Source organism: Malus sylvestris, chromosome 15 (genome assembly GCF_916048215.2).
Source record: "Malus sylvestris chromosome 15, drMalSylv7.2, whole genome shotgun sequence".
Taxonomy (NCBI): Eukaryota; Viridiplantae; Streptophyta; class Magnoliopsida; order Rosales; family Rosaceae; genus Malus; species Malus sylvestris.
Window position 1 is genome coordinate 34,809,742 of NC_062274.1, and position 72,089 is coordinate 34,881,830.

Sequence of the window (72,089 nt, forward strand, 5' to 3'; positions counted from 1 at the left end):
TGAAGTAATTGGGTCCAACGCCCCTAAGACAACACGCCTTAATGTGATTAAACGCGTAACTAAAATCAATCTCCATCCCTAGACCGAGATTCAACACAAGGCTCGTGTTGAATCTAAACAAAGGTTCATAGTCATCCTAAGGCCCTAAGGCAACTATATAGTCCATCAAATGAATGCAAACCTAATGTTAGTAGTAACATATACTCTTGCTTTAAAAACCGTTTTAAAAGTATAGTGGGAGTATTATGTACAACTAAAACAATCATATGGACCAATAGTTGTAATAGGACCAAAATTGTTTTAATAGAGATTAAAATGTATATTGAAATGTGATGAGACCTAAAAACCCTCAACCAAACCAATATTAAGTTGATAAGCGAGAGATGTTTAGAATATCTCTTCGTGGCCTTCCACCGTGGTGGGATCCAATCGTTTATGACTTGTACACCGGCTTCACCCTATCATGGGGGAGTACAAAGTGCATGCTTATACTCAGGAGGAATCCATATACATATGATGAGGTGAGTGTAGGCAACGAGGATAGCTATATATCGTATCATCGTGAGGCTATTCTTGAACCCCTTCACGCACTAAGCATGGTGGGAAGAACTTAACTAAGTGCAATGGAACCAATATCATATCATTGTGAGGTTACATTCTCTAGAGGCCAAATAAGATGGGTACTTGCATTAGTTGCAAATGAGTAAGCGTACTCTCTCATTATTATTGTTGCTAGCCATATATCGTATCATCGTGAGGTGGGCTTGGTAATAGTGAGCCTCCCATAACCTACTAAGAGTTTCATCCAAAACTCTCGAATTCCAATGAGGGATATGGAATTTGCCAAAAATAGTGGGTGATGCTATTTGATTTAAAGACCCGAATCAAATGGCTTAAAATCAATCAATTTATATACGTTATGTATTTGTTTACCAATATATTTGCAAACGCTATCCAACACTTGACAAATAAAAGCCGAACGTTTAGTTTACGGACTTGGTACTACAAAACCATAGATTGTCTTTAATGGCTTGTAAATGTACCTAAGTAGTCTCATCCTCACAATCTTCCTATTGATAATGTATCATTAGAAGAATATGTTAGAAAAGGTCTATCATAGAGAGGACAACACTTTTAATGTCATAATTCTTCAATTACAAATTGTTGTATGAAGAAATAGGAGTTGCTTTGAACAACCCTTAGTCAATGCAAACACTTAGTGCTTGTTTCTTTGTTAAATGAACAAAGAACTTGAGAAGAAAGCACAAAGGCATGGACACTTAATGTGCCATGATTCTTCACTTGCAAATTGTTGTATGAAGAAATGAGAGTTGCCTTGTACAACTCTTGAAAGTTTGTAATTATGTTTAGAACATAATGGTTGGTTGACAAAAATAGTCCATTAACATGGACTTATGATGATTTTGAATCATTGAGTGTTGAAGTGTTAAACCACTTAACGAGACGGAAACTAGGCAAGGACTTCACCTTTGTTTCCCCTATCCTAATGGTTCACTAAGTTTATGGTAAACTATGTAGTGAACAATAACCACATACTCTCCAAATTGTTTGATGTGTATAACACAATTGAAAAAGGTTTCAAGAGAGATAGTGGGAGTTTAGGGACCATGACTAATGTAGTCAAAGGTGAAACTCAAATAAAGAAGATAAATAACTCCAAGGGAACAAACTTTCTTTATGAAAGGATGGACATTGGAAGGGGTATTTGCAAGAAATGTCTTGCAAGTGTCAAGAACACACCTTTCGAAGGTGTTGTAAAATGTTCTTGAAAAGTTCAAAACAGTTGGTTCTTCTACTTGAATGTATGATTCCGTCTTAGTAACTATATTTTACAAATGGTTGTAAAAGTGTGACTAATAAGAAGTAGAAGATATATGAGAGAAGAAAAGGTGCTTCACATACGGAACGTGAATAAGATATAGATCTCTGCGAAAGCAGATAGTACTTACTTCCTCATATGAACTACCAAAGAAATTGGATTATAGTAATCTAATTGATTGTCTCTATAGTAGAGATGATATGGTAGTGTTAACTGTTTAGAATATAATGATGCTTAAAACCCAAAAGGTTGCAAGGTAGTGACTAATCCCAGCTAAATTGTGATACCTCTAAAACATAAGTTACGAGTTGGTGAAACAAGGATGCTTTGGATCGTTAGATCCGGATCCAATACCTTCTTGTTAAAATTGTATAGAGGCGAAATGTTCGAATCTTTATTCTTTTTGAAAGAAGAAAGAATCACAAAGTTGTTGAGGTTAATTCACTTAGATGTTAGTGGCACTTGTCCACAACATAATACTACTCATGTTATATGACATTCACCGAAGATCACTCTCGGTTGGAATATAGTTTATTTTGAATAAACACAAGTCCGAATACTTTGCAAAAGGTTTCAAAGAATTCAAGTAATGTTAGTTGATGAGTAAGACGTCTAAAGTATTTACCTCCTTAGATTTGATCCAAGGAAAAGTAACACTTTAGATGAGTTTCCTTGAAAGATATCAAGGAAAGGAGCATCATGAGATAATGAATTTCTCCATTAGGAGAAGAACGAACTCGAATAAGATTTAGTTCGTTAGATGTTATCTATTACCCATATATAGGATATATACTTCTAAAACAATATGATTGTCAATTAGAAGATCTTCCAAAATTTTCATAACTCCATAAGATGTAGTTGGAAAGAAAGACAAATCTTAAGCATGTTAAGATTTGAGGTTGTGTGCTAATAAGCAATATTTGTTTGATAACAATCTTGTGGGATATCCTTAAATTAACTTTTGGATATCGCTTCTATAATCCAACTAACAAATGTTGTTTTGTTGGGAAGTTCATTGTAATCCTACAATGTGATTTGCCTAAGAGCAAATGAACGAGAGATAGAACTCAAAGAATGGGTTCTTTGAGAGACAAGGAAGTAATCAACAAATATAACAACCTAGTTCCTATACCTCAAGCTCCAAGGTAGTCAATAAGGATTTATAAACCGTCTCAGTTGAATGGTTTTGAACTTTATGACTATGTCATAGAGTTGCACCTCTTAATTCGAAAGAAGTAAGAATGAAAATCCTTATACACTGAGTGCATATACAATATATACTCAAGGAAATGGTAAAGTACCATTTGACTCGAAATAATGAAACCTTCATAGCTAATTGGTAGCTTACGGTGACTACAATCAAAGAAAATGGTTGACTTTGAAGAAACCATCTTTGAGATAGTCTTAGTTTCAATTAATTCGAAGATTGCTAGCTACAACTAAATGGTGATTCAATGTTTGGACATTATTAAGATAGTCTTGATAATATATGTCTAAAACTATGAATCACAAGACATGTAAGTTGTAGAGATCCATCCATCATGGATCTTAGCAAGCTAGTGGGAGCTATTTGCATCTTATAAGAAAAAGATCAAATCGTTTGATTGCTTATAAAGATGTAAATGAATCTTTTGTTTACTAGGTTTACAAAAGATTAGTGGGAGTTAATCATGTTCCTAAAATTTAAAATATATATGATATATTAATTTTGGAAATGAAATGAATTCTTCTTCGTTAAAGTTATGACTTTAAGCATTCTATAAAACGATAGAATGTATATGGGAGATATAGTCTATATACATGGGAATGAAATCTATATTGATAGATTTTAGGATATAATTGGATTGTATCAATCCCTAATAATAGACAAGAGATGCTGGGAAGTTTCTCATATGATGATAAACTTCAATCAAATGGACAATTCTAGTAAGACTAAGAAGTTGTTGACTCCCAAAGAAATAATGCGTAAATAGAATCCTTTATGCGTAAGCAGAAAGGTGATTTATGTATTTCATATTGTATGAAAAACATTGATATGAGTTGTACCTAGAACGGTACAAGACGATATCAATACAAGCCCAGGATCAGAACCATGGCAACTGTCAAGTGAGTCCTTAAGTATTTAAGAAATACTAAAGGATAAATTCCTCAAAGATCGAGGAAGAATTAGAGTAACGTAATGGAAGCGTAAATGTATTAGATTATGAATCTAATCCATCATTGGATGTTTCTTCATTACGAATGAAGAAATAAACAGATATCTCTTTATTATGACTAAAGAGATATTTGGATGGAAACATTAAAGTAATGACTTTAGTGTGTTCCATTATGAATGCAAGATATATTGCCATATAGAAGTTTACAACAATGTTGTTTGGATGGGAAAGTTCATTTATGAACTCTCTATACGGTTCCAACCAGAAAGTGTATGACACTAATGGGGCGATAGCTCAAGCCTGGGAATCAAGGTCTCATCAAGATCCGAACTCAAATGAGAGACTGAACCACATGATTGAGAATCATGTATAATGGTGACGTCGTTATTCTCAAGGTTGCTTCTATGGATAACACATATAGATATCCATTGTCTAGCCCTACTTTTCAGCCATTTATGAAATGACTACAGAAGAGGTATCATCACTGATGACCAATGCTGATTGGCTCTAGTGCAAGTGGGAGATTGTTGGAAATGTGCCCTAAAACCAATCATATGATGATACTTTACGGACATTTCAAATGTTAAACTAATCTAGTTTAATATATAAAGGGCAAAGATTATTGTTTGAGCCGTCTCATATAAATGTTATATGCTTAAACGATAAAGTCCAAGGAATATGTGATTGGGAGAATGCAATCTAATGAAGTTAGATTAATGAGACCATTCTTTCGTAGACACATCCTAAATGTTCCTGATCATAGGATTACCAATTGGGCATTGACAGTCCGTTAAGATCAGTACGTACTGTGTCTTCTCTCAGGGAGAGTGACTAGTCTCGAGTCATTGGTGTGTGTGACATCAAGACAAGTACGTAGGTGCTCAATAAGAGAATAAGTTCACTGAACGTGATCAACGAAGAGTTCTTATATTCCATGTCACATGAGAACTCATGGTTGGGATAATGCAAAGTAGTCCTTTGACCTGAGGCATCACAGTTGTCTTGTGGTTACGTCCTTAATCTTTGATTATGTCTAATTCACCCCCTCGGGGTGTCACGGCATCGTTGGGGTTAAGCCACTTAGCTATGGAGACAAGTGAATGCGCAACAAGGGATCTCTAACCTTCAAACAGTTGAGGGAGAATACTCTATGATATGATTTGGAATCTCTGGCCAGGTATGAATGAGATTGGGGAATGCGTTCCAAATCACATTCAAGGAAATCATATAAGCAAACGATTCACATTGGATAGTAGACATGAGTAAATAAACTATCATGCCAAACAATGTGGTCAAGAGTATTAGATTAGAGAAGGACCGTATTGCATTTGTAATCCCGAACTGAATAGGTTCTCCACCTCTTCTGATTAGCTTGGGTAACCATGATATGCTGCTAGGTGTCACTCATGGTTTGTGGAAGCCCTAAACGTGTGTAATCACTAAAGGGAGAATTGAAAATAGTTTCAATTCACAATCGATGTAAAATGGTTTTAATCGCCCACTACCTCGCTAAAAGGAACCTAATGGATCGCACACCGTAAAAGGTAGAGATTGGAGATTAAACGGAAATGAGTAAGAATGATTAAATGGTTTAATCATTTAATTATGGCAAGGATTAATTAATATGTTAATTAATCAAACGAATAAGTTCGTTAAAGACTTCGGGATAGTTTTGGACCTTAAGGCCCAATGGGCTTCGAACGTCAAGCCCATTAACTTAAATTGTATGACAATTTAATGAATAAAGATTCATTAAAGCCCAAAAGCCCAAACATCCCTAAATGGCCGGCCATATTAGATGAATTAGGGTTTTGGTTGTTTAGGTTACTTAAAGAAGTGACTATATAAATGACTTTATAGCCAAAATTCATTGAGGAAAAATTAAGGGTTTATTTTGGGGGAAAATTGGTGAGAATTGTCTCTCCATTTTCTCTCTAAAGAGGCCAACACCTTGGAGGGTACATCTAGCAATCCTACTACTCCAAGGTCACTTATTTCTTCTACAATCAAACCTTGGTGAAGAGACTTAGAGGTTCCCTATTTTGGGAACTTGGAGAAACCTATTTTTCCATCCAAATCCATGGATCTAAGAAGCAAGGAATGAAGGCCCTATCTCTTTGGGTGATTAGCCTTTGCTTATGCAAAGAGGAATCTACAAAGGTAATAATTTCAACTCACTTTGTTTTGAGTTGATAATTGGTTCATCAATCTACTAGGCTTTGAATTTCATGGTAATGTTTTGTTTTTGAGTGCATGCAAGCATGATTCCGCCTTTAATTGTTAATTGCATGCTATATGATGTTGCTCAAATGAACATGTTTTTCAAAATAAATCCTTCAATAATATGGCCAGCCCTCTTATGTTGTTTTTGGGCTTTGGGCTTTTAATATTTCAAGTCATCCAATGCTTGAATAAAAGCCCAATGGGTTTAGGCCCAATGGGCCTAATTAAACCCGAACGTTTCTTTAAGCCCAAAACGATCTTTATCGCTTTTATGATTTCTTTAGACTTTTCTAAATTAATCACAACACATAATTAATCCAATTAATTGTTTCCATCATCCATTAGTTACTCACTACAATAGTGTTGTGGTGAACAATCTTTTAGGTTCTAATTAGCAAGGCAGTGAGGTGATTGGCATTAATCCAATTGCTTATATTTAATTCAATCACTTAGTGAATTAAAACCTCATTTTAATTCACCTTTCTTCTTTGACGACTACATCTAATCATCTAGAAGAACTCACAAGCTATGAGTGACATCTAACCATATGTCATAGCTACCCAAGCTAATGTAGAAGTTTATTCAAAGAACCTAGTCAGTTGGAATTACAATGTAATTCAATCGTTCTCTAATACAATACTCTCAATCACATCATTAGGGTATGGATATTTCATGTCAAACCCCTAATGTGATTATTCCTTCTTATATGATCCAATTGAGTCGTATAGGAACACTTTCCTTTATTACGCTCGACACTTCGGCCGAAGATTCCCGAATCATATCTTAGAGTATTCTTCCTCTCTTATCGAGGATTAGAGATTCCTTGTTGCGCATACACTTGCCTTCATGACTAAGTGGCTTAACCCCAATTATGCCGTGGACACCCTCGAATGGGGAGACTTTGACATAATCAAAGATTAAGTACTTAACCACAAGACAACGACGATGCCTCAGGTCTAAGGATTACTTACATCTTTCCAACCATTAGAGTTACTTGCTTGACCTCCATGCAAGTACTCCCGTTCGATTGTGTTCAGTGAACTCATTCCCTTAATGAGCACCTACATACTTGTCTTAGTGTCACAACACGAATGGGTTGAGACTTTCCATCCTTCCAATTGAAGCGGACACAGCATGTACTGGTCTAAGCATTGTCAGTATCCCTCCGACAATCCAATGACCAGGAACCTTTTTGGACATCTGTTTATGTGAAAAAGGTCTCTGTAGTCTAACATCATTAGATTACTTCTTCAATCGATCCATTGTCCATGGATTCACTATTCAGGACATATTTCGTTTATTGAGATAGTCCTAATTAGTATCTTTGCCATTTGATGTATAAGAATCATCCATACATCGATTCATTTGTCCTGAAAGATTTCTTCCAAAGATTGACTTTCAGGGCATATTTCCAACAACAGAGTCCCCAACGGTAAGAGGACCAGTAGGGGATAAGAAGGATGGGCGCTACATGTTGTCTTGAGAAGGCATAACTGCCTCTTCACCAAAGTTCAAGTCAAAACGACAGTCGGATGGGTCAAACATTCTCAGAAATGATGAAGGATAAATGAGGTGCGATAAATCTCTAAAGTAAGGGGAAAATTCCTACAAGCAATAACTCTCTGGATGTACTTCTTGCACAAAATTGGTGCCCATATAAAAGAAAGGGCAACAGGGTTGTGGGTTCAAGAATCGAAGAGGCACCACTCTCCGAATTCCGAAGAGGCATCACTTTCCACACGCAACATCAGCTCATCGGATACCACAAATAACTTTGCCAAAGATCTCTGACAAAGTTTAGACACATAAATTTTGAAGGTCCAACTACCCTACTATTACCCACAAATGTAAAGGAACAGCACCACGGCTTGATAACTATAAAGTCCCAATGTGTGTCAACCTCCGTGCTTCGGGGCAAGGCAGACTAGCAAAAATGCCCAACCTTTACTCATATTCGAGAAAACACTCCCAACAAGATTGCTTGCTCAAAAATCGAAGAGGCACCATTCTTCGAATCTCAAGAGCCAGACTCCCAACAGGATTACTTTCTCAAAAATCGAAGAGACCCTGCTTTCCGAATCTCAAGAGTCATATTCCCAACAGGATTACTTTCTCAAAAATAGAAAAGGTACCGTTCTCTGAATCTCGAGAGCCAGATTTCCGACATGATTGCTTATTCGAAAATCGAAGAGGCATCGCTCTCCGAACTTCGAGAGCCAGATTTCCTTAGATAAAGCTTGTCTGCAATCTTCACACGCAACATCAGCTTTCCAGATACCACATACCACTTTTTCAAAACGCTCTGACAAAGTTAAAACAAGTGAAGCTTACAGCTCCCACTACATTGCTATGACCAAGAAGGATAAAGAAATAGCATTATTACTTGCTCAAAAATTAAAGAGGCACCGCTTTCCGAATCCCAAGAGCCAGACTCCGAAAAGGATTACTTTCTCAAAAATCGAATAGGCACCGCTCTCCGAATCTCGAGAGCCATACCCCCAACAGGATTGCTTGTTCGAAAACTAAAGAGGCCTCGCTCTACGAACTTCGAGAGCCAGATTTCCTCGGATAAAGCTTGTCTGCAATCTTCATACGCAACATCAGCTTTCCAGGTACCACATACCACTTTTACAAGGTGCCCTAACAAAGTTAAAACACGTGAAGCTTGCAGCTCCTACTACATTGCTACGATCAAGAAGGGTAAAAGAATAGCATTATTACTTGCATAAAATTCGAAGAGGCACTGCTCTCCGAATCTCAAGAGTCAGACTACAACCAGGATTACTTTCTTAAAAATCGAAGAGGCACCGTTCTCTGAATCTCGAAAGCCAGATTCCCAACAGGATTGCTTGTTCAAAAACCGAAGAGGCACCGCTCTTCGAACGTTGAGAGCCAGATTCCCTTAGATAAAGCTTGTCTGCAATCTTCACACGCAACATCAGCTTTCCAGATACCACAGACCACTTTTTCAAAACGCTCTGACAAAGTTAAAACATGTAAAGCTTGTAGCTCCCACTATATTGCTATGACCAAGAAGGGTAAAGGAATAGAAATATTACTTGGTCAAAAATCGAAGAGGCACCGTTCTCTGAATCTCGAGAACCAGATCCCCGACAGGATTGCTTGTTCAAAAACCGAAGAGGCATCGCTCTTTGAACTTCGAGAGCCAGATTTCCTCGAATAAAGCTTGTCTGCAATCTTCATACGCAACATCATCTTTCCAGGTACCACATACCACTTTTACAACGTGCTCTGACAAAGTTAAAACACGTGAAGCTTGCAGCTCCTACTACATTGCTATGATCAAGAAGGGTAAAGGAATAACATTATTACTTGCTCAAAAATCGAAGAGGCACTGCTCTCCGAATCTCAAGAGTCAGACTCCCAACAGGATTACTTTCTCAAAAATCGAAGAGGTACCGTTCTCTGAATCTCGAAAGCCAGATTCCCGACAGGATTGCTTGTTCGAAAACTGAAGAGGCACCGCTCTTCGAACTTAGAGAGCCAGATTTCCTTGGATAAAGCTTGTCTGCAATCTTCACACGCAACATCAGCTCTCCATATACCATAGACCACCATTTCAAAGCACTCTTACAAAGTAAAAACATGTGAAGCTTGCAGCTCCCACTACATTGCTATGACCAGGAAGGTTAAAGCAATAGCATTATTACTTGCTCAAAAATTGAAGAGGACCGCTATCCGAATCTCAAGAGTCAGACTCCCAACAGAATTGCTTTCTCAAAAATCGAAGAGGCACTACTCTCCGAATCTCGAGAGCCAGATCCCCGACAGGATTGCTTGTTCGAAAACCGAAAAGACATCGCCCTACGAACTTCGAGAGCCAGATTTCCTTGGATAAAGCTTGTCTGCAATCTTCACACGCAACATCAGCTTTCCAGATACCACAGACCGCTTTTTTAAAGCGCTCTGACAAAGTTAAAACATGTGAAGCTTGCAGCTCCCACTACATTGCTATGACCAAGAAGGGTAAAGGAATAGAAATATTACTTGGTCAAAAATCAAAAAGGCACCGCTCTCTGAAGCTCGAGAACCAGATCCCCGACAGGATTACTTGTTCAAAAATCGAAGAGGCATCGCTCTCTGAACTTCGAAAGCTAGATTTCCTTGGATAAAGCTTGTCTGCAATCTTCACATGCAACATCAGCTTTCCAGATACCACATACCACTTTTTCAAAGTGCTCTGACAAAGTTAAAACACGTGAAGCTTGCAGCTCCCACTACATTGCTATGACCAATAAGGGTAAAGGAATAACATTATTACTTGCTCAAAAATCGAAGAGGCACTGCTCTCCGAATCTCAAGAGTCAGACTCCCAACAGGATTACTTTCTTAAAAATCGAAGAGGCACCGTTCTCTGAATCTCGAGAGCCAGATTCCTGACAGGATTGCTTGTTCGAAAACCGAAGAGGAACCACTCTTCGAACTTCGAGAGCCAGATTTTCTTGGATAAAGCTTGTCTGCAATCTTCACACGCAACATCATCTTTCCAGATACCACAGACCACCATTTCAAAACGCTCTTACAAAGTTAAAACACGTGAAGCTTGCAGCTCCCACTACATTGCTCTGACCAAGAAGGTTAAAGGAATAGCATTATTACTTACTCAAAAATCGAAGAGGCACCGCTCTCCGAATCTCAAGAGCCAGACTCCCAACAGGATTGCCTTCTCAAAAATCGAAGAGGCGCTACTCTCCGAATCTCGAGAGCCATATCCCCGACAGGATTCCTTGTTCGAAAACCGAAGAGGCATCGCCCTACGAACTTCAAGAGCCAGATTTCCTTGGATAAAGCTTGTCTGCAATCTTCACACGCAACATCAACTTTCCAGATACCACAGACCGCTTTTTTAAAGCGCTCTGACAAAGTTAAAACATGTGAAGCTTGCAGCTCCCACTACATTGCTATGACCAAGAAGGGTAAAGGAATAGAAATATTACTTGGTCAAAAATCGAAGAGGCACTGCTCTCCGAATCTTGAGAACCAGATCCCCGACAGGATTCCTTGTTCAAAAACCGAAGAGGCATCGCTCTCCGAACTTCGAAAGCTAGATTTCCTTGGATAAAGCTTATCTGCAATCTTCACATACAACATCAGCTTTCCAGATACCACATACCACTTTTTCAAAGTGCTCTGACAAAGTTAAAACATGTGAAGCTTGCAGCTCCCATTACATTGCTATGACCAATAAGGGTAAAGGAATAGCATTATTACTTGCTCAAAAATCGAAGAAGCACTGCTCTCTGAATCTCAAGAGTCAGACTCTCAACAGGATTACTTTCTCAAAAATCGAAGAGGCACCGTTCTCTGAATCTCGAGAGCTAGATTCCCGACAAGATTGCTTGTTCGAAAACCGAAGAGGCACCGCTCTTCGAACTTCGAGAGCCAGATATCATTGGATAAACTTGTCTGCAATCTTCACATACAACATCAGCTTTCCAGATACCACAGACCATTTTTTCAAAGCGCTCTGACAAAGTTAAAACATGTGAAGCTTGCAGCTCCCACTACATTGCTATGACCAAGAAGGTTAAAGGAATAGCATTATTACTTGCTCAAAAATCGAAGAGGCACCGCTCTCCGAATCTCAAGAGCCAGACTCCCAACAGGATTGCTTTCTCAAAAATTGAAGAGGTACTACTTTCCGAATCTCGAGAGCCAGATCCCCGACAGGATTGCTTGTTCGAAAACCGAAAAGGCATCGCTCTCTGAACTTCGAGAGCCCGATTTCCTTGGATAAAGCTTGTATGCAATCTTCACACGCAACATCAGCTTACCAGATACCACATACCACTTTTTCAAATTGTTCTAACAAAGTTAAAACACGTGAAGCTTGCAGCTCCCACTACATTGCTACGACTAAGAATGGTAAAGGAATAGCATTACTACTTGTTGTTAGGGAGACTCCTATATATGTCGACCTCCATCCTCCATGGACAGGAAGACCTGTAAAAATGCTCAGCCCTTCCTCATATCTGAGGGGGCACTCCCAACGAAGCCTCTCGAAATACTCAGCTTTCTTCCCCCCCAAATAATACCTAAGCAAACTAGCCACACCAGAGCAAGAGTATCTCATATCATCAGGGTCAAAAGCAAGAGTATCCCATATCATGCTTTTTCCCTATCTTTTCCTTTGCCCTTGTTCTTACCTGTAAGACAAGGAGAAAGAGAGATATCAGTCAACACTTGGAATTAAGGTTCCAGTCAGGAACTGACTGCCTGGAACCCCTTGCCTGATTACTTACCTGACATTGCTCTCAAGTACTCATCTTCAACATCTTATGCTTCCAGAAAAGATACCATATCTGTCTGAGGAACAGATAGGGCAAGTGAGAAGGATACAAGGAAGCATGTGGAGACAAGCGCAACAGAACACAAGCTGATTCATCTATTACTTGGTCAACAACCAAAGTATCTCATATCATCAAGGTCGAACGCACTCTTGATTTGATGGACTTGTTTTGACCCTCAAATTCTTGAGTCGACCTTATACTCTGGAGGAAACCAGAAAACCTTCCAGCCCAGTTCAAAAATAAGCATGTGGAAAGTTACTTCTTTAAAAGCAAAAGTATCTCATATCATCTCTTCTCCATTTGCTTCTCTTTATCCTTGTTGTTGTTTACGACACAAGGAGAAGGAGAACAATCAACTAGAAGTTGAAGTTGAACCTCCGATCCAGGTTGCTTGCTTAGAAGTCTGATTGCTTACCTTGTCTATTACCTCTTTCGGCAAATCTCCTAGCTCGGCGACTTGGGGGACTCCTACTATAGGGTTTTGTATCGCACTTGACCAAGCCCGAAACTACAAGTAAGCTTCAAGTGAAATTGATACATTACCTTGTGCATCTTCATCGGTTAAAGATACCACCCCTGGATGGAGGAAAAGTACTTCCAGAGAAGATGCCATATCTACGTATGAGACAGATAAGGCAAGTGAAAATGATACCACACTTCGGTACTTAGAAGTTTCGTGATTACTCAATGGCTTGGATCTTGCAAGTCTTCAACCGATGAGCTTCCCTCACTCGGGAACTTAGGGGAGCACTGTTTGTACCATACTTGACCAATTCCAAAACTATTGAGCACCGGTCAACGTTATACCATCAAGGACCCAGAAGAGTTTCCTTACAACCAGGAGGCCAATCACAGCGCGACACGTGTTGACATTAGAAGCCAATCATAGCGCGACACATGTCAACATCAGAAGCCAATCACAACACTACATGTGTCAATGTCAGAATGAAACTAGAAACTTTCTTCTATAAATAGAGATCATTCTCTCACAATATTTCCGAATGTCATTTGTACTAAATCATTCACTAGTACTCACTAAAGGAGAGCTTGAACCTATGTACTTATGTAAACCCTTCACAATTAATGAGAACTCTTCTACTCTATGGATGTAGCCAATCTGGGTGAACCACGTACATCTTGTGTTTGCTTCCCTGTCCCTATCCATTTACATATTTATCCACACTAGTGACCGGAGCAGTCTAGTGAAGGTCACAAACTTAACACTTTCTGTTGTACCAAAGTCCTCACTTATTTTGTGAATCAACACAGTCAAAATTCGATCGGATATAAACTTCAGAATTGTACCTATTCATGGACGTAAAGGTTTCAATCATGTTTTTCTTCGGGCAAGAATTTATCTTTGCATGATTGGAAACGGTCCATAGTGAGTCAAAGAGTTGTGGAGTCCTTGACAGTGAGGTACTTCCATTTGATATGGTTCAGGCATAAATCTTCGAATGAAGATCATGGTAGAGGCTTATTCATCTTTTCCACACCATAATTGGCTACAATGATTTTTCAACTAGTTGTAGTTAAGCGGGGTGTCACGTCTTGTATCCACATAAAGTAGTTTCTTATTCAAAACTTCCAAATCAGTGAAATTGAACTTGTTACGGTTCGACAATATGCTGAATGGCGGAAACAAGAATGTGATTGGTGTTTTAGGAAATAAAATTTCCATAAACATCAAAGTTAGAACATTCAGGTTCTAAGACATGGTTTGGTTTCAACGGATTTAAGTATGGAGAACTTCGAGTCTCAAAAATAGTGTGGCGCATTAAGAAACTTCAGGTTTCGATGGCACTTTTTTTAAACTTCGAGTTCAGAAGTATGAACTTCAAGTTCATAATACCTGCAAACAAACGCAATATATACAAAAATATGCAACAAGAAAATATGGAGATATGTATAGATTTTATAATTTAATTATTTTGGACTTCGGGCCAAAATTAAAAGTTGGGCGAAAAAATTTAAAAAACCCATAAGGCCTAAAAAAAGGCACTATAATTGGTGGATTAAGGCATTGGTCCAATGCCCTAATAAGCTGTTAAAAACCCTAAAAAGGAATGGGATCTAAGCCCAAAAATATGGGCTGGAATGGTCATAGCCGAAGAAGGGGCAAGAAGCAGGCCCATAATTGGGCAAGATCTAGTAGCCCAAAAGGGTAGCAATCGTGTGCTTCGTAGGCCAAGGACCGGATCACTGGCTACAAGCTGGGATCTGGTGTGGTGGGGACACGGGGAACACTAAGGCCCATCTTGGCTGGTGTTGCGAGTGGGCCGAGAAATAGGGCTTGCGGAAGGCAAACCCAAAAACAAAATTTGAGTTTAGATTTGGGCTGAGAATAGCCAAAGCCCAAAGGGCTTAGTGTTTGGACCAGAAGAACAACCTAGCTGTGTGCTGGGTGTGCTAGCTGGGGAAGAACACCGAACTCGTCGCTTCTGGCGGCGGTCGGAGGGGTATGGTTTACCATAGAACGTCTTCCCAGGTGACGGGGAGTCAAAATTCGACGTCGATGGAACAAGAAACCCTCGGGTTTGAGTTTAGGGTTTCTAACTCTAGCGAGATTTCAAAGATCTCAGCCATGATTTAGACAGGGAACGACTGCAGGTTGTCAAGAAAGGCAGCCGTGGTGGTTGGGCATGGCTGTAGGCCATGCTTTTGTTAGAAATCGGTGGTGACGTCAATGATTGCGTCGAGTTCTAGGTTTGGAGACTTGTAGGGCTCCATAGTCTTGGCCTTGCTCTCGAATTTGGGTTTAAACGAATCCAAATTTGTTTTTTTTTTTGTTAAATTAATTTCAATGGCATGCATATATAGGTTAATGCTGGTCTATATATAATTTGATGCAATATCAATTCACATAATTTAAAATTATGAGTATAATGCATACACAATTTATGTAGAATCTAAAATTCGAAAAATGTATACATGCATACACAATTTATGTAGAATCTAAAATTCAAAAAATGTAAAGTTGGTCATGCACTATGGTGAATGTTCATGCTATCAGGGCTGCAAAAATATTGAGATAAAAACCGTTGTTTTGGAAGAACCTGATTGCGTGATGATATTGATGAATTGGTTTGATGCAGAAAATTATCTCTTCAACTTCGGATTTCCATCTCCAAAGCTTGTATCACGTTCAAAAATAAATAAATAAATACATAAATTGAATCAATAAAAGTATATAAATTCAAGAAAATGAAAATTTAACCAATTAAAAATAATTGAAACGTAATACTCCCGTGATTGAATACGAATAAATTCTCTTTAGCACAACATGAAGAGTGTGCTAATAACGTGTTGTGGCCTATATTTAATAGAGAGGTGCGGCAAAGGGAAGAGAAAGAGATTGGAGAATAGGCTTGAGAAATTGTGTGTTAATTCCCCAGTCCTTGTGCCTTTATTTATAGTAATAAGGAGGAGATAAACTTGCTCTTCAAGTAATACAAAGTCTATTAGGAAAGATCTTCTAAATCCCAAAGGATTCCTATTATATCTCTACTTAGGATTTACACAATCACATATTGATAAAGAACATATGTCACAACACTATATAACATGTTACCTTTTTATTATTTATTTTTAAGAAACTGCAATAGTGTCACATCCCAGCCCGGGCCCCCACCACATCCCGAGCTCTACTCCACTGTAGCACGATATTGTCCACTTTGGGCCCCAACCATGCCCTCACGGTTTTGTTTCTGGGAACTCACACGAGAACTTTCCAGTGGGTAACCAATCCTGCGAATGCTCTCGCCCGAACTCACTTAACTTAGGAGTTCCGATGGAACCCGAAGCCAGTGAGCTCCCAAAAGGCCTCGTGCTAGGTAGAAGTGGGAATATACATATAAGGCTTATAGGATCCACTCCCCTGGGCGATGTGGGATGTTACAATCCACCCTCATTAAGGGCCCGACGTCATTTTCGGCACACATCCGGCCAAAGATTGGCTCTGATACCAAATTGTCACATCCCGGCTCGGGCCCTCACCACATCCCAGGCTCGACTCCACCATAGTACGATATTGTCCGCTTTGGGCTCCGACCATGCCCTCACGGTTTTGTTTCTGGGACTCACACGAGAACTTCCCAGTGGGTCATCCATCTTGGGAATGCTTTCGTCCAAACTCACTTAACTTTGGAGTTTCGATGGAACCTGAAGCCAGTGAGCTCCCAAAAAGCCTCATGCTAGATAGAGATGGGAATATACATATAAGACTTACAAGATCCACTCCCTTGGGCGATGTGGGATGTTACAAATAGTACGAAGAAAGTTTTATTGATATGGAAAAATACACTACAAAAAAAGTTTCTTGCCCGACTAAACAATTTTATCAGGTCAAATAGGGTTTCGTCGCCTAAAATTTTGCGCAACAAAATTTTCGTTGGGAAAAGTTAGTCGTGCAAAAGCCTTTGTTCAAAGGTTTACTCGACAAAAGATAAGCATTCTCTGGCGAACTGCATATTTTTCGTCAAGTTTTTGAAAATTAAATACTTGAAAAAAATTTAGCCTCACAAAATATTCGTTGGACAACCTTTTTAACAAAAAAAAAAGAAAAAAGCAGTAGACGTTTGCTCAACGAAATAGTTCGTTAGGTAAAGCCTTTAAATTTTATTTAGATATTCGTAATTAAACAATATTTGGAATATTATGTGGGGCAACCTTTTATTTTGGTGGCAAATTTGATTTTTTGGCAAAAATTTGGGGGCAAAGTTTTAGGATTTCCTGATGAAATTAGAAGAGTTACTCGACGAATATGTGTATGTTTACACAACGAATTGGACCTAATTCATCGGACATATGTCAAAAGTTTACTTTTTTTTCCTTATTTTTTTTAAATTTACATTCAAACGGTTAAAAGATCATTGAATTTGATGATCAAGTCAATTCAATATGTAGTTTTACTCTAAATTACCGTCCTTAAAAAAAACATCAATCATAGGTCATATAGCTGTTAAATCGTGATTTGTTGTTTGTAACCTTCAAAGGATTTCGTTTTGTTACCTAATCCACGAACGTTTGTTTTTTTAGAATTTTGGCATATGAGATCTCAAAATATATACAAACAAATTTGATGGTTGGATCATTGAAACTAGATTTGTAGATACGTATCCCGTCAAAACAATACATTCTACAAACATGTAGAGTTTATTCTATATGTTCTATTAAGTAAAACGTAAGATATTGTGGTATTAACTGATGTAAATATTTTAAATCGATGGTCGGGTTCGTTATTATATTCTTCTAGGGTCGAGGAGTGTAGTAAAAATCATCAAAATTGAAGCTGAAATGAACCTTAAACTGTGAATGTTTCATTTGTAACCGGTGAAGGATTTTGTCCCATTACCTAATCCCTCAACTTTTGTTTTAGGTGATTTTTGGCGTTTGAGATTTGAGAGTACATACAAACAAGTTTGATGGCCGGATAGTTGAAACTAGTTTCGTAGAAAATGTATCCCGTCAAAACAATACATTCAACAAACACTTAGAGTTCATTATATACTTACATTCAACCTGCAAAACAGTAAACAATTGAGAGCAAGCATAGGGCCCGCATGGGATATGAGGTTGTGCTAGCCAAAGGCTTTCCGACGGTCAAATTAGTGAATGATTACTCAAGCAGCAGGCAAGAGAATTGAAGTGTTTAGATTGCGTTACTATAGATGAATCCTAGATGGGTGTATTTACCAAGGTTCTAAAAAACACTAAGCGCTAGTCGGGTGGCGCGTTGGGGTTTAGCGCCTAGACGGCTAGGCAGGAGGGGCCTAGGCGAATTTAATTGAGTTTATTATATAATATATAAATAAGTGTCTACTTACACTAAAAAATAAAAATTATACTTGTACTGAGAATTTGGGAAACTTATAACTTAAAACTTAAGTCATCATGGCGTTACCATCATTACAGACTAAAGCAGTAAAAATAAGAAAAACCAAAAACCAAAATTGAAAATTCACTAATTCATAATTAGGTTATTTTTAGTAGGTTACCTAGAAAAGCCTTAATTTAAAAAAATATTAAAAACAATAAAACCACCTAGACCACCTAGCCCCTACCCAATTTTTTTTGCTCGTTTGGGACTAAATTGCATCAGTCCTCCATAGCCTAGCGCCGCCTAGGGCAATTTTTAGAACAGTGGCATTTACACCGTGGGAGACCGACCTTTTTAGGATAGATCATTGTTCTAAACCAGGAAAATCCTAGAGAATATCTAGAAGTAGATATTGCACATTCTTAGGAGGTTGTGATTACTTGCAGCGCACGCTAATCCTTAGATTGGAGGAACTTCAAGGCTTAAAGGATCTGATTGTGTCATATCCAGATTAGATCGCGTGTTTTGCAAAATAAGCATGGCCATCCCCTACTTTGTCTGATACAGCCTTACTTCGTCACCCAAACTATTGTCTCGGAGTATGGTGATGGTGGCGCACAGCTACTCCATTTGATACAACATTACTTGGAGTTGGTGAGTCCATGATCGGACTTCTGAAGTAACTGTATTCAGATTAGCCTTACCCTAATCCTAAAAAAATCATAGTCCCACAAAAAGAATAAATGATACATGTTAATTAATAAACATACGAAGACCCACAAATGAGGTTGCCGGGGGACACTCAACATACCTATAGAAACAAATATATTCTCTTAAATAAGTGTTAGAACTGAACTTTCAAGAGAGAGGTCTGATAGGCTGGAACATAACAAATTAATAGAAAATTCAAAGAAATAAAGAACTAAAAAGAAAGTGGGGATGATAGCCTGGGTTAGCTAGCAAGCTAGTAGAACATCAGGAACTAAGAACAAATTATTCCAGCAACTAAACGCGTTTGTGGATTTGTGCATCAAGTCTAACAGCTAAAATTCTTCCCTTAAGACCGTCTGCTTCAACCATCCTTCTTATAAGCAAGAATAATGTGCCAACTTCGGCCATGAATTATTAATCCCGGACCTAAATTATTTTTTTCAGAAAAATAAGTCTTCATATTCATTTAAAAACTCTCAATTTCATCCATACTTCAAGATTCGAAGCTATTCTATTTAATTTTTCATTAAGTCACTCGACTTGTAGGTGGTACACTTTAGAGAGTAAAATGAAAGTCATTAATGAGTTAAGGACTTAATTTTTCTGAAAAAAAAAAAAATTGATCCATAGGGTTAACTTTGGAGGGTAAAACAACAGCCAGATTCGTAATCTATATATAATGTTAAGGGCTTATGGGTCAAAATATGACAAAATTATCTTCGAAAGTGTATCATATGTAAAGTCAAGTGCTTAAATTGATGAAAAGCTAGACAAAACGACTTCACATCTTATAGTATGGGGGAAATTAAAAGTCTTTAATGAGTTTAAGGAGTTATTTTTCCTAAAAAATAGTTTAGGGACTTAATTTTCATTCAGATATAATTCATGGACCAAATTGATAGTTTACTATAAAAAATAAAAAAAATCTCTAAATGGTCATTTGATAACTATTTTATTTTTTTGTTGTTTTTAGTTGTTTTTCTATGAAAAAAAAATTGAAAACTAAAAATTTATCTGGTAACTATCATTTTTCAAACCAAAAATAGAGTTCCTTTTTTAGTTCTTAAAATTTGGCTTTCAATTTTTGGTTTTTGAAAACTGAAAGTAGTTACAAAACAACTACAAATTTAAAACTTAAAACTGAACTTGAAATGATTATCAAACAAGCTATCCAAACGATATTTGTTAAGGTTGCTATTGAAACGAAAAGCAAACTTTTATTTGAAGTGTATTTTAACAGTATACAATGTGGCTTATTTTTACAATAAAACAATGTCTTGTGTTAGTTTGTCACCACATAAAATAACATTATTGCATCGAAATGTCACGTGATGATAAACCATTCTCACATAATTTGTTCTCTATTTTTGGAGGTTTCTATTTGTATATTTAAGCGCATTATCATGTTGACTTGTCATATTATGGTGTATGAGAATGTTCCATAAAATAGTGGGTTTTCCTATAAACATATCTAGTACTAAAATATGATAGAACTGTTGAAACTAATTATACAAGGGACAATGATTGTCTACCCTCCCACTTCCGGTGCCCTCCCGTGCTCTCCTGTTTGTGTGGTCACGGTTAAGCCACGTCAACATTTTATATTACTATTCTTTTTGTCTTATTATCTCTATAAAAAAATAATATAACATATTGACGTGATTTAACTGTGACTGATAAGGGTTTTACTACTCATGTGAACAGGCTAAAAACTCCTATTATACTTTCTAGAATCACAATGTAGTATAAACGGATCTCGTAAGGTCATTCTCCACATAGATTATTAAATAATTCGAAAAAACCAAATTTCAATTAATTATTGTAAAGTAGAAATTGAGGTGATTGATTTTATAACCTATTTAAAATAAAAACGAAATTAATTAATTAAAATAAACAATTTGCAATATTAGAACGGGGGAAAAAGAAAACAGTTTTGGAAGAATCAAATTAAGAAAACACTAGGGCTCCACCATCACCTAGCAATCCTATGAACTTTTACCAATTACTTATGATCTACACATGCCACTTTGATGGTTAGATTTTCCTAATTCATATTCTACTTGGAACCTCCAACATAGAACGTATATCTAACATGCAACCCGTTCAGACGTTCGAATCAAATTTGAACATGAAAGACTCATTATGCTTTATGAAAATCCTTTGAAAAGTCATGCAATCCTTAAGGTGTGGTATTCATCCTAAGTGAAATTACAATTATTAATCACAAGAAGCCAACATCAATTTCAGAGAGCATTCCGACCAAAATTGCATCAAATTACTTTTCTAAAGATCCTAATGGTGATCAAGCATTAAGACAATTAGATAGTTTTTATCCCGGTGATTAACAATTCAAAGTATGCATGCAATCAATCATAAACAATTAAATAAAAATCACATATTCATGCTAAGGCTCAAGGCTTCGCCCTAGCAATAGGAATTAGTTATGCATATTCATAATTGAAATCATAGAAAATATTATTAAGAAAAAGATTGAAAACACCTTCAAGTAGAAACTCTCCAAAACCCTAGCACTTCTCTCTGTCTCCCAAAATTGCATAAAATAAAGCGTGTCTAAATATGGTAGATGGCCAAGCAATAAATCTGCCAAGCCCCCACACAAACCCTAAAAACAGGTCCTTTATTCCCCCTAGGAAACTAAAATTAATAATCCAATAAAATAGAAAACATAACCCTAAATTAAATGGTAAAATTCACCTAAAATATGAACAGCCACGTTTTGGACCCATAAGCTACTCTAAAACTAGCCCAATATAGCTGGAATTAATGTTTGGAATATTCTGAACACTTCTCCAGAAGGCCACGAACCCATCTGAGGTCATCCTGGGCTCCAAAAACGCAATTTAAGCCCAAAAACGTCATTTTCCAACACTGCGCATCGCTCCTTTATTTTATCGCCAAAAAATAACTGCTTGGTGGAAAAATCCCAAATTTTGACAAGATCAAGATAATTGACTCACGAACGTCCTCCAACTGGAATTACTCCAAAATTCATCCATTTGTTCCCGTTTTGCTCCAGAGGAAGTCGAAAGTCCTATATTGAAAATACAATTCAAAGTATCAAAATTCTTCCACAATATTAACCAAAATATACTAAGATTAGGGTAAAATATATAATATAAAATCTACTCATCAGTGACCACACAAAACAGGAGGACATGAGAGGGCAAACAATCCTTGTCCTTATACAAGAGGGTGAGAGAGAGAGAGAGAGGGATGGGAGAAAGAGAGAAAATAATGACTCCGGTGTTTGTGGGAGTTGTGTTTCACCTCCTTACCTTATGCTTTTATTTATACTAATCATGATAGATTTTATTATCTTCAAACCCCATTAAGATAGCTACTTTAAATTTACACAACCACATTCATAAATAAACATAAATTGCAACAAGAACTACTTTTATTAGAACAAAATTATTGCCCGATGTGAATTGCTTGCAATTCCTAAACGCTTTGGAGGTGCGTGCCTAAGTTACATTATGTCCTTAGGTTACTCAAAAGTACGCTACTCATGATGTGTTCCTTTTTTCTTACTGTATCCTCTTATGTCAATAATACAATATTAGGATTTTTTTTTAAAATATCATATGAACTTATATTCCTTTTCAATTTATCATATAAACTAAAATCTTATACGATTCGTCAAACCAACTTTTCGAAATCATTAATTTGTTATTTCACCTTAACTCCGTTAAGTTTTTCATCCAAAATAACTTATGTTTAGAGTTATTTCAGACATTTCAACATCTCACTCTTCTAGTATATTGCTTTCGATAAAAATAATTCTAGGGTTTCTCAAAAAATATAAAAAGGAGGTTGATCTGGTATAAGAGGATCTGAGGGTTTGTCGTTCAGAAAAAGGTACTGACTTGCATTCTCTTTTGTGTGTTCCAAAGCGAAGATGACAAAATTACTAGGGAGCCCTTCAATTTATGATAAAGTTGGATGATATTCTTTATGAAATGTCCAAAATAACTTTGAACACAAGTCATTTGCACATGACTTATTTTAGAAGGAAAACTTTATAAAGTTAAGGTGAGATGATAAATTAATGATTTTGAAATACTAGTATGACAAATTGTTTAATATTTTAGTTCATATGACAATTACAGTCTCTACCTTAATAGAAATATATGTATAAATTTTTCTCTGCATGTCATGGCATTATTTGCACCGGATTCATCTATGGAGGCAGATTGTCTGCCCTCCTGTTTGGGTGCCTTTCTCATCCCCTCATATTTGCCCCTCCTGTTTGGGTGTCTTTCTCATCCCCTCCTATTTGCCCCTCCTGTTTGGTCTTTCTCATCCCCTCCTATTTGCCCCTCCTGTTTGGGTGCCCTTCCCATCCTCTCCTATTTGTGCGGTTACAGTTAAGCCACGTCAAGATTTTATATTCTTATTGTTTTTTGCTTTATTATCTTTATATAAAAATTAATATAAAATGTTAACGTGACTTAACTGTTACCGCACAAAATAAGAGAAGATAAGAATGACATTCAAACATGAGGGTAGACAACCTGCCTCCTTCATCTATACCTCTTCATACGAGATGTCACATATTTGTACCATGAAGTTCTCGACACGTTATATGAACATCTCTCTCCTTCTGATGCGCTCCTGTTTGACCAATTAAACCCCAAACAAAACCCAATCAAACGCCTAAATGAATCTTGAAGAAAAAAAAAACGCCTAAGCGAATACCCTCTCCACATTTAGAGGCAGCCAGCTCCCGGTGGGGCCACTCACACCCTCTCCACCGTTTGATTCTCGCCACGTGTCTCCAGACACCTGTATTTTTACTTTAGCTGGCGTTTGGTGGTGTTCTCTCCGAACGTGGAAGCTGCTTTCACTTTCATATCAAATTATTAAATTGTTAAATTTGTTATTAACAATTTAATATTCTATCATATGCTTTGAACGAACATTGCTTTCAAGCGTTTGCTTAGGATATGTAGCTTTAATTCAGACATTTTTTTGCACACAAATCCCTGTATCTTGAGATATTTACAATACGGTCCAATATATTTTCAATTGTAGATTTACATTGTCACTACTTCTTCATCGGATACAAAACTTAAACTTAAACTTATGGTATATTTACTTAAAATTGAAAAGTCATGAATGAGGAGAGAGCGGAAAAAACAAACATCCATTTAGTAAAATTTTGAGCTACACCGCACAAAACAATTTTGACATGAAAGAGCATGTTTTTGCTAACTAGTGAGCTACATAATTACAATGTATAGGAATATGATTTCACTAAAACAAACTCGACTGATCTGCATCCAACTATCCTCTTGTGATTGCAAATTTTTGAAAAAGCTTTGAGAATCAGACTGAATCATAATAGAAGAGAACATAGCTTCAACTAACATCTGCAATCTATATATAACAACATAATTTCGACATTATTTGGAGAGGCACCAGTGCCAAGAGGAAGGTTCATTGTCGCCACCGTAGTTTCTCGCTGTGATTATATCAAATCTAAGATACATTGAGACCCTTCTCCTAAAAGTAAATTTATGATGTTGTTTTACTTGTTATTGGAGCAAGTGGTTAAAGAGCTTTTTCTACTTGTGGTATTGTGGAAAAGACCGTTTAACCACTTAAAATGTGCTTTATAAAGAGGAAAATGTCTTCAACTTATGTATGCATATGTCATTTCCTCCACATAAAGAATAATGGTTTCTCTATTTAAGAATGAAGATGTGAAGAACCTGTACATCAAATTTTTAAGGAAGTTTTAACGAAAAGCCCGTGGTACTGTTCACTTTAATGAAAAACCACATTTTTACACTAAAATGTCAAACTTGGTACTATTTACTTTACCCTTTATTTTGTCCTTATCGTTAAAACTCAAAGTTTTCAAGCCCTTTTCATTAGTTTTCTTAATTTTTAATTCAATCAATTCAACCTCTAGAAACAGAAAAATATTTGAAGGTTCTTAGAATTGTTGTTTCCTGCTGTTTGGGGTGACCCACGATCTTTCCTCTGTTTGAATTTGAATAATTTTATTTTTAAAAAGACAGAAAAAAGAAAAGGCTATATAAGAAGGAAGTAGGGGCTGCGAGAAAGAAAGATGTCATAGGAAGTAAATGAGAGACTTTGAGTGTTGTAAGGCAAGGAAAGAATCCATTTAATAAAATTGTTCACCAGCAGCAACAGCAAGGAAGGGAAGCTCCTTCCTTCCTTGCAGTTTCTCAAGGGACCTAAATTCTCCATATAAATTGCAAGGGTTTGTTGAAGGGCATCAACTGAGAACTTTTGACCTTAAAAAAAGCTGCAAAAAATGGGAGTTGGAGGAACATTGGAGTACTTGTCTGATCTGGTGAACAGCAGTGGCCACAAACACAAAAAGAAGAAGCAATTACAGACAGTGGAGCTCAAAGTCAGGATGGACTGTGATGGCTGTGAGCTTAAGGTCAAGAATGCCCTCTCTTCCTTAACTGGTATGTTCTTTTTCTGCCTATCTGTTTTCCTAGTTTATGTCACAAATTACAAATGTCATCAAACTTTGGGGTAAGTCGAAAATTGCAAACTTTGGGCTGATAAAAAATGTTGTATGTTGCATGTTGAGCAGGAGTTAAATCTGTGGAGATAAACAGAAAGCAACAGAAGGTGAGTGTGACTGGGTATGTTGAACCAAACAAAGTGCTGAAGAAGGCAAAGTCAACAGGGAAGAGGGCAGAGATATGGCCTTATGTGCCCTACAACTTAGTGGCACAGCCCTACATTGCCCAGGCTTATGACAAGAAGGCACCTCCTGGTTATGTCAGAAATGTGGACAACAATCCCTCCTCCACTGGGACTGTCACAAAATATGAAGACCCTTACACCACCATGTTCAGTGATGACAACCCTAATGCCTGTTCTATCATGTAGTACCATAACTTGCAAGCATCTTCTCTTGATCAGTTAATTAGTCTCCTAGCTAGCTAGCTTCCAAGTCTCCCCTCTTCTTTTTTTCAATGTTGTATTTTTTGTTTTTGTTTTCCTTTTATATGGGAATTATCAGGAATTAGAGGGGGGGTTTGATTTCATCCTGCCATCTTTCGTACTCGGAAAAGGTCTTGTAGTTCAAATGGTTAAAAACATTTTCTTAGTATCCAAGCCACATATGTTAAATTATGCTCACCTCTAGTATTGCTCGTATAAAAATTAAACAAAAAAGGGGGTCTTTTATCAATACAATGTGGTTTTTTGGTCAAATATAGAATGTGGTTATCATTTTAGTTGGTGTGCTTAAAGTTGAACACAACGCACAAAGCCAAAACCAACCTAAATTAATTAAGTTAATGTGGTTTTTTAAATGAGTTGGTGGGCTTAGATTACGAACACAGTCCAAAACCAACCAAAATCAAGTAGGACAAGTGAGGACGTTTGAGATTTTATATACATAATGGGCCAAGTGGAGCAGCGTAGCTAGCTGAAATAGACACGGCAATTTTACAAGAGAGGATTTCTACGCTCCTTAGAGTACTTCAACCCTGTCTGCCATTGCTCAAACAATGGCAGCCCAAAGACAGTTATTATTTTCTTTATATATTCCTTTGCACTACCCTCCCTGTTAATCAACACTGGGACAAGGAACAGAAACAAGCAGAAGAGTGCAGGAGGACAAAAGGGGGAGTGAAAATTGTTGAAGAATGCAATCCCACATCGAAAACTTGACTTGATATATTACTACATATAATTGAATATTTGCATTACAAATAGCACTGAAGCCTTTTGACATAAAATCCAATGTCTTTTAGGTTGTCTAGATTGTTTTTAGTACTGATCCGCATATCCGACTCTAAAATCTTAACAAAAAAAATCACTTCTCTAGTATAATATGTTGTTTATTTTAAGTTACCTAAACAAGGCACTTGAAAAAGTAGTAGAAAAGCAGTTTTGGGTATTTGGTGAAACTAGTTGGGTTGCTATGAGGTAGCCATCATGGAAGCTTTATTTTGTTTTGGTTTTGGTGTCGAGCGGCTGCATGATGTTTACTGTTTCTTCTGGCTTTGCTTGTTCACAGCTGTATTTGAACCCCCAAACTAAACTAGTTAGTTAGTGCTAGCTGGTTGCCGTATCATGTATTCGAAGGTGGTGGATATTCTCCTATTTAAAGTTAGGGCTCTGCTATTGCCTGTTGTTAGGGTTTATACTGTGTAGCTCCAATGAAAACGAGCATTTAGCCTTACAATCAAACCCGAGTTCAATCTCGACCTTTCCCACATGTATCCAAGACGGAGTTGAGTTCGAACCTCTTTCCCGTATTGTTATGTGAAAAACAATAAATGAACATGGTATTAAAAAATAGGGTGAACTGTTAATTTAGTCCATAAATTATCATCTGAATGAAAATTAGGTCTTTAAGCTATTTTTTTATTATAGAAAAATCAGTCATTGGATTATCAAAATCTGCCAATTACATCCCTAATATTAGATTTGAAGGTACTATATTAATTTTCTATCAATGTAAATCACGTTACTTACATGTGATACACATTGGTGAGTAGATTGGTAATTAGATTGGTAATTTTCCATAAAGAAATAGTGTGTAGAGTTAACTTTGGAGAGTAAATTAGACGTTAGGTTTGCAAACTATATGAAGTGTTAAGGGCTTATAGGTGAGAAAATGACGGTATTACACTCTAAAGTGTGTCAAGTTACTTAAGTTAACGATAAAATGAATAAAATAGTTTTGAATATAATGGTATGAATGAAATTAGTAATTTTTAATTAATTTAGGGACTTATTTTACTAAAAAAATAATTCAGAGACCCAATTTTTACTAAAGTGATAGTTCAAAGACTAAATCGACACATCACCCTAAAAAATATGTCACATATTACAACCAAACACTAGGCCCTCTTCCTTGCACAGGAGGACCATCAACATCCATATATAATGTGCAAAAGTATAAAGTAAAAAGTGTAGGCTCCTACTACTACAAGTATTCAAAACAATTGGCACCAACGTTACAATATTATTCAAATCCATTGGGTTGGGTTCCAGAAAGAGGGTAAAGGAAATTGGCAAGGAAAGCAGATCCTTCTTTTTGGTTACTCAACCGATGAACCGAACATGTAGAACAAATAAGGAATCACCTTTCTCGCTTTCTTTCTTTTCTTTCTTTCCCTTTTAACCTTTTAACCTTTTCCACTTTCTTTCTGTATCCTTTCTCCAATCCAGAGGAAGCGTAAAAACATTTTCATACGCATACATACCTAGAGCTACATAAAAGCAACCCCACCTCATAATTTCCTCTCAAACTCATTTAGTTTCCCTCCAATGCTGAAATTAAATCAAATTAGTTATAAGAATCTAAGCTCTAATCGCAACTTGTTGCTAATTAAGCATAATCACAACCCTATTTACTAAGCGCGACATTTGTATGTCAAGACCAACCAAAATTAACATACGTGATGTACTTTTATAAAAACTTTAATCTAATGGCATGTTAATTAATTTGTAAGTTCCCTCCCTCTTAATATAGATAATATCATTTGTTAAAATAAAAAAAATTAAAAACAAGGCCGATTGGAATGGATTGGAGAACTATAACCGATAGGAGCATATTTACAAGACTTTGTTATCTTATTTCTTTGCATTTACTTAGTTAATTTCCATTTATTATAGTAATTTAAGTTATTTTCATATTATTGGAGGTCCAGTTGGTAAATATGACAATAAATAGTCAAATGGAGCAATTTGGAGCAATTTTGGACTTGAATTGAATAACATGCGTGGATAGCATATGGGCTAGATATTTCTAGTGTTTAAAAGGCGTTACACATGTGCTAAAATATAGAGAAATTAAAGTTGAGGCTTGGAAGACAAGGAATTACACAAGAAAGAGGAATCCTAGCTGGAGAAAAACACTATCTTATCATATCTTATCTCCAGCTGCAAGGAAGAATCCTAATCACATTCCAACACTCTCCACCTATTTCTTAGAGTCCTAAAATAATTCAAAACGCCTAATCCCTTTCCTCCTTGGATTCAGCCGTGCCCTATATATATATGAAGTGTCCTGCAACGTTTCAGAGGTGTGCCGCACCTACCATTCATCCATTGAAGTTACTGGAATTTTCAGAGTTCTTTCTCTCTTTGTTTTAAGTTTCAATGTTTATTTTAGATTTCTTTTCAGTTATGATGAACATGTGTAACTAAGTTTCTTTTTAGCTAGAGGTGAATTCGAAGCCATGATCATATGTTTTATATAAATTGATTACATCCAATTATTGTTTCATAAAACATGAATGCGATTTACTTATTTGCTTTATAGAAAACTTATTCTTGTATGTTTATTAAGGATGCATACTTAGTTTGCATGCAAAGATTTGATACTAGAATATAAGGAAATTTCACCTAATCGTTATGAACTTATATTTGTAAATGGTAAAAGTCAGTAGTCATGATTGAGTTAAGTAAATTATTGGTAGGAGTATCATGCTTTTCATAGTTACGATTGTTTTGTCAATGCTTATGATTTTCACATAATTTAATAATCTTCGAGATGTATCTCTATCATGCCTTTCATAGTTAGGGAACTTAAGAAGAATAATTTGCTTTCATCGCTGTGTCCAATTCAATGAACTTAGGAAAATCTGAGAGCTAATTAGTGATGTATGCAGTTAATTTGGGGCATTGTCATTCTTGGTTTATAGGAAGAATAACTAGAAATCGATTTGTATGCATATGATTCATGTGTGGAGAAGAATCCTTTAGCTATCATTTCATCCATATTTCATTCACAACTTAATTTATTTGCTGCCATTTACTTATGTTTTAATTAAATTCGTCCAAAGTCCCCCCAATTATTGTTTTGTTGTTAGTTTAACTTAGTTTTCAGTTTGTTAAGTTTAATTTGTGTTGGTTAGTATCCCTTCTAATCCCCGAAATAGAACGATCCATACTTACTCGTACTACAATTGCATAATTTATAGGGTTTAATTTGTGTTCTACCACATCAAATTTTGGCGTTGTTGCCGGGGATTAGCAAAATTGCTAATCTTCTCCTTTGTTGCTGTTTGTGTCTTTTCTTTTGTTTCTAATTTTGTTTTGTCTTCTTTTGTTTTAGGCACTAGTTTATGTCTCAAAGTTCTCAACCTGTTCGTGACAATATATTAGAATTTGACGACGATTTTGAACAAACTTTGAAAAAGAAGAGGAAGCAGCCAGAATTCAATTCACCTAGTTCTAGTTCCGAATCCGAATTTGAAGTTGAAACTGAAATGGAACTGGAAGAAGAACAAGACATGGCGGTTGACAATCGAACAATCAAGGAAATTTCAGCCTTGGGATTGGACAATTCTATTCCCTTTTGCATTCAATACCCTATGGCAATTCAAGGCAAAACTGATGAGTTTGCTGAAATTAAAAGCAACATTTTCATTTGCATACATAGCTAGAGCTACATAAAAGCAACCCCACCTCATAATTTCTTCTCAAACTCATTTAATTTCCCTCCAATACTGAAATTAAATCAAATTAGTTATAAGAATCTAAGCTCTAATCGCAACTTCTTGCTAATTAAGCATAATCACAACCCTATTTACTAAGCGTGACATTTGTATGTCAAGACCGATCAAAATTAACATACGTGATGTACTTTTATAAAAGCTTTAATCTAACAGCATGTTGATTAATTGGTAAGCCCCCTCCTCCTTAATATAAATAATATCGTTTGTTAAAAAAAAAAATACAAAGCAGATTGGAGAACTATAACCTATATATCCAACGATACAAGTAGAAATTACGACTGAGAAAGATGAGCTCGAAAATGATGTTTGTCAGAGATGTAAAGTTAAATTTGAGTATAAAGGCACAAAGCGCCCACAGTATATAGCATAGAAGGGTAAAGTAGGAAAAAGTGAGAAGTGAGAACTACATATTCCCAAAGTAAGTTACTGATTGATCAAGTCAGCTCTTTGGCTGTCAAGCACATTGCTGTATTGCTATATCATGTACAGAATTTACCAACCGGAAATGAAAAACAACCAGGGGAAGTCATTTCTCCACACACCCTTTTGATCTTCTGCACTTCTCTATTTAATTATGTCTGTTGATTCACTTATCATTCATTCGATCCAATTGCTAAAAAGAAAAAAGAAAAAAAGGGTGTGCAAGAGGCCAAAAGCGGAGTGCAGAAATTACTCTCCTAAATCCTAAACTGTGGCAGTACTCCAAGACAATCATGTTATGCCATTCATTTAACTTTCGACCTAGAGTTGGCACGTGCTTTTGCCTCTTTAATAAAGGTGACCAGAACAGTGTCAGCAATGAGAGAGCAGCTAAGCTAAGCAGTGAGGTCCTTCTCCAAACTTTCGGACTTATAAACCCTAGGCAAATTTAGATATTCAAGACAAAAGCTATGGTCTCAGCAGCAACATATCTCTACATAGTAAACCGATCCAAAAGATTTGGCTGAACATCTTTTATAAAACTTACTTTTGTAGTTATACGCAAATTAGGTACAAGCCATTATTTCCAAGTGTTTCGATCACATAAGATAAGTATGTTCATTAATACGAATCGTCCCATGTTCCACAAAGGTAAACCTATATACATAAAATGTAAGGTAGAATGCAGAATGAAATAGGTGGGGCGATACCAACGCGGATGGGATCGATACATCTCCATTTAGCAAGCCAAGCGTAGAAAAAGAAGGCGCACCATTATATGTATGACTCTGAATTCCTGCCTCGGCTTGTATTTAACAATGGAAGCTTAGTATCAGGAAGTCGGGAGATGCAAGGATCTAATGGCGTGTTCTATCTATTTGCCCGGCAATGCTCTATTTCCCGAGTAGATACCAACAAAATTAATATCGTAGACAAGAGTAGCATTTCCAGGTATATTGCAGTCACCTATAAAAGATGCATATATGTTAGTTTCTGATAGTTTCCAAGACTCAAAACGACTGACTGTATGTTTAAAATATTTTAGTTTTTCACCTTAAGGTCTAGGAATAAATTAGCAAGCCTCAGATTTTGAGAAACTGTAGCATACATCATCATTATACCATCGATATAAGTAACTGTACTTGACATCCAGTTTTTACTTTTCTAAGAAATTACGGTAGCAGATATCGACAAGAGTTTTGTCCTGCAAAGTTAACTGATCGCATATACCAAGTATTTCCACACGTACACAGATAGTGAGGATGATAGTGATTCAATGATGTCTTTTGTAAGATCATAGAAAGTTTCAAGTTTCTGATGATGATTTTGGTTGACGACAACAGTCGTAAACCATAATCATGGAAGACTAAAGAATCAAGATAGTTTCAAATATAAAGGAAACTCACCTGAGAAGCATCCTGCAGGTTCTGGCCCATATGCTAAATGTGAAGGAATTTTAAGCTTCCGCTTTCCCCCTGTGTGATATTTGATGGGTTACGATTTGATTTCTTTTTTTTTTTTTTTTTTTTTTTTTTAACAAATGGCAAGAAACATTTAGAAACATAACCAACTTCATCGTCTTACCTATTTGCATTGGAGGCACACCCTCACCCCCTAAAATACCTTGATCCAGTCCCCTAATAACCTGGACACCAGAATATAAGATAAAGGTAAATGGGCATGAATAAATGAAGGTATGGAGGCGGAGACTACACCGAGAGAATCAAAAGAAAAGGAAAACTAAGCATTTCTCAGGTCCACAATTTGATGTACTTCGTTTAGTTTCTTTATTCTACTCTGGTTTCTTAGAGCCCTTGGTTGCTTTGATTTTGACAAATGCAACACGAAAATTGTTTTTGTTTAATTCTTAATCTCTGGACTTGGAATTAGGGGTTAATTCTCCATTTAGTATTATTGCTAATAATTTAGGATGAAAACCTCAAACAAGAAGCTAAGCAAGACTCTTCCTCTCCTATATATTCAACCCCACCATGACGAGCTTGAAAAACTTATGAATAATAAATACAATATATGGATATTGCCATAGTAAAGTGCAATGCTGATTAATACAAGAGGTGAAGAATGTGATAAAATTCTGAAGTATTTTGAAACCCGTTGCAACACATCCATGTGGAAATTGGAAAACACTCAGTATATGTTTATTTCTCATGTTTTCAAGATGTTCTAATACTTAATAATTTATGCGTCATTTTATTTAGCAATTTAGGTATCCCAATATAATTATGTGTGTTATTTTTTAAGCATAAACGACACTTATTTATACAATATATCATAAATTTCTTGAATCCGTCTAGTCCGCCTAGGCCCCGCCTAGCCGCCTAGGGGATAGGCACCAGCCTGTCGCCCGACTAGCGCCTAGTATCTTTTAGAACCTTGATTTAGATATATCTGAAAAGAAAATGTTTAGTTTGTTTCTGATGCTGCTTTAAAATTGGAGAAATTGAGTGAACATCCAAGCTAGCCAATTAGTGTTTTTACTTTGATATTAGAAAAGGTCATGCCAAGTTTTATTCGACGAGGCTACAATATTGATGGAGGCATCAGGAAACCTTTATCAGCTATTGATAATATCATTCATGATGAGTTTGATTGTGGCCGGAAACATTCTTTATTTCTGATGTTGATTGTGGCCGGAAACATTGCAAACCTTAATAATTAGTTTATTCCAACAATGGGAGAATGATAACAAAGAAAAAATCGAATACACCTTTAATTAGGACTTCAGAGAATGATTAAAATGCATCTAAGTACGTAAAAGAGGAACAGCCTCAGAACAGAGAATCGGCAATTCATAGAAAGCACATGCAGAAATGTAAGTGTAAGATGACTATCCGGACAGAATTTTCACTAATTCTTGTGGCTTTTATGCTCATTACGCAGTATGATTCTTGATTTAAAAGCTTCAATTCATCATATAGGAAATCAAAGAGATAATGTTCTCATCTAATTGATACTATAGAATTTTCATACCTTGCCAACACCAATACGCAAAGTTAGAGGTCTGCCTCGTTTGTAGCTACTGTCAAAGACTGTCCCATCAGCGAATCTTGCGGTGTAGTGAATCTGTGTTCGTTAAAACAGACTATTGTATTATTAAGTTGTGTTTGATAGACATATCTCGTAATAACTTCACTTTTAGAAAAAGGAGACATGACTCGGTACCAAGATAAGGTTGTTTATCAATTCATTCAATCATCGAAATCTTGGTATGCCAATTTTGGTCATCCATTGCCTAAATGTGTGCTGCCAAGTTCTGTTTAGTTCTTGCAGACCTAGTGACCTACACACAAGGGAGAATGTTGGCGAGCATTTGACGTTGAGCCTTATTACAATCGTCAAATTTCTCTCTTAAAAATTTTGAGTTTTTGGAATCAATCATTTAATTGACAGACCAAGAAAACGGTATCACAAAACTAGTTGAATAGACCAAAACTGATGCTGCTTGTATTTTTGGTATTTTGGTGCAAGTGAGTTGGAATACCTGTGTCTGCCAAGTAATATGGAGAGAATTTCTCCCTGGCAGGTGAGAATAAGTTCATTACAAATTTGGCTGGGGAGAATAAGTTTCGTTTCAACTTCTTCACAAGTGGGAAGAAATGCGAGTATAACCTAATGCTTGGAAGTAAATTCTGTACCAAACAGAGCGTACCTATCTGTTTTGGGTCGATTCACACTAGACCATTAATTTGGTAAGCCATAAAACCAAAGGAACATCAATGGTCACTAAATTGAAACAACCAACTTCACTTCTATCTTTCCCAATGTTTTAAATACATATATATATATATGTATGTGCTTCACAAGACGATATTCTACATTATCCTAAGCAGTGAGGAAAAGGGGATTCGAACTTGGGTGCAATTCGTAATCATATTGTATTTGACACCCATTAACAAGAAGCAAAACTTGTAATTCGAAAGTATACAACAATAAAAAAACCAAAAATTTTGTATGCTTTCTCTTTTGTTGAAATAAAAGACATGACATAGCGCTGAAGAAAGCAGAAACTGGGAACTCACATTGATGAGCTCACCGCGAGGAGCTTCGACGCCGGGGCCAACTGAAACATCACAGAAACCAAGCCCAGAACGAACAAAGTTCAAGTCACAGAGAGGCTCCCCCACGGTGGCGTAGTACTCAATTCTCGTGGCGTCAGCTTCCAAAGGAGACAATGCCATAATTGAAGATGCTAACAGCCCCATACCCACATCCATTACGGACTTCTTGCTCAAAATATTTGAAAATTTCCAGGAAGATTTGTTTGCATTGTTTGCAGTTGCTGAGAATGAAGAAGATGAACAAGAACAAGTGGAAGTGGGTTTGGAGGAGGAGAGTGAGGTTGCAGGAGGAGGATTAGGGGGTTGAATTTGGGCTAGGGGCTTTGGAGTTGTAAGGATTAGAGTAGAAACCGCCATTTTTATTTATCTTAATTTGATTTTTGTAACTCTTATCTGTTCTTGGTCTGGAGGTTTGAGAGCTGAATAACTGCTAACGACTCTTTTCATGAGAGGGAAAGAAGAGTGGATACGATGGGACCTGATTAAGGAACATCTTGGCCGTAAATTTGGATAAGACCCATCTTGCCTTTTTATTCAGTGAACAGAGTTTTTTTTTTTTTTTGAATAAAAGGTATTATCTACATTAAAGAGAACAGATGAGCTTAGTTTCACAATGAATTAGCAATAATATGGTTCAAATTCGTTTTGACGAGAACCAAATCCAAGACCTCTCACTTACAAGTGAAAAGAAATACCACTAAACCGTAGTACTAAGTGACTTCAGTGAATATAATTAAGAGAACATTTCCAATGAGTGAGTTTTGCTTTATGAGGGGTCTCTAGGTGCCGTCTCGTTAAAAGTACACGGCTGAATCATAAAAATAAATACACAATACGAGCGGGTTCAAAGTGACTCACACAACTAGAATGATGTCAATATTGGTCATATATGATTGACATATTTACAAAGTTATTTGATGTAGTTGTGGAGTAAAAAATAATCCAAAAAATTCAGAAGACACATAAACTTTTTTCCAAAGAAGTCACCCTCATTAAATGGGCAAACCCACAAGTATTCCCAAGCGCAGTTCAACATTCCTAGAGGCTTGAGTAGTTAACTACAACATCTCCAAGCTTCCTTGCTCATGGTTTAGAAAGTCAAAAGCATTAAAAATAGAATTAATTACCAAATTTCATCTTTAATATATTCATAATTGAAGATCAACTCAAACAAGTAAAGAATCCTCATCATAATCAATCTAGGATAATTATTTGATAATTCTAAGATATTATCTCCAAATTATACTTCGGCATAATTTTCTCCTCATCCATCCTACGGATGACAGACCTTAGTCAATGGGAAGCCACCACATGTAGGGTAAAAACCTACTATGGTCGGCCACCTCCCTATAAATACTCCATCTACACCATTTTCTGATAAGCATTTTGCTACGCATTAGCCAACCCCCCTCCCAACCTCGTGGGTGCATGTGGCTTTGGTCCTTAGTCAAAGGTGTTTATTTTTTTATAGGTACAAATTCATCAAGATTGAAGACGATGGATTTTTTCTACCACAAATTGGTGTTTTTATTGAGACCCTGATTTAGTACACTCGAAGAAGGCTCTTGAATTTGCTTTCGGATTTTTCTATTACATTTGATTTTTCACACGTAGTCTCATTGAATGTTTCCTATAACTACAACGAACATAATACCCTACTTCGAAAGATGCGAACCAGAGGATAGAGATGAAGATGTGGCATGTGCCGATGTTCTTCAAGGCTTAACGCGATGGCAAAAGTAGACCTGGCATTTGTGTCGTGTTTTTCGTGTTCGTGTCGTTTTCGTGTCATACCCGATATCTTAACGGGTCGTGTCGTGTAACACCCGTTAAAATAAACGGGTAAAATGACCCGACCCAAAATCGACCCGATAATATTAACAGGTAATATGACCCGACCCGTTACCCGTTAAGGAAAATATATTTTAAACCAATAAATAATCAAATGAAAAACATAATACTAAATAAGTATATACATTCCATATTATCACATCCAAAACATAAAAACGCAATTTTGTTTTAAGTATATTTTTGTTTACCTAAAGTCTTTAATAGTTTTTTAATTAATGTAGAAGTGTAAAAAAATATAGAAAAAATATATAAACACTCGTAATGACAAGCTTTTTTCAACGATCCAACCGTCAAACTTATTTGTACACATTCCAAGATTGCATACGTAAAAAATTGTAAAAAAACAAACATTCAAATATTACGTAACGGAACAAAAGTTATCGACAGTTATAAACGAAAAATCACAATTTAACTGTTATTTTAACTCCGATTTTGATGATTTTTTTACAGATACACTCCTCGACCCTATAAGAATGTAATGAATAAATTTGATCTTTAATTTAAAGTATTTACACTAGTAGATACCACAAAAACTTATTTTATACTAAATAGAAGTATAATATTAACTTTAAGTGTTTGTTTAATCTATTGTTTTAACGCAATAAGCATTCTACGAAACTTTTTTCAACGATCCAACCATCAAACTTATTTGTACACATTCCGAGATCGCATACATAAAAAATCATAAAAAACGAACATTCAGAGATTACGTAACGGAACAAAAGTTATCGACAGTTATAAACGAAAAATCACAATTTAACGGTTATTTTAGCTCCGATTTTGATGATTTTTTATAGATACACTCATCGACCCTATAAGAATGTAATGAATAAATTTGATCTTTAATTTAAAGTATTTACACTAGTAGATACCACAAAATCTTTTTTTATACTTAATAGAAGTATAAAATTAACTCTAAGTGTTTGTTTAATCTACTGTTTTGACGCAATATGCATTATACGAAACCTTTTTCAACGATCCAACCGTCAAACTTATTTGTACACATTCCGAGATCGCATACATAAAAAATCGTAAAAAAGAAACATTCAGAGATTACGTAACGGAACAAAAGTTTTCGACGGTTATAAACGAAAAATCACAATTTAACGGTTATTTTAGCTCCGATTTTGATGATTTTTTACATATACACTCCTCGACCCTATAAGAATGTAATGAATAAATTTGATCTTTAATTTAAAGTATTTACACTAGTAGATACCACAAAAACTTATTTTATACTTAATAGAAGTATAATATTAACTCTAAGTGTTTGTTTAATCTACGGTTTTGACGCAATATGCATTCTACGAAACTTTTTTCAACGATTTAACCGTCAAACTTATTTGTACACATTCTGAGATCGCATACATAAAAAATCATAAAAAACAAACATTCAGAGATTACGTAACGGAACAAAAGTTTTCGACGGTTATAAACGAAAAATCACAATTTAACGGTTATTTTAGCTCTGCTTTTGATGATATTTTACAGATACACTCCTCGACCCTATAAGAATGTAATGAATAAATTTGATCTTTAATTTAAAGTATTTACACTAATGGATACCACAAAATCTTTTTTTATACTTAATAGAAGTATAATATTAACTTTAAGTGTTTGTTTAATCTACTATTGTGACGCATTCTACGAAACTTTTTTTAACAATCCAACCGTCAAACTTATTTGTACACATTCCAAGATTTCATACGTAAAAAATCGTAAAAAAAAAAACATTCAGAGATTACGTAACGGAACAAAAGTTATCAACGGTTATAAACAAAAAATCACAATTTAACGGTTATTTTAGCTCCAATTTTGATGATTTTTTACAGATACACTCCTCGACCCTATATGAATGTAATGAATAAATTTGATCTTTAATTTAAAGTATTTACACAAGTGGATACCACAAAAACTTATTTTATACTTAATAGAATTATAATATTAACTCTTAAGTGTTTGTTTAATCTACCGTTTTGATGCAAAATGCATTCTACGAAACTTTTTTCAACAATTCAACCGTCAAAATTATTTGTACACATTCCGAGATTGCATACGTAAAAGATCATAAAAAATAAAGATTCAGAGATTACGTAACGGAACAAAAGTTTTCGACGGTTATAAATGAAAAATCACAATTTAACGGTTATTTTAGCTCCGATTTTGATGATTTTTTACAGATACACTCCTCGACCCTATAAGAATGTAATGAATAAATTTGATCTTTAATTTAAAGTATTTACACTAGTGGATACCACAAAAACTTATTTTATACTTGATAGAAGTATAATATTAACTCTAAGTGTTTGTTTAATCTACTGTTTTGACGCAATATGCATTCTACGAAACTTTTTTCAACGATCCAACTGTGAAACTTATTTGTACACATTCCGAGATCGCATACGTAAAAAATTGTAAAAAACAAACATTCAGAGATTACGTAACGAAACAAAAGTTTTCGACGGTTATAAACGAAAAATCACAATTTAACGGTTATTTTAGCTCCGATTTTGATGATTTTTTTACAGATACACTCCTCGACCCTATAAGAATGTAATGAATAAATTTGATCTTTAATTTAAAGTATTTACACTAATGGATACCACAAAATCTTTTTTTATACTTAATAGAAGTATAATATTAACTTTAAGTGTTTGTTTAATCTACTATTTTGACGCAATATGCATTCTACGAAACGTTTTTTAACGATCCAACCGTCACACTTATTTGTACGCATTCCAAGATTGCATACGTAAAAAATCGTAAAAAATAAACATTCAGAGATTACGTAACGGAACAAAAGTTATCAACGGTTATAAACGAAAAATCACAATTTAACGGTTATTTTAGCTCCGATTTTGATGATTCTTTACAGATACACTCGTCGACCCTATAAGAATGTAATAAATAAATTTGATATTTAATTTAAAGTATTTACACTAGTGGATACCACAAAAACTTATTTTATACTTAATAGAAGTATAATATTAACTCTAAATGTTTGTTTAATCTACCGTTTTGATGCAATATGCATTCTACGAAACTTTTTTCAACGATCCAACCGTCAAACTTATTTGTACACATTCCGAGATTGCAAACGTAAAAAATTGTAAAAAACAAACATTCAGAGATTACGTATTGGAACAAAAGTTTTCGACGGTTATAAACGAAAAATCACAATTTAACGTTTAATTTAGCTCCGATTTTGATGATTTTGTACATTTACACTCCTCGACCCTATATGAATGTAATGAATAAATTTGATCTTTAATTTAAAGTATTTACATTTTTTATATATGAGTGATTGTATATATATTTTTTTACATTTTTTACACTTCTACAATAATTATTATTAATTTTATTAATTTTGCCCTCAAATAAAAAACATTATTCATGAGGGTTTGAAGGATTTTAAAAATCTAAACGATAATATAAGTGTAACAATTATCTATTCGTGAAGGAATAATGATAAATCACGAGTGTTTATATATTCTTTCACATTTTTCATACTTGTATGTATGTCTTCTTAGTTCTTGCATATACAAATACTATACTAGTATATTTTAATTTTGGACACGAATATGTTATGTAAAATTTATCCTAGTAATGATAATAAGGAACTCTCATAATAAAAATAAATAATGACTAAAACTTTTTTTTATTTTTTTATAATTTATATAGAACAATAATACAAAACTATATATTTAATATAGAATATATTGTATATATTAATATGACTATTGTATTTTATAATAAATCTTTTAGTAATTAAACTTTAAAATTATTAAAATAATTTTTTTCTTAACGGGTCGAAACGGGTTACCCACGTGTTACCCGCGTGTATACCTGTTAAGAACCCGTTATTAACGGGTTCTTAACGGGTCACCCGATAGTGACCCGATAAGTTATCGTGTTGACCTGAAACCTGTTATTTTCGTGTCGTGTCAAAAACTGCCAGGTCTAGGCAAAAGGAGCCCTGCCCCATGAAGCACCACCACTACTATGGCCGCTGCCTAGTAGCCAATGGCAATGACTAATGCACTGGTAACCTAAGCTGAGGCCCAAGCGCTAGCAGCCTACGCTGTTGTTCCAGCCCAGAAACCCCAAGCCCAAACAACTTATGTGTCAGCAGGCCTATAGCCCAACAAGTCCAAGCCTTCTAGGCCCAAAGTTATGCCAACCCAATGTACACAGCAAGAGCCCAAGGACAAGCGAGTTGACCTAGCTACGCATTTCAGCCTGCGGTCAACTAAATCTTAGGTCCTAAACCAATTTCTAAATCAATTTAGTATACTCGACTCCATGTCACCAAATCGTCTCTAGCTCAAGCTGACCGACCAAACTGATTTTTGTATCGACGACTGAACTATGGGTGTTTTCACCCTATTTTCCACAAGTGTGCCACATCCGAGCCTAGATTTTGCATCTGTAGCTCACTACACTTCCACCACTTACGAAGACGCCCATCATCCAAGCTCTTCCACCCTAAATGGTGACCAACACCTATCCCGACAAGTCGCAGATTTGATGAGTGCCCTCGCCTAACACACGATCTTGGTGAATAAGCTTTTGGTGAACATTGAGGCCCAACATGCCTCAAACGAGGTATCTTAAAGCTAGATAAGGGCAGATGATCATGATTAGTGATGTCTCAGCAAACAACCACTTAACCAACCATGAACCGAGTTTTTGGGTAGTGTGCACTCTCCTCTTGGTCCTCGGGAAAACGTTTTCTCTCTCCTTAGCGTGAAGATGAGCGTTCACTCTTGACTCGGGCTATAAGCCAGTGTATATTCACGGTTAGGACCATATTTCGACGAGCATTCTGGACATTCCAAGCTAAGCGTCCACTCCTGGCTTGTCCTGCAAGGAGTTCTTCCTACCATGCATTGGAGTAAGTAGCACGAAGGACAAATGGAAACACAAATGCAGTCCGGCTCGAGTTCAACTAGCATCACACACTAAGCGCCACCCCGAGCAACTTGCTCATCAGTCAAAGGTAAACCACATGCATTGTAGTTGCGGCATAGATGATTTGGAAAAACAGAAAAGTAGCATGGACCCGCAAGTCATCACTGAGGCTAGGCCTGGCAATTCTTGACACAACCCGATAACTCGACACGACACGACACGAAATTAACAGGTGTTCGGGACGACACGAGAACGAATCAGGTCGTTATCAGGTAACTTGATAAGCACCTGTTAAGATAACGGGTTGGTTTGGGTATACACGTGGGTAACACGATACAAGATAAGCAAAATATTAATTTTATAATTTTATAACCCTAAAAAAATACAATAAAAATTATATATATTAATTTAACAATTTTAGACCCCAAAAACTATAATAATTGTATATAAATATATATATATATATATATATATTAAATTAAATATTAAAAATTGGTGACCATTGGATCGGCTTAAATATACATACCATTTAATTTCTTAAGTGTTATACGTAAAAAATAAATAAATTTAAATCTACTTAAGACATATATATATATATACACCATTGAACATGATGATATACGAATTCTACGAAACTAATTTCAACGATCCAACCGTCAAACTTGTTTGTATATGCTTCGATATCGCATTAGCAAAAAATTGCAAAAAACAAACATTCAAGGGTAAATTACATAGTAGCCCCTCAGGTTTGAGGTCTATTACAATCTCATACAACAACTTTAAAACATTTCACTTTCATACATCAAGTATCATTTTATTTCAAAACAATACAACCGTTACATTTTTCATCCATTGATCCGTTAAGTGCTGACGTGGCTGCCACATTTGTACCACGTGGCAAAAAAATTAAACTTGAATCTTCTAAATTTTCAAAAAAAAAAAAAACGCAAAAGCTGAACCCGCAACCCCCACCCACCCAACATGCAACCCAGAAGAAGAAGGAGAGGAGAGGAAAAAGAAAGAAAAAAAAAACCCATCTTCCCCGACCCCCCTTCCTTGCAATCCACCCTTCTTCCCCCTCCCATCTTCCCTAAACCCACCGTGCACCTATCCTCCACCTCCTCCTCCACACCCACTACCTGCAACCCAGAAAAGAAAAGCAAAAAAAAAAAAAAAATGCACAAATCTGAGATCTGGGTAAATGTACAAATCTGGGATCTGAGTTCGCGGGGGGTGGGGGAAGGGGTTAATGGGATCTCAACCCAGAAAAGAAAAGCAAAAAAAAAAAAAAGCACAAATCTAGGATCTGGGTTCGCGGAGCAAAAAAAAAAATGCACAAATATGAGATCTGGGTAAATGCACAAATCTGGGATCTGAGTTCGCGGGGGGTGGGGGAAGGGGTTAATGGGATCTCAACCTAGAAAAGAAAAGCAAAAAAAAAAAATGCACAAATCTGGGATCTGGGTTCGCGGAGCAAAAAAAAAATGCACAAATATGAGATCTGGGTAAATGCACAAATCTGGGATCTGAGTTCGCGGGGGGTGGGGGAAGGGGTTAATGGGATCTCAACCCAGAAAAGAAAAGCAAAAAAAAAAAAAATGCACAAATCTGGGATCTAGGTTCGCGGGGGGGGGGGGGGTGTTGCCGGAGAGAGAGTCAGAGAGGGAGAGAAAGGAGTGAGAAAGCAGAAGGAAGAGAGAGAGTGATGGATATAGGATTGGCATTGGGGCGAATAGAAAGCGGGAAGAAGGTGGGGGTACTTATGGAGGTTACGAGTAGGGCATCAGAGGTCTGGATATAATTGGCATCTGGGTGATCGCGGGGTTCTTCTTTTCTTTTTTTTTTGTTTGGGTTCAAAGTTCAGGTATGGTTCAGGTATGGGGGTGGGGAGATGGGATATGAATTTTCTATTTTTTTTTAGAAGATTAAGGCTTTTTAAAAAAAATTAAAAAAAATATTTTTTTTTGCCACATGGCACACATTTGGTAGCCACGTGGTACAAATGTGGCAGCCACGTCAGCACTTAACGGATCAATGGATGGAAAATGTAACGGTTGTATTGTTTTGAAATAAAATGGTACTTGTTGTATGAAAGTGAAATGTTTTAAAGTTGTTGTATGAGGTTGTAATAGACCTCAAACCTGAGGGGCTACTATGTAATTTACCCAACATTCAAAGATCAAGTAATGGGAAAAAACTTTTCGATGATTATCAACGAAAAATCACCATTTAACGGTTATTTTAACTCCGATTTTGATGATTTTTTACAGCTACACTCCTTGACCCAATATGAATACAATGAATGAACTTGATCTTCAATTTAAAATATTTACACTAGTGGATACCACAAAATCTTATGTTATACTTAATGAAAGTTTGAATAAACTCTTAAGTGTTAGTTAATCTATTGTTTTGATGGGATACGAATTCTACGAAACTAGTTTCAACGATCCAACCGTCAAACATGTTTGTATACACATTGAGATTGCATATGCCAAAAATTGCAAAAAATAAACATTTAGATATCAAGTAAGGGGACAAAACTTTTCGACGGTTATAAACAAAAAATCACAATTTAACGATTATTTTAACTCCGATTTTGATGATTTTTTACAGTTACACTCATTGACCCTATATGAATACAATAAATGAATTCGATATTCAATTTAAAATATTAACACTAGTGGATACCACAAAATATTATGTTATACTTAATGAAAGTATAAATAAACTCTAAATGTTAGTGAAGCTATCGTTTTGATGGAATATGCATTCTACGAAACTAATTTCAATGATTCAACCGTCAAACTTGTTTCTGTATGCTTCAAGATCGCATACGCTCAAAATTGCAAAAAATAAATATTCAGAGATCAAGTAACAGGATAAAACTTTTCGACGATTATCAACGAAAAATCATGATTTAACTGTTATTTTAACTCCGATTTTGATGATTTTTTATAGTTCCACTCCTTCACCCTATACGAATACAATGAAAGAACTCGATCTTCAATTTAAAATATTTACACTAGTGGATACCATAAAATCTTATGTTACACTTAATGAAAGTATGAATAAAATTTTAAGTGTCAGTGAATCTATTGTTTTGAAGAGATACGCATTCTACAAAACTAGTTTCAATGATCCAACCATCAAACATGTTTGTATATACTTCGAGATCGCATACGCCAAAAATTGCAAAAAACAAACATTCAGAGATCAAGTAACGGGACAAAACTTTTCGATGATTATCAACAAAAAATCACAATTTAATGGTTATTTTAACTCCAATTTTGATATTTTTTACAGCTACACTCCTTGATCCTATATGAATACAATGAATGAACTCGATTTTCAATTTAAAATATTTACACTAATGGATACCACAAAATCTTATGTTATACTTAATGAAAGTATCAATAAACTCCAAGTGTTAGTGAATCTATTGTTTTGATGAGATACGCATTTTAAGAAACTAGTTTCAACAATCCAACTGTCAAACATCTTTGTATATACTATGAGATAGCATACGCCAAAAATTACTAAAAATAAACATTCAGAGATCAAATAACGAGACAAAGCTTTTCAATGGTTATAAACGAAAAATCACAATTTAACAGTTATTTTAACTCCGATTTTGATGATTTTTTTACAGTTCCACTCCTTGACCCTACACAATACAATGAATGAATTCGATCTTCAATTTAAAATATTGACAATAGTGGATACCACAAAATCCTATGTTATATTTAATGAAACTATAAATAAACTTCAAGTGTTAGTGAATCTATCGTTTTGATGGGATACACATTCTACGAAACTAATTTCAACGATCCAACCGTCAAACATGTTTGTGTATGCTTCAAGATTGCATACACTAAAAATTGCAAAAAATAAACATTCAGAGATCAAGTAACAGGACAAAATTTTTCGAGGGTTATCAACGAAAAATCATGATTTAACGGTTATTTTAACTCCGATTTTGATGATTTTATATCTACACTCTTTGACCCTATACTAACACAATGAATGACCTTGATCTTTAATTTAATAGATTTACACAAGTGGATACCTCAAAATCTTATGTTATACTTAATGAAAGTATGAATAAACTCTTAAGTGTTAGTGAATCTATTGTTTTGATAGGATACACATTCTACGAAACTAGTTTCAACGATACAACCGTCAAACATGTTTACTTATACTTTGAGAAAGCATATGCCAAAAATTGCAGAAAACAAACATTCAGAGATCAAGTAACGGGACAAAACGTTTCGACCGCTATCAATGAAAAATCACGATTTAGTGGTTGTTTTAACTCCGATGTTGATGATTTTTTATACCTACACTCCTTGACCCTATACTAATACAATTAATGAACTTGATCTTTAATTTAAAACATTTACACAAGTGGATACCACAAAATCTTATGTTATACTTAATGAAAGTATGAATAAACTCTTAAGTGTTAGTGAATCTATTGTTTTGATGGGATACACATTCTACGAAACTAGTTTCAACGATACAACCGTCAAACATGTTTGCATATACTTTGAGATCGCATACGCCAAAAATTGCAGAAAACAAACATTCAGAGATCAAGTAACGGGACAAAAAATTTCGATAACTATCAACGAAAAATCACGATTTAACGGTTATTTTAACTCCAATTTTGATGATTTTTTTACAGCTACACTCCTTGATTCTATATGAATACGATGAATGAACTCGATCTTCAATTTAAAATATTCACACTAGTGGATTGGATACCACAAAATCTTATGTTATACTTAATGAAATTATGAATAAACTCTTTAAGTGTTAGTAAATCTATTGTTTTGATGGGATACGTATTCTACGAAACTAGTATCAATGATCCAACCGTCAAACTTCTTTACATATACTTTGAGATCGCATACGCCAAAAATTGCAAAAAATAAACATTCAAAAATCAAGTAATGGGACAAAACTTTTGGACGATTATAACCGAAAAATCACAATTTAATGGTTATTTTAACTCCGATTTTGATGATTTTATATAGCTACACTCCTTGACCCTATATGAATACAATGAATGAATTCGATCTTCAATTTAAAATATTTACACTAGTGGAATGTTATATTTAATGAAAGTATAAATAAACTTTAAGTGTTAGTGAATCTATCATTTTGATGGGATACGCATCCTACGAAACTAATTTGAACGATTCAACCGTCAAACTTGTTTGTGTATGCTTCAAGATCGCATACACTAAAAATTGCAAAAAATAAACATTCAGAGATCAAGTAACAGGACAAAACTTTTCGATGGTTATCAACAAAAAATCATGATTTAACGGTTCTTTTAACTCCGATTTTAATGTTTTTTTACAGCTACACTCCTTAACCCTATACTAATACAATGTATGAACTTGATCTTTAATTTAAAACATTTACACTTAATGAAAGTATGAATAAACTCTTAAGTATTAGTGAATCTATTGTTTTGATGGGATATGCATTCTATGAAACTAGTTTCAACAATCTAACCGTCAAACATCTTTGTATATACTTTGAGATCGCATACACCAAAAATTGAAAAAAATAAACATTCAGAAATAAAGTAATGGGGCAAAACTTTTTGACTGTTATAAACAAAAAATAACAATTTAATGGTTATTTTAACTCTGATTTTGATGATTTTATACAGCTACACTCCTTGATCCTATATGAATACGATGAATGAATTCGATCTTCAATTTAAAATATTGACACTAGTGGAGACAACAAAATCTTATGTTATATTCAATGAAAGTATGAATAAACTCTAAGTGTTAGTGAATCTATTGTTTTGATGGGATACGTATTCTACGAAACTAATTTTAACGATCCAACCGTCAAACTTGTTTGTGTATGCTTCAAGATCACATACACTAAAAATTGCAAAAAATAAACATTCAGAGATCAAGTAACAGGACAAAAATTTTCGAGGGTTATCAACGAAAAATCATGATTTAACGGTTATTTTAACTCCGATTTTGATGATTTTATATCTACACTCTTTGACCCTATACTAACACAATGAATGACCTTGATCTTTAATTTAATAGATTTACACAAGTGGATACCTCAAAATCTTATGTTATACTTAATGAAAGTATGAATAAACTCTTAAGTGTTAGTGAATCTATTGTTTTGATAGGATACACATTCTACGAAACTAGTTTCAACGATACAACCGTCAAACATGTTTACATATACTTTGAGAAAGCATATGCCAAAAATTGCAGAAAACAAACATTCAGAGATCAAGTAACGGGACAAAACGTTTCGACCGCTATCAATGAAAAATCACGATTTAGTGGTTGTTTTAACTCCGATGTTGATGATTTTTTATACCTACACTCCTTGACCCTATACTAATACAATTAATGAACTTGATCTTTAATTTAAAACATTTACACAAGTGGATACCACAAAATCTTATGTTATACTTAATGAAAGTATGAATAAACTCTTAAGTGTTAGTGAATCTATTGTTTTGATGGGATACACATTCTACGAAACTAGTTTCAACGATACAACCGTCAAACATGTTTGCATATACTTTGAGATCGCATACGCCAAAAATTGCAAAAAACAAACATTCAGAGATCAAGTAACGGGACAAAACATTTCGATAACTATCAACGAAAAATCACGATTTAACGGTTATTTTAACTCCAATTTTGATGATTTTTTTACAGCTACACTCCTTGATCCTATATGAATACGATGAATGAACTCGATCTTCAATTTAAAATATTCACACTAGTGGATTGGATACCACAAAATCTTATGTTATACTTAATGAAATTATGAATAAACTCTTTAAGTGTTAGTAAATCTATTGTTTTGATGGGATACGTATTCTACGAAACTAGTATCAATGATCCAACCGTCAAACATCTTTGCATATACTTTGAGATTGCATACGCCAAAAATTGCAAAAAATAAACATTCAAAAATCAAGTAATGGGACAAAACTTTTGGACGATTATAACCGAAAAATCACAATTTAATGGTTATTTTAACTCCGATTTTGATGATTTTATATAGCTACACTCCTTGACCCTATATGAATACAATGAATGAATTCGATCTTCAATTTAAAATATTTACACTAGTGGAATGTTATATTTAATGAAAGTATAAATAAACTTTAAGTGTTAGTGAATCTATCGTTTTGATGGGATACGCATCCTACGAAACTAATTTGAACGATTCAACCGTCAAACTTGTTTGTGTATGCTTCAAGATCGCATACACTAAAAATTGCAAAAAATAAACATTCAGAGATCAAGTAACAGGACAAAACTTTTCGATGGTTATCAACGAAAAATCATGATTTAACGGTTATTTTAACTCCGATTTTAATGTTTTTTTACAGCTACACTCCTTAACCCTATACTAATACAATGTATGAACTTGATCTTTAATTTAAAACATTTACACTTAATGAAAGTATGAATAAACTCTTAAGTATTAGTGAATCTATTGTTTTGATGGGATACGCATTCTACTAAACTAGTTTCAACGATACAATCGTCAAACATGTTTGCATATACTTCGAGATCGCATACGCCAAAAATTGCAGAAAACAAACATTCAGAGATCAAGTAATGGGACAAAACGTTTCTACGGCTATTAACAAAAAATCACGATTTAAGGGTTATTTTAACTCCGATTTTGATGATTTTTTTTTACAGCTACACTCCTTGATCCTATATGAATACAATGAATGAACACGATCTTCAATTTAAAATATTCACACTAGTGGATTGGATACTACAAAATCTTATGTTATACTTAATGAAAGTATGAATAAACTCTTTCAGTGTTAGTGAATCTATTGTTTTGATGGGATACGCATTCTACGAAACTAGTTTCAACAATCCAACCGTCAAACATCTCTATATATGCTTTGAGATCGCATACGCCAAAAATTGCAAAAAAAAACATTTAGAAATCAAGTGATGGGACAAAACTTTTCGACGGTTATAAACGAAAAATCACAATTTAACGATCATTTTAACTCCGATTTTGATGGTTTTTTATAACTACAGTCACCCTATATGAATACAATGAATGAATTTGATCTTCAATTTAAAATATTGACACTAGTTAATGAAAGTACAAATAAACTCTAAGTGTTAGTGAATCTATTGTTTTGATGGGATACGCATTCTACGAAACTAATTTCAACGATCCAACTGTCAAACTTGTTTGTGTTTGCTTCAAGATCGCATACACTAAAAATTGCAAAAAATAAACATTCAGAAATCAAGTAACAGGACAAAACTTTTCGACGGTTATGAACGAAAAATCATGATTTAACGGTTGTTTTAACTCCGATTTTGATGATTTTTTTACAGCTACACTTCTTGACCCTATACTAATACAATGAATGAACCTGATCTGTAATTTAAAATATTTACACTAATACTACAAAATCTTATTTTATACTTAATGAAAGTACGAATAAACTCTTAAGTATTAGTGAAACTATTGTTTTGATGGGATACGCATTCTACAAAACTAGTTTCAAAAATCCAATTGTCAAACATCTTTGTATATACTTTGAGATTGGATACGCCAAAAATTGCAACGGTTATTTTAACTCCGATTTTGATGATTTTTTACAGCTACACTCCTTGACCCTATACTAATACAATGAATGAACTTGATCTTTAATTTAAAACATTTAGACTAGTGGATACCACAAAATCTTATGTTATACTTAATGAAAGTATGAATAAACTCTTTAAGTGTTAGTGAATCTATTGTTTTGATGGGATACACATTCTACGAAACTAGTTTCAACAATCCAACTGTCAAACATCTTTGTATATACTTTGAGATCGTATATGCCAAAAATTGCAAAAAATAAACATTCAGAGATCAAGTAATGGGACAAAACTTTTCGACGGTTATAAACGAAAAATCACAATTTAACGGTTATTTTAACTCCGATTTTGATGAATTTTTACAGCTACACTCCTTAACCCTTTATGAATATAGTGAATGAATTCGATCTTCAATTTATAATATTGACACTAGTGGATACCACAAAATCTTATGTTATATTTAATGAAAGTATAAATAAACTCTAAGTGTTAGTGAATCTATTGTTTTGATGGGATACGCATTCTACGAAACTAATTTTAACGATCCAACCGTCAAACTTGTTTGTGTTTGCTTCAAGATCGCATACACTAAAAATTGCAAAAAATAAACATTCAGAAATCAAGTAACAGCACAAAACTTTTCGACGGTTATCAACAAAAAGTCATGATTTAACGGTTATTTTAACTCCGATTTTGATGATTTTTTATAGCTACACTTCTTGACCCTATACTAATACAATGAATGAACCTGATCTGTAATTTAAAATATTTACACTAATACTACAAAATCTTATGTTATACTTAATGAAAGTGTGAATAAATTCTTAAGTGTTAGTGAATCTATTGTTTTGATGGGATACACATTCTACGAAACTAGTTTCAACGATACAACCGTCAAACATGTTTGCATATACTTCGAGATCGTATATGCCAAAAATTGCAGAAAACAAACATTCAGAGATCAAGTAACGGGACAAAACTTTTTGTCGGTTATCAACGAAAAATCATGATTTAACGGTTATTTTAACTCCGATTTTGATGATTTTTTACAGCTACACTTCTTAACCCTATATGAATTAAATGAATGAACTCGACCTTTAATTTAAAATATTCACAGTAGTGGATTGGATTCCACAAAATCTTATGTTATACTTAATCAAAGTATGAATAAATTCTTAAAGTGTTAGTGAATCTATTGTTTTGATGGGATACGCATTCTACGAAACTAGTTTCAACGATCCAACCGTCACACATGTTTGTATTTACTTTGAGGTCGTATACGCCAAAAATTTCAAAAAATAAACATTTAGAGATCAAGTAATGGGACAAAACTTTTCGACGGTTATAAACGAAAAATCACCATTTAACGGTTATTTTAACTTCGATTTTGATGATTTTTTACAGCTACATTCCTTGACCCTATATGAATACAATGAATGAATTCGATCTTCAATTTAAAATATTGACACTAGTGGATACCACAAAATCTTATGTTATATTTAATGAAAGTATATATAAACTCTAAGTGTTATTGAATCTATTGTTTTGATGGGATACACATTCTATGAAACTAATTTCAGCGATCCAGCCACCAAACTTGTTTGTATATGCTTCAAGATCGCATACGCTAAAAATCGCAAAAAAACAAACATTCAGAGATCGAGTAGACAGAGCCACTGCGCAAGTTTAACCTGTCGCATTGTACTCTTTTTTAACGAGATGAAGATACAGAAAAACACTTGAAGCACTACCGCAATGTGATGATTCGTTACATGAATGACGATACCCTCATGTGCAAGATTTTTTAAACTACTTTGCAGGACGAGGCACAAGATTGGTTTCACACCCTGCCTCCGCTATCCATCAAAAGATCAACAAACTTTCCTTGGTTTTAGTTTTCATTGAAGAATATTTGTTCTACCGCTCCATCAAGAAGAAGTCTGACCACATTTTCAAAATCAAGAAGGATCTGAATGAGCGCTTTGTATATACGTGAAGAGGTTCAAGGCAGAGAAGGCTAAGATTGTCAGATGTGACGATGTCATAGCCAATGCAACATTCTGAAATGGACTCCTAGCAGATCACCCTTCTTCGAAGAACTTATCATGGGAGAGGACTTGACCCTTGCAGACTCTTATGCTTTGGCAGAAAATAACTCACTCTGGGATGAAGCCAAGCAAGCTTAAAAAGCACATGAGCAACCACAGAGAGACCGGGAGGCAGCTCAGAAGAAGTCAAAAGTGGTTGTTTGGCTATCCTTATGTTCTCCAAGTATTTCTTTGTATAGGGAGGCAATAATTCCCTTCTGATTTACTTGGATTGCCTTTATTGGCGGATGACTGCTTTTTCTTCTTTCCCTTCCTATGTGGTATAAGTTCTAAATGGATTTTCAACAACACTATACACTTGCCATATTTAGGGAATTTCAATTTCTTGGCACACCATTCATACCAAGTAAAGACCTTGAATTAAATCCTTTTTCGTTCATGAACTCGTAAAAGGCTTTCTTTAAGAAGGCTTGCCTTTCTTTAATATAGGTGCTTTCGAACCATTCTCTTTGTGAAGTGTTTTTTTCGCTATGATAATTCAACTTAATAAATTTCTTATCAGGTTTAACTTTATTATAACAAATATGTTAGAATCAACATCTGACCAGGATGGTTTAGGTTTTGGAGGACTCGTAGAAGGGGTGGTAGCTCCAGTGTTTTCAACCTTATAAAAAGAAATTTGAACTTGTTCTCTAGTTTGCCTATGTCTTTCTAAAACGACTCTCTCATGATCTTGTCCATAAGAGTTTGATTCCTTCGTTGGTAATTTGAATGAATTTATTCGAAAAAGAAGAGGTCTTTATGTGTTTGAAGAATCAACGCTCATTCGGGAACCTATACTTAATCTTATCAATCTACTATTGGAGAATTGTATTTCTACGTCATCATCTTTGTATTGGTTTATACGACTTGGCCCTCTATTCTGGATTTGGTTGGGGAGGGGTTGCATCCTGCAATCTCCATTTGTCAGGTGGAATAAAGTAGTTTGTCCCTTGCTATCCACATACTAGTAGAAAAAATAGCTTGCACAACGAAACAAATTTCATCGCCTAAGTGGTGCTTACGTAACGAAAACATATATTTGTCGAGCAAAAAAGGCAGGAAAGAAAGAAAGAAAAAATTTACAAGATGAATAGGTATTGTTGTCGCACAAGAAAACGTGGGAAAATTTGTTCTGCCACCAAATGTTTGTGTGACAAAAATTTCCACACGTTTGTCGCGCAAAATTTCAATGAAACGGTCAAATGCCTTCCAACCACTCCCATTTACTGCGCATTCATGATGCATTTTGAGTGACGAAGTGGTTCGCCGCGCAAAGTGTTGGAGGCTATATAAACACAATTTTAGAACCCTAATATTCAAAGATTTTGTTTAAAAGGTAATGGCCGATTCAGGAGAAGGCTCTCGCAAAAGGAAGGTTGTATTGCAAGTAGAAAGGTATCGACGTAAGCCAGTGCCTTACTTTGAAGATAAAAGTATGGTTGATGTGTACGCCGAACTTAGGTTTGATATTGGGGGTTTGGTGCAGAGGGAATGTTCTGCCGAGTTTGAGTTTTGGAAAAAGGTGCATGAGGAGTTGAAGAAGTCCATGCTGTGGGAGTTATTGGTAAGTTTGTATTAAATAATGTATAATTATTTTTGTTAAGAAGTAGTATGTTTTTTTAAATTACTAATTTATTATTATTGGCATTAATGTAGGTTCATTGGGATGTTGACGAAACTGATGAGAAGCAGCGGAAGTATCTGGATGAGCTTTTTAGGAAGCATTTTCAGCAGTGGAAGTTTGATGTGTTGCGAGATGCAGAGCGAGGTGCTGCTACCCCGAAGGAGGAGGATTGAAGTTGAATTGTATTTTTTTTTTTTATGTAATAAGATTTTTAGGACTTTATATTTGATTTTAATTAATAAATTTATGTTATGTGGAGACTATTAATATTTACATTAATTATAATATGTATTTCGGATAATAAATTTGGTAATGTTTAATTATTAAACTAAACATGGTAAATACCAAAAATATATATGACAATATTTGGGAATTTCTTATATATTCATTAATCTCCAAAGTGGAGTATATATAGGAGTTACAATTGGTTTTACATATGTACTTCACCAATGTGGGACAATAAACTATTATTTACACTTTAACTAATATATAACTCGCAACACTCCCCCTCAAGTTGGTGCAAAGATGTCACGCATGCCCAACTTATCAAACGAGTTGGAAAACACACTATTAGACACAGCCTTAGTAAGAGCATCAGCAAGTTGATCTTCAGATCTCACAAACGGAAACGTAATAATTCCAGCATCCAATTTTTCTTTAATGAAATGTCGATCAATCTCCACATGTTTTGTTCGATCATGTTGCACTGGATTATGAGCAATCTCAATAGCAACCTTGTTATCACAATGAAGTTTCATAGCACCTTTAGGTTTAAACCCAAGATCTCTTAACAATTTTTTTAACCACAACAACTCACATACACCATGAGACATACCACGAAACTCAGCTTTTTCACTTGACCTAGCCACCATTTTTTGTTTCTTGCTTCTCCAAGTAACTAAATTACCACCCACAAACGTAAAGTATCCAGATGTAGATCGCCGATCAGTGATAGAACCTGCCCAATTTGCATCTGTATACCCTTCGACATTCAAATGACCATTCTTGGAGAAAACCAAACCTCTGCCAGGAGCCATCTTCAAGTACCTTAAAATACGGATTACTGCATCCATATGAGCTTCACTAGGTAAGTGCATAAACTGACTTACCACACTAACTGCATAAGCAATGTCAGGGCGAGTGTGAGACAAATAAATTAATCTCCCCACAAACCTCTGATACCGTTCCTTATGAGTTGGAACTTGATCTGGAAATAAGCCCAGACGATGATTCTGCTCAATCGGAGTATCAACAGGATTGCAATCTAACATACCTATTTCAGCTAACAAATCAAGAACATATTTCTGTTAAGACAGAAAAATACCATGTTTGGATCGTGCAACCTCGATTCCAAGAAAATACTTCAATTCACCCAATTCTTTCATCTCAAACTTAGTAGCTAGGTACTTTTGAAGGCGTTGTATCTCCTTCTGATCATCACCAGTCACTATCATGTCATCAACATAAATAATCAATGCAGTTAGCTTACTATTTTGTCGCTTTAGAAACAAAGTATGATCTGAATGACTCTGGATATACCCAAACTTCTTCATTGAACTTGTAAACCTCCCAAACCATGCTCCAGGAGATTGTTTCAAACCATACAAGGCCTTTCGTAACCTGCATACAACACATTTTCCAGGAGATGTTCGAATACTAGGTAGGAGATCCATATACACTCCCTCCTTAAGATCACCATGAAGGAAAACATTCTTAACATCAAACCGCAACAGAGGCCAATCCTGGTTTGCTGCTAAGGACAGAAGAACATGCACAATATTAAGTTTGGCAACAAGAGCAAAGGTCTCCTGATAGTCCACCTCATAGTTTTGAGTATAACCTTTAGCAACTAATATGGCTTTATACCAGTCAATAGAACCATTTGCTTTGTTCTTAATAGTAAACATCCATCTACATCCAACGGCTTTCTTCCCGTTTGGTAAAGGAACCAAATCCCGAGTAGAGTTCTTTTCCAAAGCTTCCATCTCAACTTTCATGGCATTAACCCACTTAGGGTCAGACAAAGCATCTTGCAATTTTGTTGGAATTGGTACACTAGATAGCTGAAATATGTAAGATGCATATGGTTTGGACAAACAATGAGTAGACACATAACTGTTGATAGGATATTTGGCTTTGGCATGCATATCAGCTCATATTGTACTTTAGGTTTTCCACGATTAGCTCGTGGAGGCAACTGATAAGTAGAAGAATCATCAGAATTTACCTCATGTATGCCACCATCTTGTACCAAACTGTTTGAAGAATCATCACTGGACAAATCATCATCAGGTAACTCGTTAGACATATCAGCAGCAGGCAACCGATCATCAGAAGGTAATTTGTCAGACATACTAACAGGCAACTCGTTAAGCACATCTGATCTGTCTTCAGTAGAAATAGTTCCAGGAATAACAGGTGACCGATCACTATCTGTAGCCGACTTATTAGTATCACATAACATAATAGGTTGTGTTCCTAACTTTGCCTGTAACACATCATCCATACTATCTCTTCAAATCTGCACTTCACTCGCCCTCTCCCCTGAAGTGGAGAGTCGGAAGAGGGCTTCACAAAATACGAAACTTCCTCATGGAAGGTAACATCCATGGTAATATAAATTTTTTTGAGTTGGAGGATGATAACACTTATAACCTTTTTGATTGTTAGCATACCCAATAAAGACACACGAAAGAGCACATGCATCAAGTTTACTCCATTGATGAGAGTAGACATGCACATACACAATACACCCAAACACTTTCGGAGGAAGCTTTGATATAGAAACAAGAGAAACATGTTTTTGTAGCATATTGAACGATGTCTGAAAATCAAGAACCCTACTTGGAACATGATTGATCAAATACACAACAGCCAAAATAGCATGATCCCACAAATGATTAGGAACACATTTATCCAACATCAAGGAGCGAGCAACCTCCATTATTTGACGATTCTTCCGTTCGGACACACCATTTTGTTGGGGTGTAAACAGAGTAGTCGTCTGGTGAATAATACCATGATCACGAAAAAAACATGCCAAAGTGTGATTCACATATTCTCCTCCATTATTAGACTTGAAGACCTTAACTTTGGTCTGAAACTGAGTAGACACCATTGTACAAAATTCTTGAAGAAGTAACGGAACATCACTCTTATTCTTCATCAAGAACACCTAAGTTAACCGAGTACAATCATCAATAAAAGTAACAAACCAACGAAATCCATTAGAAGTAACTTTCGCCAGACCCCACACATTATAATGTATCAAATCAAATGGCAAAGTAGCTTTAGAATCACTTATAGGAAAGGAAGCACGATGACTCTTAGTCATGACGCATGTTTCACACTTGAACTCTGAATGACTACAAGTGCGAAATAAAGAAGGAAATAGATGTTTCATATAACTGAATGATGGATGTCCCAATCGTCGATGCCACAACCAAATTTGATGTCTATCATCCACTTTAGCACTTAAAACTTGATGATTATTTGAACCAGAAACAACATTATCCTCCATAGTCAAGATGTACAAACCCCTTATTCTTTTACCATGACCAATTATCTTCTGAGTTTAAATATATTGGAAATAACAATACGTAGGGTAGAAGTGAGTAGAACAATATAAGGTATCAAGAAGTTTTCCTACCGACAAAAGATTGCACTTAACATCAGGAACAAGTAAAGCACGGACCAATGATAAGGTTGGAGTCAGAGAGATAGTGCCTTCACCCTTCACAAGGGAATGTGCTCAGTAATATACGGATCACGAACATAGTCACATAACTCATCAAACACTCTAGGGTCACTAGTCACATGATCAGTGGCCCCAGTATCAATTATCCATTTATTTGTTCCACCAAGATGCATAACAACACTATGATTATATTGTTGGAAATGTGCCCTAAAACCAATCATGTGATGATACTTTACGGACATTTCACATGTTAAACTAATCTAGTTTAATATAAAGGGCAAAGATTATTGTTTGAGCCGTCTTATATAAATGTTATATGAGTAAACGATAAAGTCCAAGGAATATGTGATTGGGAGAATGCAATCTAATGAAGTTAGATTCATGAGACCATTCTTTCGTTGACACATCCTAAATGTTCCTGATCATAGGATTGCCAATTGGGCATTGACAGTCCGTCAAGATCGGTACGTGCTATGTCTTCTCTCAGGGAGAATGACTAGTCTCGAGTCATTGGTGTGTGTGACATCAAGACAAGTACGTAGGTGCTCAGTAGAGAATGAGTTCACTGAACGCGATCAACGAAGAGTTCTCATACTCATGTCACATGAGAACTCATGGTTGGGATAATGCAAAGTAGTCCTTTGACCTGAGTCATCACAGTTGTCTTGTGGTTAAGTCCTTGATCTTTGATTATGTCAAACGTCATTCCATTGGAGTGTCCACGGCATCGTTGGGGTTAAGCCACTTAGCCATGGAGGCAAGTGAATGCGCAACAAGGGATCTCTAACCTTCAAACTGTTTGAGGGAGAATACTCTATGATATGATTTAGAATCTCTGGCCAGAGTATGAATGAGATTTAGAAAAGTCGTTCTAAATCACATTCAAGGTAATCATATAAGCACACGAATCACATTGGATAGTAGACATGAATAAATAAACTATCAAACCAAACAATGTGGTCAAGAGTATTGTATTAGAGAAAGACCGTATTGCATTTGTAATCCCAAACTGAATAGGTTTTCTCTACCTCTTCTGATTAGCTTGGGTAACCATGATATGCTGCAAGGTGTCACTCATGGTTTGTGGAAGCCCTAAACGTGTGTAATCACTAAAGGGAGAATTGAAAGTAAGTTTCAATTCACAATCGATATAAAATGGTTTTAATCGCCCACTGCCTCGCTAAAAGGAACCTAATGGATCGCACACCGTGTAAGGTGGAGATTGAAGAAACAATGGAGATGAGTAAGAATGATTAAATGGTTTAATCATTTATTTATGGCAAAGATTAATTAATATGTTAATTAATCAAACGAATAAGTTCATTAAAGACCTCGGGATAGTTTTGGACCTTAAGGCCCAATGGGCTTCGAACGTCAAGCCCATTAACTTAAGTTGTATGACAACTTAATGAATAATGATTCACAAAGGCCCAATTAGTCCAAAATATCCTAATGGCCGGCCATATTGTTTAGGGTAGTGAACTTGGACTTATTTACAAGTTTGCCACTCAAATGAATAAAGGTATAAATATGACTTTATAGCCAAAATTCATTTAGGGTTTGTTTTGGAGAAAATTGGAGAGAACATGTCTCTCCATTTCTCTCTAAAGAGGCCGGCCACCTTGGGGGTGCATCTTGCAATCCCACTACTCCAAGGTCACTCATTTCTTCTCCAATCTCTCCTTGGTGAAGAGACTTAGAGGTTCCCTATTTTGGGAACTTGGAGAAACCTATTCATCCATCCAAATCCATAGATTTATTATGCAAGGAATGAAGGCCCTCTCTTTGGGTGATTAGCCTTTGCTTATGCAAAGAGGAATCTACAAAGATATAAATTTCAACTCACTTTGTTTTGAGTTGATTCATGGTTCACCTATCTACTAGGCTTTGAATTTCATGGTTAAAGTTTTGTTTTTAAGTGCATGCAAGCATGATTCCGCCTTTAATTGTTAATTGCATGCTTATTGATGTTGCTTAAATGAACTTGTTTTCACAAAATATTCCTTCATATATTGAGCCATTGAACAAAATCATGAACAATAAAGGCACAAAAGATACGCAGCGGAATGAAACAATTTACTAGAATACTGTAGCAGAGACTGTTCATGGCACTGTAGCAGATCACTATTCACGACACTAGCAATGACTATTTACGGCATTGTAGATGACCACTGTTCACAAAGCAGACAACTGTTCATGCAATGTACTGTAGCGCGACACTATTCCCTTTTCTTTTTTTTTTTACGATGGAAATCACGAAAAATATGGGCACAAAATTAAAGCACACAGGTCATCAAGAGCGAATTGCTCTGATGCCATATTAAACTAAACATGGTAAATACCAAAAATATATATGACAATATTTGAGAATTTCTTATATATTCATTAATCTCCAAAGTGGAGTATATATGGGAGTTACAATTGGTATTACATATGTACTTCACCAATGTGGGACAATAAACTACTATTTACACTTTAACTAATATATAATTCGCAACATTAATTAGGTTTGATTTTTTTTATTTAGATTAAACTAAAAATTTACATTAGATATAAAAAAAATATGCATTTTGCGCGATGAAATTGGTATTCATCACGCAAATTGTTTACATTAATAAATTATAAAGTAAATGAAAAAAAAAGTAGACTTGCGCGACGAACACAATATTCGTTGCACAACTTGTTTACATTTATAAATTATAATGTAAACAAAAAACTAAAAATAAATGTGGACTTGTGTGATGAATAATATATCAGTTGCACAAAGTGTATTTGTCCGACGAACATAGTATTCGTCGCGCAAAATCATTCGTCCAAAAGTTAACTTTATAATCTGGATTCATCAGCTGCAGAGGCAGAACTGCAAAAACTACATATTCAGCCTTTGCACTCATTCCCTTCGTTTTTCTTCAATCCGGCATCCGTTTCTTCCATTTTCTCTCAATTTCATCATCTAATACTCCATCCATCTTCTTCTCTAGGTTGATCGAGCTATCTCGATGTGTCTGGTAAGCCTTTTTTTTGTTAAGGTAAAAGTATTAATGTAAATTATACTAATGCCATGAAATTCGTTGTCTATAGGGATATTGTGTGTGATTAGCGATTGGTGGAGAACGATTTAGAAGGTATTTTCTTTGTTTTATTTTTAAAAAATATAAAATTAATTAAATTATGTTGAAATTATGTTGTTATGTTTATATTGTGTTGTGAAATTATATTTATATTATGTTGTTAAATTTGTACGTGACATACAAATATGTGTTGTGATGTACAAAGTTAAATGTAATTAACTTCGTACGTGTTTTTTTTTTTTTAAGGTAAAACTTAGTTTCCTATTCGAGGATTAGTTGGATTTTGCGCATGGATGCGAAAGCATGACTGCGGTCCAATTGATTCTTGAATTGTCCCATTATTTGGATAGTTTGGGAATGCACAGTTATGACACGTAGTTTATGGTTAAAGGATTAGATTTCAGTTGTGGGGATTTTTGTGTCATCTCTGTACCTTCCTCGGGTGGCACATAGGTATTTCATGTTGATGCCGTCCATCTGAAGAACTGTACTGAGTTGCTGCCGAAATTCCTCCACGTCGAAATCTAATCTAATGTAGCCATAAATTACATGACATAACTTTGCATTCCCGAATGGGCTAGGGCCCTTACTGGAGACATAAGGTGACAATATCATTTGTATGAAGTTGTTGTGATTGTTGTACTGTTATTGTGGTTGTAGGAATTGTGGACAGAACGTGGATACATAACATGAAGGAAAAATTTTGTCCTAGCTAAGAACATGTGAGAATATTTGAATACATATGCAAACTATTAACACATTAAAGTAGGCATACATTCAAAAACAATTCATAAAACCCATGACTTTCAAAGCCTAGTATATGGTGAACCAATAAACTCTTTAACAACATTAAAGAGAGGAAAGATTTAGAGTTTCTTTACCCTTGAAGCTCATCCTTGATTACACAAGGGATTCACCCAAGTGGAGGGCCTTCAAGTCACCTCCTTGCTCCTTGGATCTTCCTTGTGATTTTCCTCCTTTTGTGCTCCTTTGCTTATTTGAGGATTTGAGGATTTGTTCTCCAAAACATCAAAAGCTTGATGTCTTTAAGTCTCTTCACCAAGGATGTGATGTGAAGATGAAATGGATGACTTAGGGAAGAAGAGATTGCTAGCTATTCCTTCCCTAGGTGGCCGGCCTCTTTATAGAAAATGAGAGAGAATTGTTTCACCTCATTTCACCAAGAAAAACCCTAAATGAAAATAAAGCTATAAAGTTGAATTTATACTTCATCACATGTGAGTGGCAAACTTGTAATTAATCCAAGTTTGACACTTCTCACCCTAATGGCCGGCCATATCAAATTGATTGGGCTAATTGCCCATTTTGTTTTAGTTGTCATACAACTTAAACATAATGGGCCTTGTGGACCAAAACGCTTTTGGGCCCCGAAACCCAAAACCAACATATAAGCCCAATACGAACATTTCGTATAATTAATTAACTAATTAATTAACCTTGACCATTCTTCAATTAAACCATTTAATTGCTTATCCATTTCATTTAATTTCTTCACCAACATCCTTACTCGGTGTACGATCCATTAGGTTCCATTTAGCGAGGTAGTGGACGATTGTTACTCTTAACGATCGATTGTGAATTGAAACCACATTTCAATTCTCCCTTAAAATTAGTGTTTGCTAATCTTTAGGGCTTCCACAAACCATGAGTGACACCTAGCAGCATATCATGGTTACCCAAGCTAAGTAGAAGTGGTTGGAGAACCTATCCAGTTACAACTACAATGCAATACGGTCCTTCTCTAATACAATACTCTTAATCACATTGTTTTAGGTGATAGTTTGTTTCATGTCTACTATCCAATGTGATACTTATCTATATGATTCAATTGAATATGATTTGGAACAAACTTCCTAAGTCATATTCATATGCTTTGGCCAAAGACTCTCGAATCATATCTTAGAGTATTCTGCTTCCACCATGGAAGGTTAGAGATTCCTTGTTGTGCATTCATATGCCTACATGACTAGGTAGCTTGACCACAACAATGCCGTGGACACTCCAATGGAATGCCTTTGACATGATCAAAGATCAAGGACCTAACCATTAGACATCTATGATGCCTCAGGTCAAAGGACTACTTTGCATATTGCAACTTTCGAGTTCTTACATGACATGTATGTTCGAACTCTCTTTTGATCGTTGTTCAGTGTACTCGATCACTCTTTCGAGCACCTATGTGTTTGCCTTAGTGTCCAACACTAAATGACATGAGACTAGTCATACTTACGCTTGAGTCGACATAACACATACTAACCTTAGCGGATTGTCAATGCCCAATTGGCAATCCTATGGCTAGGAACGTTTTAGGAATGAACATAAGAGAAAGGTCTCGATAATCTAACTTACTTAAATCACTTATCTCTTAGATCAAATACATTCCTTGGATTCCCTTATTGCTTAAACACATGATACAATAAATAGTGATTAACTATAAGCTTTGCCCTTCATTAAACATATAAAAGTTTAATACAATAAGTATTCCAAAAGCTATTACATCAAATGAGTGGCTTTGTGGGCATACTTCCAACATAACCCGAATAGATGCGCGGATGAATACTTGGATGGAATCGAGGATTTTATTGACTTTGCATGTACACATAACCCAGGTGCAACTAGAATCTGGTGTCCTTGTAGGAGGTGTAACAACATGTTAAAGGACACAATTGAAAATGTTTGATTTCATTTAGTAAGGAATGGAATGGTTGAGACCTATAACACATGGAACCATCATGGGGAACAATTAGACAATGATTCGTCTTCAAATGAACAATCAGGAAGGGGAAGATGACGTGCCTAAGAGTGGGTAATGTTGAACCTATTGTGGATCATTATGAATGATGCTTTTCCATTTGCATCAACAAACACCAATCAGGAAGGGGAAGATGACGTGCCTACACCAATGGATAGTGCAGAGTTCGAACAATATGAAAAACTATTAAAAAAATGCTATCCAAGAGTTATACCCGGGGTGGGGTGTAAGAGCTTTTCGGTTCTCATGGCCATTGTGGAACTAATGCACGAAAAAAGTATCGTATGTCGAACTAGTTTTTTAATTACTTTTTGGGGGTTTTCAAGAGAATGCTTCCAAAGGACAATTGTTTGCCAAAAGACCATAGACATTAACAAAAGGTGTTGAATGGTCTAGGATTGGTTTATGAAAAAATTCATGCTTGCAAAAACAATTGTATTTTATTCTACAAAGAGAATAAAGCATTGGATAAATGCCTTGTATGCAATGAGTCGACGTAACATCCCACATCGCCCATGAGAGTGGATCCTGTAAGCCTTATATGTATATTCCCATCTCTACCTAGCACAAGACCTTTTGGGAGCTCATTGGCTTCGGGTTCCATCAAAACTTTGAAGTTAAGCAAGTTCGCGCAAGAGCAATCCCATGATGGGTGATCTACTGGGAAGTTCTTGTGTGAGTTCCCATAAACAAAACCGTGAGGGCGTGGTCAGGACCCAAAGTGGACAATATCGTGCTACAGCAGAGTCGAGCCCGGGATGTGGTGGGGACACTGGTCGGGATGTGACAGTCGAGGTTCAAAATGACATTTTAGAATAGAACGACTAAGATCCCACTAAAATTCATGCGTTATCTACCTTTGAAACCTAAGTTCCATCGATTGTATATATCGATGCATACTACCATAGACATGAGATGGCATAAGGAAAAATGAGTAGTTGACGATATGATGAGGCATCCTGCAAATGGGGAGGCATGGAAAGAGTTTAATCAAACGTTCCTTGAGTTTGTTGCTGATCTCTGGAATTTTAGATTGGGACTTGCCACTAACGGATTCAATCCGTTCGGGGTTTTAAACCAACACCATAGCACTTGGTCGATTTTCGTATTTCCATATAATTTGCCGCCTTGAAAATGCATGAAAAAAGAATACATGATAATCACTTTTTGATAACTAAGGATCTTGGTAGGTCAATCGATGTTTAGTTAAGGCTGTTGGTTGATGAGTTAAAGGATTTATGGACAAATGGTGTGCGCACGTATTATAAGTATATGGGGAAGATGTTCACTTTGCGAGCAGCAGTTATGTGGACTATGAACGATTTTCTGGCATATGCAATGGTTTCTGGGTAGAGCACTAGGGGTTATATGGCATGCCTTATATAAAAAGATGATGTAACATTTGGTTGGCAAACCAGAAAAGTTTGTTACCTTGGTAATCAAAGATGGTTGCCATGGGACCACGAGTGTCGGGAAAAGGATAAAGAGTTCAACAGGAAAATAGAGCATCGACTCAGACCTTGAGAATGTTCCATTGATCAGATTTTCGAAGAGCTTAACCATTTGGATTTTACTCCATTCAGGATGTCACATCCCGGCCCGAGCCCCCACCACATCCCAGGCTCGACTCCGCCGTAGCACGATATTGTCCACTTTGGGCCCCGACCACGCCCTTACGGTTTTATTTCTAGGAACTCACACGAGAACTTCTAGTGGGTCACCCATCCTGGGATTGCTCTCGCCCGAATTTGCTTAACTACGGAGTTCCTACGGAACCTGAAGCCAATGTGCTCCCAAAAAGCCTCGTGCTAGATATAGATGGGAATATACATATAAGGCTTACAGGATCCACTCCACTAGGCGATGTGGGATGTTACACGGGAAAACAATGAGCAAGCTCAAACCTTCTACACATATGAACTGGACGCACAAGTCTATGTTTTTTGAGCTCTCGTATTGGTCGAAACTAAAATTAAGACACAACCTCGATTTTATGCATGTTGAGAAAAATGTATTTGACATATTAGTGGGCACCATTCTACATATCAAGGGCAAGACAAAGGAAACGATCAAAGCTCGTCTTGATTTGGAAATAATGGGCATACGGAAGGATTTATGGATGAATAGGGACAGTGATAAAACAAGAAGTGATCTTGCATTTTTTTTTCTATGAAACTGAATGACAAAAAAAAGTTTCTAAAGTTTGGATCATCTGTAAAGTTTCCCGATGGGTATGCTTATAATATTGCGCGTTGCATGAATGTTTATGGGGGTAAATTTGCTGGACTAAAGAGTGGTGACTGCCATATGGTTATGTAACGCCTACTTCCTATGGGTATTCGACACCTATTGCTGGAAGATTTTATGAAGTCAATGATGTTGTTTTTCAGATTTTTTTCCTAACTAACGGCAAGAATGTTGCGAAAAATGGACATTAATCAGTTGTGCCATGACATTTTGCAAGTCTTATGCAAGTTTGAGATGATATTCCTTCCAGCTTTCTTCACAAGTATGATCCACATGATGGTTTACTTGCCCGAAAAGCCATTGCTTACTGGTCTTATCAACTATCGCTGGATGTATTCATTAGAAAGGTATATGATCCTCATCATTTGTTTATTCATCATTAACCTACACTTACTAATTTGAATTATATCATTTTATTTTGGCAGGCTTCCTAGGGAGTTGAAAAAAAGTGTACGCAACAGGGCGAAGCTGAAGGATCAATTATAGAGGCTTGGGTTCAATATGAGTCGCTTACATTTTGTGGAATGTTTTTAAAAGATGTGGAGATGACTTTCAATCATCCTCAGTGCAATCATGACAGGGGTGTGAGAAAGGAGAAAGTTTCTGTTTTTGTCCAATGCGCACGACCCTTTGGAGATCTTGTACGTGGCGAGTCGTTTTCCAAAAATGACATGGAGGTAGCGCATTGGTTCATACTGAACAATTGTGACAAGATAATGGCATACCTTGATGAGCATGAAGGCATGATGAAGCGAGAACATCCATCAAATTTGTATGCCAAGAAACACCAAGAATTGTTTCCATAGTGGTTTCCCGAATATGTTAGTTATAAGTGTTTTGTATTTGACATATATATTGTAGTATTTAATTTTCTCAAACTAATAGGTGTATGTTTCTGTATAATGTTAGGTGAATAAATTGAAAGCATCGAATTCCCCCACTTACAGTGAAGAGTTAAATAACTTGGCGTTCGGCCCAATTCGTGCTAAATTGTTCTCGGGTTGCCATGTTAACGGTGTCAAGTTTTTGGGGGCTGCATGAGATGACAAGTTGTGTACGCAAAACAGTGATGTCCATGTCCCAGGTGGAGGTGAAAGTACAGACATTGATTTCTGTGGCAAACTAACAAGTGTCATGCAATTGCTTTACAAAAACCGATGCCAAGTGATCATGTTTAAGTGTCGATGGTTTGATACAAACCCAAATAGGCAGGGAAATGTTAAAATCGACCATGGCTTACTATCTGTGAACACTAACAGAACTTGGTACGATGACGACTGATAGGAGCATATTTATGTGACTTAGTGAGCTTGTCCTTGTGCATTTACGTTGTGTTTTCTTAGTTAAATTAGTCTTTTAAGCTAGGTTCATGTATTTTCAGGTTTTAAGGGCAAAGTATGCAAAACGATGCATTTTGGAGCCTTTTGGAGCAAGATTGAGCTTAGGATGGATATCACGTGCTTGGAACGAAAGGAATGGACGAGAATGAAGGAGTCCTAATTGAAGAAGGATTCCTAATCAACGAAGGAGTCCTAATTGAAGAAGGATTCCTAATCAACGGAGGAGTCCTAGTCAAAGATGGATTCCTAGAAGAATGAAAATTCTTACTCAAACAAGGTTTCCTACTTGAAGTAGGAAAGTTAAGCCTAAAAGTTGCTATTTTGGGTTGATCTTTCCTAAACCTAAATGGCCTTAAGTTTCAGCAACATTAGAAGGTTCCTAAGCATTGGAAGACACAAAGAAAGGTTTTAGAACATTTCCTTATCCTTGCCGTGGGTTAGGTCCTATTTCCTCTTGGTTTTGGGCTTCTAGAAGCCCTATCCTTTTTCCCCTAATCCTTGCCCCACCTATCCCTTTCTAGAACCCTTTTCCTTGCCTTGCAAGGCTTTCGAGAAGCCTTATCTTACCCTATACAAACCTGCCGCACCTATTGGCCTTTTTCCCCTTTTAATTCTGATTTCTAAGCCTTTTTCCTTGTGGATTTGGGTTATTCAAGTCCATATCTAATTTCCCTAGGGTTTTAAGTGCCTATATATACTCATGTTAACTCCTTGGCCGAAATACCACCTCTCATTTGAAGGATTATTTTGTGAAAACATGTTCATTTAAGCAACATCTATAAGCATGCAATTAACAATTAAAGGCGGAATCATGCTTGCATGCACTTAAAAACAAAACATTAACCATGAAATTCAAAGCCTAGTAGATTGGTGAACCAAAACTCAACTCAAAACAAAGTGAGTTGAAATTGTACCTTTGTAGATTCCTCTTTGCATAAGCAAAGGCTAATCACCCAAAGAGAGGGCCTTCATTCCTTGCATCTAAAATCTATGGATTTGGATGGAAGAATAGGTTTCTCCAAGTTCCCAAAATTGAGAACCTCTAAGTCTCTTCACCAAGGAGAGATTGGAGAAGAAATGAGTGACCTTGGAGTAGTGGGATTGCAAGATGCACCCCCCAAGGTGGCCGGCCTCTTTAGAGAGAAATGGAGAGACAAGTTCTCACCAATTTTCTCCAAAACAAACCCTTATGAATTTTAGGCTATAAAGTCATATTTATACCTTTATTCATTTGAGTGGCAAACTTGTAAATAAGTCCAAGTTCACTACCCTTAGCATCATGGCCGGCCCTAGGGTATTTTTGGGCTAATTAGGCCTTTGTGAATCATTATTCATTAAGTTGTCATACAACTTAAGTCAATGGGCTTGACGTTCGAAGCCCATTGGGCCTTAATGTCCAAAACTATCCCGAGGTCTTTAACGAACTTATTCGTTTGATTAATTAACATATTAATTAATCCTTGCCATAAATAAGTGATTAAACCATTTAATCATTCTTACTCATCTCCATTGTTTCTTCAATCTCCACCTTACACGGTGTGCGATCCATTAGGTTCCTTTTAGCGAGGCAGTGGGCGATTAAAACCATTTTATATCGATTGTGAATTGAAACTTACTTTCAATTCTCCCTTTAGTGATTACACACGTTTAGGGCTTCCACAAACCATGAGTGACACCTTGCAGCATATCATGGTTACCCAAGCTAATCAGAAGAGGTAGAGAAAACCTATTCAGTTTGGGATTACAAATGCAATACGGTCTTTCTCTAATACAATACTCTTGACCACATTGTTTGGTTTGATAGTTTATTTATTCATGTCTACTATCCAATGTGATTCGTGTGCTTATATGATTACCTTGAATGTGATTTGGAACACATTCCTAAATCTCATTCATACTTTGGCCAGAGATTCTAAATCATATCATAGAGTATTCTCCCCAACGGTTTGAAGGTTAGAGATCCCTTGTTGCGCATTCACTTGCCTCCATGGCTAAGTGGCTTAACCCCAACGATGCCGTGGACACTCCAATGGAATGACGTTTGACATAATCAAAGATCAAGGACTTAACCACAAGACAACTGTGATGCCTCAGGTCAAAGGACTACTTTGCATTATCCCAACCATGAGTTCTCATGTGACATGAGTATGAGAACTCTTCGTTGATCGCGTTCAGTGAACTCATTCTCTACTGAGCACCTACGTACTTGTCTTGATGTCACACACACCAATGACTCGAGACTGGTCACTCTCCCTGAGAGAAGACATAGCACGTACCGATCTTGACGGACTGTCAATGCCCAATTGACAATCCTATGATCAGGAACATTTAGGATGTGTCTACGAAAGAATGGTCTCATGAATCTAACTTCATTAGATTGCATTCTCCCAATCACATATTCCTTGGACTTTATCGTTTAAGCATATAACATTTATATGAGACGGCTCAAACAATAATATTTGCCCTTTATATTTAAACTAGATTAGTTTAACATGTGAAATGTCCGTAAAGTATCATCATATGATTGGCTTTAGGGCACATTTCCAACAATCTCCCACTTGCACTAGAGCCAATCAGCTTGATCATCTGTGATGATACCTCTTCTGTGGTCATTTCATAAATGGCTGAATAGTAGGCCTAGACAATGGATATCTATATGTTATCCATAGAAGCAACCTTGAGAATAACGACGTCACCATTATACATGATTCTCAATCATGTGGTTCAGTCTCTCATATGAGTTCGGATCTTGATGAGACCTTGATTCCCAGGCTTGAGCTATCGCCCCATTAGTGTCATAGTGTCAGTACACTAGATACACTTTCTGGTTGGAACCGAATAGAGAGTTCATTAATGAACTTACCCATCCAAACAACATTGTTGTAAGCTTCTATATGGCAATATATTTTGCATTCATAATGGAACACACTAAAGTCATTACTTTAATGTTTCCATCCAAATATCTCTTTAGTCATAATAAAGAGATATCCGTTTATCTCTTCATTCATAATGAAGAAACATCCAATGATGGATTAGATTCATAATCTAATACATTTACGCTTCCTTTACGTTACTCTAATTCTTCCTCATTCTTTGAGGAATCTAGCCTTTAGTATTTCTTAAATACTTAAGGACTCACTTGACAGTTGCCATGGTTCTGATCCTGGGCTTGCACTGATATCGTCTTGTACCGTTCTAGGTACAACTCATATCAATGTTTTTCATACAATATGAAATACATAAATCACCTTTGTGCGTATGCATAAAGGATTCTATTTACGCATTATTTCTTTGGGAGTCAAAGAGTACGTTCTCTTTGAGAAGAGCAACTTCTTAGTCTTACTAGAGTTGTCCATTTGATTGAAGTTTATCATCATATGAGAAACTTCCTAGCATCTCTTGTCTATTATTTAGGGCTTGATATAATCCAATTATATCCTAAAATCTATCATTATAGATTTCCATCCCATGTTTATAGACTATGTCTCCCATATACATTCTATCGTTATAGAATGCTTAAAGTCATAACTTTAACGAAGAAGTATTCTTTTCATTTCCAAAATTAATATATCATATATATATATTCATATATATCATATATATATATATTTATATATATATACAAATTTAGGAATATGATTAACTCCCACTAATCTTTTGTAAGCCTAGTAAACAAAAGATTCATTTACATCTTTATGAGAAATCAAACGATTTGACCTTTCTCTCATAAGACGCTTATAGCTCCCACTAGCTTGATAAGATCCATGATGGATGGATCTCTACAACTTACATGTCTTGTGATTCATAGTTTTAGACATATATTATCAAGACTATCTTAATAATGGTTTCGGAAACCTTTATTATGTCCAAACATTGAATCACCATTTAGTTGTAGCTAGCAATCTTCGAATTAATTGAAACTAAGACTACGTCAAAAATGGTTCCTTCAAAGTCAACCATTCTCTTGATTGTAGTTACCTTAAGCTACCAATTAGCTTATGAAGGTTTCATTATTTCGGGTCAAATGGTACTTTACCATTTCCTTGAGTATATATCATATATACACTCAATGTAGTCATAAGGATTTTCATTCTTATTTCTTTCGAATTAAGAGGTGCAACTCTATGACATAGTCATAAAGTTCAAACCATTCAACTGAGACGGTTTATAAATCCTTCTCGACTACCTTGGAGCTTTTGGTATGGGAACTAGGTTGTTTATATTTGTTGATTACTTTCTTGTCTCACAAAGAATCCATTCTTTGAGTTCTATCTCTCGTTCATTTGCTTTTAGGCAAATCACATTGTAGGATTACAATGAACTACCCAACAAAACAACATTTGTTAGTTGGTTTATAGAAGTGATATCCAAAAGTTAATTTAAGGATATCCCACAAGATTGTTATCAAACAAATATTGCTTATTAGCACACAACCCCAAATCTTAACATGTTTTAAGATTTGTCTTTCTTTCCAACTACATCTTATGGAGTCATGAAAATATTGGAAGATCTTCTAATTTACAATCATATTGTTTTAGAAGTATATATCCTATATATGGGTAATAGATAACATCTAACGAACTAAATCTTATTCGAGTTCGTTCTTCTCCTAAAGGAGAAATTCATTATCTTATGATGCTATTTTCCTTGATATCTTTCAAGGAAACTCATCTAAAGTATTACCTTTCCTTGGATCAAATCTAAGGAGGTAAATACTTTAGATGTCTTACTCATCAACTTACATTTCTTGAATTCTTTGAAACCTTTTGCAAAGTATTCGAACTTGTGTTTAT

General features: G+C 35.7%; 2 protein-coding genes across 2 annotated transcripts; one reads left to right on the forward strand and one right to left on the reverse strand.

Annotated features, from left to right (window-relative positions):
- The first annotated feature begins 25,145 nt into the window (after positions 1 to 25,145).
- Positions 25,146 to 26,187, forward strand: LOC126605454 (heavy metal-associated isoprenylated plant protein 23-like). Its single transcript, XM_050272863.1, has 2 exons — positions 25,146 to 25,526; positions 25,658 to 26,187. Exons 1-2 carry the CDS (start codon positions 25,367 to 25,369, stop codon positions 25,957 to 25,959), a joined length of 462 nt encoding a protein of 153 aa, XP_050128820.1. The 5' UTR covers positions 25,146 to 25,366; the 3' UTR covers positions 25,960 to 26,187.
- A 5,302-nt stretch (positions 26,188 to 31,489) lies between these two features.
- LOC126605453 (photosynthetic NDH subunit of lumenal location 4, chloroplastic) lies at positions 31,490 to 35,546 on the reverse strand. Its single transcript, XM_050272862.1, has 5 exons — positions 35,012 to 35,546; positions 33,963 to 34,055; positions 32,556 to 32,616; positions 32,378 to 32,446; positions 31,490 to 31,937 (listed from the first exon to the last, which is right to left on the reverse strand). The coding sequence occupies exons 1-5, from the start codon at positions 35,405 to 35,407 to the stop codon at positions 31,846 to 31,848; spliced, it is 711 nt and encodes a 236-aa protein (XP_050128819.1). The 5' UTR covers positions 35,408 to 35,546; the 3' UTR covers positions 31,490 to 31,845.
- Between the last annotated feature and the right edge of the window lie 36,543 nt (positions 35,547 to 72,089).

Excerpts from the sequence above, each read along its gene's own strand:
- LOC126605453 (XM_050272862.1), bottom strand. The coding sequence starts at position 35,407 with ATGGCGGTTTCTACTCTAATCCTTACAACTCCAAAGCCCCTAGCCCAA. Across the intron at positions 32,617-33,962 it reads TGCGTATTGGTGTTGGCAAG|GTTATTAGGGGACTGGATCA; the intron begins GTATGAAAATTC and ends TCTGGTGTCCAG. Across the intron at positions 32,447-32,555 it reads TGTGCCTCCAATGCAAATAG|GGGGAAAGCGGAAGCTTAAA; the intron begins GTAAGACGATGA and ends AATATCACACAG.
- LOC126605454 (XM_050272863.1), top strand. The coding sequence starts at position 25,367 with ATGGGAGTTGGAGGAACATTGGAGTACTTGTCTGATCTGGTGAACAGC. Across the intron at positions 25,527-25,657 it reads TGCCCTCTCTTCCTTAACTG|GAGTTAAATCTGTGGAGATA; the intron begins GTATGTTCTTTT and ends CATGTTGAGCAG.